The sequence below is a fragment of the Schistocerca americana genome, chromosome 4, assembly GCF_021461395.2.
Source record: "Schistocerca americana isolate TAMUIC-IGC-003095 chromosome 4, iqSchAmer2.1, whole genome shotgun sequence".
NCBI classification, from domain to species: domain Eukaryota; kingdom Metazoa; phylum Arthropoda; class Insecta; order Orthoptera; family Acrididae; genus Schistocerca; species Schistocerca americana.
The window spans coordinates 102,011,341-102,083,429 of NC_060122.1; the positions used below are offsets into that span (position 1 = coordinate 102,011,341).

A 72,089-nucleotide genomic window follows, 5' to 3' on the forward strand; every position below is an offset into this window, starting at 1 on the left:
TTTAGGCATAAGTAGCCATTAGAATTAAGTAGAGTACGAATAGAATAAAAATTGCCCATTGTTAAACTGTACTGTAGCTTACTTGTAATAACTGTAGTTATCTGCTAATAATAATGACATTTTAACATCCTAGGACCCATTAATAATGTAAGGTGGTGGGTTGCATATGTATATTATAAAGATGATGAATAAAGATTTTTTGTTAATTAGAGTCAGTACCACCTTCAAGTGTGTTCGCCGTGGGGTCTGGAGTCCAACTGACCTAGTACACAGTACAGAAGGAAAAGGAAGTACCTGAAGGAAACACTTCACCGCATTCGCTTCAGAGCTGCTACAATTGGCACTACTGAAAGTATCCTACGACGTCCACATCGCTGGCAATGGGTTATACACAATGCTGGTGACTATGGTGAAGGTCAGTAAAACTTTGAAACACGTATCTATTTTGTACAAGCTGTAAATAAGTACTGGCCAATATTATGCTGCACTCATCCTGGCGTTATATATATATATATATATATATATATATATATATATATATATATATATATATATATATATAACACCAGGATGAGTGCAGCATATATATAGTATTACAAGAAGTTGTGTACTAGTGAAACAGTCTCTTACCTTGCCTCAGCTGTGAGCAATATGACAGTTGCGGTATGACAGTTCTCTCAAAGCAACCCACAAAGACACTCAGGAGAACACAGTGGCTGTACGTACACAGAGTGCTGGCACAACTCAGCCGGTATTAGATAACAAGCAAGCAGCGCCACACAACAACTACCACAAGTCTCTCATTCATGTATTTCCACCAATGGCAAGAAGAAAGGCAAACACCAAGCAAGGGCGTCTGTTTCCACCAATGACAAGGAATGAAGCAAACACCAATAAATGACATATAACGCCCCTTCGCCTCATACTTAATACCTAGTTATATTACGAAAACAGCTTTTTCACCAGCATACACGAACTACAGTTTTTCTCATGCAGCAGTCATCGAAACACCCTCGGAAGACCTTGTGCTACAGTGGCCAAAACGTCGAAGAACTTATATATTGACAATGGGGTCACATACCGCGGTATTTCATTGACTGGTAAGACTACTTGACCAGCAATCAGCCCAATTTGCCAGTATGAATATTTTTGGTTACTCTACTAAATCAGTATTTTGTTCAATTTATGTAAAATTATGTGCAGGAAATACACGAGTACATGAATGGGTAATCACAACAATAGAGAATCCCACAAAGGCAAGCAGACATCAAAGCAAATAACTTCTAATACACTCCTGGAAATTGAAATAAGAACACCGTGAATTCATTGTGCCAGGAAGGGGAAACTTTATTGACACATTCCTGGGGTCAGATACATCACATGATCACACTGACAGAACCACAGGCACATAGACACAGGCAACAGAGCATGCACAATGTCGGCACTAGTACAGTGTATATCCACCTTTCGCAGCAATGCAGGCTGCTATTCTCCCATGGAGACGATCGTAGAGATGCTGGATGTAGTCCTGTGGAACGGCTTGCCATGCCATTTCCACCTGGCGCCTCAGTTGGACCAGCGTTCGTGCTGGACGTGCAGACCGCGTGAGACGACGCTTCATCCAGTCCCAAACATGCTCAATGGGGGACAGATCCGGAGATCTTGCTGGCCAGGGTAGTTGACTTACACCTTCTAGAGCACGTTGGGTGGCACGGGATACATGCGGACGTGCATTGTCCTGTTGGAACAGCAAGTTCCCTTGCCGGTCTAGGAATGGTAGAACGATGGGTTCGATGACAGTTTGGATGTACCGTGCACTATTCAGTGTCCCCTCGACGATCACCAGTGGTGTACGCCCAGTGTAGGAGATCGCTCCCCATACCATGATGCCGGGTGTTGGCCCTGTGTGCCTCGGTCGTATGCAGTCCTGATTGTGGCGCTCACCTGCACGGCGCCAAACACGCATATGACCATCATTGGCACCAAGGCAGAAGCGATTCTCATCGCTGAAGACGACACGTCTCCATTCGTCCCTCCATTCACGCCTGTCGCGACACCACTGGAGGCGGGCTGCACGATGTTGGGGCGTGAGCGGAAGACGGCCTAACGGTGTGCGGGACCGTAGCCCAGCTTCATGGAGACGGTTGCGAATGGTCCTCGCCGATACCCCAGAAGCAACAGTGTCCCTAATTTGCTGGGAAGTGGCGGTGGGGTCCCCTACGGCACTGCGTAGGATCCTACGGTCTTGGCGTGCATCCGTGCGTCGCTGCGGTCCGGTCCCAGGTCGACGGGCACGTGCACTTTCCGCCGACCACTGGCGACAACATCGATGTACTGTGGAGACCTCACGCCCCACGTGTTGAGCAATTCGGCGGTACGTCCACCCGGCCTCCCGCATGCCCACTATACGCCCTCGCTCAAAGTCCGTCAACTGCACATACGGTTCACGTCCACGCTGTCACGGCATGCTACCAGTGTTAAAGACTGCGATGGAGCTCCGTATGCCACGGCAAACTGGCTGACACTGACGGCGGCGGTGCACAAATGCTGCGCAGCTAGCGCCATTCGACGGCCAACACCGCGGTTCCTGGTGTGTCCGCTGTGCCGTGCGTGTGATCATTGCCTGCACAGCCCTCTCGCAGTGTCCGGAGCAAGTATGGTGGGTCTGACACACCGGTGTCAATGTGTTCTTTTTTCCATTTCCAGGAGTGTAATTCTGCCAACAGTAACAGCACCAGAGATTTCCGTAAAGGAGAGACAGAAATGGGGTAAACTGGTCTTCCAGGGAATGGAAGCTGCTGTCAAACCACCAGAGTAGTGGCAACTACTGGTAAAGTTCAGCAAACTGCAGTCTTTTAGAGATCTGTGCCCATCAAAGTGAATAAAATCATCAACAATGGCGGCCAGACTTCCGGCATAAGAAGCTGCCCTTGTTCTGCCAACCGCCTTATCAAACAGGGCGGAGGAGCAGACACAGATTCAGGGCATTCTCTTGTCCTTTGGGGAGGAACCAGCCCTGAGAAGGAGGAGAAATCAGCAGTGATCAGAGGTAAGAGGATGCGGAAGTAATGGAATCCACTGCATTAAAGACACATAATTATACTGACAGCACATGTGGCCTATGACTGAAGACGTGTGCTGTTGATCCCTGCATTTGCAAAAGATTCCATATTAGCTCCCATTCGGATCTCTGGGAGGGGACTGCGGTGGGGGATGTGAGCGTGAGAGAAACTCTGAACAACTCATGAAAGAGTAACATTCTACGATACAGGGCATGGAACGTCAGAATTTTGAACGTAGAAGGGAAGCTAGAAAATCTTAAAAGCTAAATACTAAGGCTCAGTCCAGATATTGTAGGGGTCAGAGAAGTGAAGTGGAAACAAGAGAAGGATTTCTGGTCAAAAGAGTGTAAGGTAATATTAACAGGAAACCAACACAGACAAGAAAGGATACAAGAAGACGACGCAAGCAGAAAAAGTATATGCGGATAGTGAAGAGGTAATTCAGTGCGCAATTAAAGGGTTATAGGAGGTATACTTGGAAAAGTCCAGGAAATACAGCAGAATTAGAGTTATATTTCGGGCACAGACTCCTAAATCAGATATTGAATTGTAAGACGTAGCCAGGAGCAGACATAGACTCAGATCACAAGCTGGTAAAGATGAGGAGTAGGCTGAAGTTTAAGAGACTATTTAGGAAGAATCAATGCGCAAAGAAGTGGGACAGAGAAGTACTAATGAATGAAGAGATATGCTTCAAGTTCTCTGAGGCCGTAGATACTGCGACAACAAATGGTTCAGTAACAGTTCAGTTGATTAGAAATGGAAATCTCTAAAAAGAACAGTCATATAAGTTTAAGAGAAAAACGAAGGTAGAAGGAAGGTAACTGTGGAGAAACCAAAGCTAATAGAAGAAATATTTTAGCCGATCAACGAAAGAAAGTGCAAAAATGTTTAGGGAAATTCAGGAATACAGAAATACAAGACACTTACGAATGAAATAAATAGGAAGTGCAGGGAAAATAGGCGAATGAGCTGCATGAAAAATGTGAAGGAATCGGAGAAGAAATGATTGTCAGAAGGACTGATTAAGCGTATAGAAAGATCAAAACAACCTTCGGTGAAATGAAAAGCAAGGGCCGGTAACGTTAAGAGTGCAAGTGGAATTCCACTGAGAAATGCAGTGGAGAGAGCGAGTAAGTGGAAAGCGTAGACTGAGGGTCGCTATGAGTGGGAGAACGTAACTTGATGATGTGGAAGAAGTAAAAAATAGGAGTTGATAAGGAAGAGATAGGAGATCCAATATCAAAATCAGAATTTGTAATAGCTTTGAAAGGCTTCAGTCAAATAAGGCAAAAGGAATATATAACATTCCATCAGATTTTCTAAAATCACTTGAAGAAAGGGCAACAAAAGGAATTTTCAAGTTGCTGTGAAAATGTATGAAACTGGCGATATGCCATCAGACTTTCAGAAGAATATCATCCACACAATTCCAAAGATTGCAAGAGCTGACAAGTGAGACAATTATCGCTCGATCAGCTTAACTGCTCCTGCATCCAAGTTGCTGAAAAGAATAATATACAGAAGAATGAAAAAAATTGAGAATCTTAGGATCTTGCAGCTGACGATCAGTTTGTCTTCAGGAAAAGTAAAGGCACCAGAGAGGTAGTTCTCACAATGCAGTTGGCTATGGACGCTAGACTGAAGAAGATCAAGATACATACATAGGATTAGTCGACTTGGAAAAAAAAGGTCGACAGCGTAGAATGGCGCAAAATGTTCGAACTACTGAGAGAAATAGATGTAAGCTTTTGGGACAGACGGGTAATATACAATATGCACAATAACCGAGAGGGAACAATGAGAATGGAAGACCAAGAACGAATTATACGGTTAAAAAAGAGTGTGAGACAAGAATGTAGTCTTTCACCCTTTTTGTTCAATGTATACATCGAAGAAGCAAAGGAAAGATTCAAGAATGGGATTAAAATCCAAGGTGAAAGGCTAGCAATGTATGATTTGCAGATGGCATTTCTATCCTTTGAAAGTGAAGAAGTATAACCCGATCTGTTGAATGGAATGAAGAGTCTGTTGAGTACAGAATATGAACTGAGAGTAAACAGATGAAAGAGGAAAGTAATGAGAAGTTGCAGAAATGAAAACAGCGAGCAATTTAACATCAGAATTTCTGAAGACGAAGTAGATGAAGATAACTAGGCAGCAAGGAAGATATAAAATGCGAAGTGGTACTGGGAAAAAGGGCATTCCTGGACAAGAGAAGTACCAAACACAGATCTTCATTTGAGGAAGAAACATCTGAAAGTGTACGTTCTGAGCATAGCATCGTATGGCAATAAGACAAGGACTGTGGAAAAACCGGAACAGAAGAGAATAGAAGCATTTGAGATGTGGTGCAGCAGAAGAATGTTGAATATTATGTGGAGTGATAAGGTAAGGAATGAGAAGGTTCTCCACAAAATCGGCGAGGAAAGGAATATATGGAAAACACTGACAAGAAGAAGGGACAAGATGATTGGACATCTGTTAAGGCACCAGGGAATAACTGCCATCGCGCTGGAGGGAGCTGTAGAGGGTAAACTGTAAAGCAAGACAGAGATTGGAATACAACCAGCAAATAACTGAGGATGTGCGTTGCAAGTGCTACTCTGAGATGAAGAGGTTGGCACAGGAGAGGAATTCGTGATGGGCCGCGTCAAACCAGTCAGAAGCCTCAGCAGAAAACATGCGCAAAAACTACATGTAGGTTGCGAATCCCTTGCCTTGAGGCTGCAGTGAACTGTTAGCGAGGAAATGTTACTACTTAAATAACACGGTTAATTATTCTGTTAACTGCTCAATATTTAACATTACTTTATAGAATCGATGTAGTACCTATGTACATCGAGATATACATCTACATAGATACTGCGGAATGCACCTTATGGAGCTTGGCGGAGGGTACCTCGCACCACTAATTAGTCATATCTTTTCCTGTTCCACTCGCAAACAAAACTAGGGAAAAACGACTGTCTGTACTGCTTCGTATGAGACGTTATTTCTCGTATCTTATATACGTGGTCATTACTCGAAATGTATTTTGAAGACAACAGAACCGTTCAGCATTCAGCTTCAAATGCCAGTTCTCTTTGTTTTCCCAGCAGTAGTCGCCTTCCTTCCAGGGATATCCATTTGAATTCCCGAAACATCTCTGTAACACTTGCGTGCTGTTCGAGCCTACCAGTAACAAATCTAGCAGCTCACCTCTGAATTGCGTCGATGTCTTCTTTTAATTCGATCAGGTACAGATCCCAAATACACAAGCAGTACTCAAGAATAGGTTGCGCTAGCGTACTATAAGTGGCCTCCTTTAAAGATGAACCACACTTTCGTGAATTTCTCCCAATAATCTAATGTCGACCATTCACCTTTCCTATCACAATTCTCACATACTCGATCCATTTCATATCGCTTTGCAACGCTATGCCCAGATCTTTAAACGACATAACTGTGTCAAGCAGGACGCTACTAATGCTGTATCAGAACATTACAGGTTTGTTTTTGCTACTCATTGGAATTAACATACTTTTTTCTACGTTTAGATCTACCTGCCATTCATCACACCAAGTAGAAATTTTGTCTATGCCATCTTGTATCCTCCTACAGTCACTTAACTTCGACAGACACCACAGCATCATCAGCAAAATCCGCAGATTGCTGCCCACTCTATCTGTCATATCATTTATGAATATGGAGAATAGTAGTGACCCTATCACACTTCGCTGGGGCACTCTTGACGACACCCTTGTCTCTGATGAACCCACGCCATCGAGTACAACATACTGGCTTCTACAACTTATGAGGTCTTCGAGCCACTCACATATCTGTGAACCTATTCCATATGCTCGCTGCTTCTTTAACAGTTGCAATGCTGCACCATGTCAAACACTTCCCGGAAATCTAGAAGTATGGATCCTGCTTGTTGCCCTTTTAATGGGACACCCTCCTCTAGCATTGCCTTTATTATAGAAATACGCGATACCAAAAGGTATTTTAAATCTTGCATAGGTGAAGATTCTCGAGTGTTTCACGGAAAGAATTTTGTTTGATTTTGTATACGATCTATGATGTTGCAGGCTAAAATGTGTAAAAAGAAATTAAGTTCTCACAATCGGTAGAACTAAAATCATTCTTTTTGTAGAAATATCTGAAATTACGAAATATCTGGCACTCTTAAAATTCATACTATTAATTGCACAATCTAACGCTAATTATTAAATTTATTTCTGGACTCATTTATAAAATAATGATATAATGTTATAGAGATACTTCTTTTGTCAAGAAAGTATGTAAACTCTACAGCTTTCTAAACTCTTTGGAATACTGTGCGTTTCGCAAAATGTTGGTAGTAGTAGTGGGTATACCTCTGATGGACACATGTATTTTTTTATGACCGACACTAACAATGTAATTTGGAATCTTAAGTGGAAATTGTTAAGTCGGTGAGATTTAGAAGAATGGGATAAAATAAAAGGAAATCACAGCAACAGAGAATACTTCACCAGTTGTTTAGTCATCAGGAACCCACAACGTTAGATCAAAATGTCAGCCCCAAGAATGTACCGCTAGACGCAAGAACTGGAGCCAACAACAAGAGAAAATTAAAAAAGTTTTTCTTTTGTTTATCTTACGCCTCAAGAAGCTTTCAAAACTTGTGCAGAGACAGAGAAGTGATGTGTGGGAGGGTAATATTACACACCTCACCCATCGTTCGCAGTATATAACGTGAGCAAAGGGCAGGCCGAGTTCCGTACGAGCGATGGTCTCTAAAACTGTGCTTATTCGAGGACATAATCTTGTCGCTCTCAAGAAAATGAATTATATTCGAACTGAGAATATGTTCAAGGATTATATGGTAAACTGCTGTTACAGGCATTCGTCTATAATTTTGTGGCTCCATTCTTTTGCGCTCCTTATACACAGATGTCACTAGCACTGTTTCCAGTCCTCTGGGTCTTTGCGCTGGGCGAGAGATTTGCGACTAATGCAAGCTAAGTAGGGGGCCAATGCCATAGAATGTTGTTTGAAAAACAGAACTGTCATTCCAGTCAGACCAGGTGGCATTTTTTTTTAAATTATCTCAATTGTTTCTCTACGCCATGGATGCTTATTATTGCGTCGTCCAAAAGGGAATCTGTTCGGTGGTGATGGGCTGGAGGCTCCAGCCAACGCGTCTGAACCTCGTGAGTGCTCGTTCTGGAGTGAGGGGGCACAAACGACTTCCTCCTCTGGCGCGCAGTTTAAGTGGGACTCGAAAATAACCGAAGTGCTTTGTCTGCCTTTTCGTGTAACTTTATGTGGTGTCACCGCCAGACACCACACTTGCTAGGTGGTAGCCTTTAAATCGGCCGCGGTCTGGTAGTATACGTCGGACCCGCGTGTCGCCACTATCCGTGATTGCAGACCGAGCGCCGCCACACGGCAGGTCTAGAGAGACTTCCTAGCACTCGCCCCAGTTGTACAGCCGACTTTGCTAGCGATGGTTCACTGACAAATTACGCTCTCATTTCCCGAGACGATGTTAGCATAGCCTTCAGCTACGTCATTTGCTACGACCTAGCAAGGCGCCATTATCATTTGCTATTTATCTTGTGATGCATGTACCGTCAGACCGATGTTCACCAATTATGGATTAAAGTTAAGTATTCCAGAAGCTACGTACTATTTTTGCTGCTATAAAGACCTTGTCCTGTTCCAGACCTCACGCCCTCCTGCGTGAGCTTAAACGCGTGCCTTTCGGCTACCTGTCATAGTGGATTGGCTGTCTTGCCAGTCCACAACATTTTAGTTCTTAGTTTTGCCTATTATTATGACTTTTGACATAAGTGTGCGATAGGCTGCTATTTGGAGATGCTTGGACTTGAATATCAAGGAAATTTAACGCACAGTTTTTATAATACTAATAATAGAAGACTAGCGTTTTGGCGCGCTGTCTCTGAACACAACAGCCAATCACAGTGATGAATTACGATTCGGGTGGTGTTTCCCACGAAAGAGGTACTGGTCATACCATCTGCTACAGGTATGTAGCACTACTTCTTAATACTGCAATCTCAACTCCTCTGAGAATAAAGTCTTGCCGGCGATTGTAGCCGAGCGATTCTAGGCGCTTCAGTCGAGAACCGCGCTGCTGCCTGGAGCATGGATGTGTGTGCTGTCCTTAGGTTAGTTAGGTGTAAGTAGTTCTAAGTCTAGGGGACTGATGACCTCAGATGTTAAGTCCCATAGTGCTCAGAGCCATTTGAACCATTTTGAATAAAGTATTGGACGTGAATATGATGGCTGCTAAAGGCAGAAATGTTGCACTAACACAGTAGAAATATCAGTTTCTGGCTCTGTTCTTCACTCTACCTTACACAAACGTGGAAGTATATTGTCATCTGGCTGTAAATGATTTCTATCGCGACTTTGGTGGGTGAATTGTAGTTCACAGAACAACAATTCTCAGCAAGAACAACATCCAGTCAATACAAACTACCGCCAGCATGGAGCAAGGGGACGCTTGAACTGGGTTACAATGGTATTGTGTTCAGACAGTTAATTAGTTTCATGTACACTGGATCATTTGTGCAATGAATTGCAAGAATATGTAAACACGGCTTTCTTTTCTACTTTTCAATTTAATTTTTTTATTATTTTTTAATACAGTTGCGAATTAGTAATTCCTATGCACCAAGTCTTACACACAACAAAAACAGAAATCTTCTACAATACAGAAGGAACAAGTCACGTAAACTAAATTTTTTTATTTCCATAAGCTGTCTTACATGTTCTTGTTAACACAGTGTCGCCGATACGTTGATATAGGGTCGTGCCAGCCTGCGTTCGCTTAGCTAGGAGCTGACCCTGGTGAAGTAGGGCAGAGTGTTGAGCGGCGCAGGGTAGGCGTAGAGCCAGGTGGGGCCCCGTATGGTGGGGTGCTCGGGGTCCACCTCGTCCCGCCAGTAGCCCTTGGGCAGGTAGATGTCGCGCCTCGTGGCCGTGCGATACATCACCGGCGCCACCAGCAGGTCGTCGCCCAGCAGGTACTCTGCACGCAAAGGAAACAAAGCGTCAGCACATGGCATACCCCAGTCATCTGAGAGGTTCATACTGTGTTAGGTCTCTTCTTGTGCTACCCTATGCTCGCTCCCCTCAGGGGTCTAATCTCTGCTGCTTGTACTTCGCTGTCACCTTTCTTCTTCTGTATCCAACTATCACTTCAGTACAACATTAATGGCATCGCCAAGGTCATAAAATGTAATTTTTGGGCGTTATGTATTGAAATGTTTTGTTCATTTTTTCAAATGTTGTACTGAAATTCTGCAGCTTTTCATCAATATAATTGTCAGAAATGTAGCTTGTGTCACACCATACATATTTAAAATATAGCACCTATTTCATTAATTTTGTTGTTAATTACTATTTTCAAATGTTTTGAATATTTACAATGGAAGCTCGTAACTTAATTCTTATGTACTAAAATTTTGTAAGTGTATTCTGTTCACACTCTGCCTAACAAAGGAAAGAAGTAGCACCCAGAAAGTCATAATGAAATTTTAAGTTTGTATTTTATTCATACACTGCCTGACAAAGAAACTGAGACATCCAGAAGGTGAATAGAGAATGAAATGAAACATTATGCATTAAGAAGATACATAATGTTATTTTAGTGATTACAAAAGTCACTCAAATTTACAAGGACCTCGCATTATGAGCCCACTAATCAGTATGACGGTGCACCCTATATGGATTGAATGCATGCCCTGATTTTGCTCTCCTGAACCAATTTTGCTCATGTCTGTTGGGCCTTCATATCCTGAACACTGACATTGGGACAAACTTGACTTTGGAGCTCATTCCAGGTATGTTCTATCGAGACCAAATCTAGATGTCTTTCTGACCACAGCAGTAGTTCAGCAACATGCACGCAACCTGTAGGGTCACATGTCATGGCTGGACGTGCTTTGTCCTGTTGATAAATGTTACCTTGAGAGGTAATACGTAAAGATGCAGGATGTCTGTAACAAACGGCTGTGCCATCAGAGTTCACACTGACACTACCACAGCAACGTGAAGTCATACATGATGATTCCCCACATCGTGACTCAAGGAGGAACACTGCTGCGCCTTTCCAAAAAATACTGGGAGAATGGGACATCTCCCCACTTCGCCCTCAATCTCGACGAAGGAAGGTGATGTGAGACAGAGCTGAACCGTGGTTCAACACTGAGCACATTGTGTCACGATTCACCAGCGGTCCCCGCTTCTCGGTCGTATCACCACTCCAAAGGCAGTTGTCTGTGATTTGGTTTTGACAGCAGCTTATGCATGGTATGGTAATTTCCTACCCTGGCTGCTGCTCGTCTAGGAGCATTGGTGCAGGATGATACAGAATTACTTGTTTTTGAACGGGAGGCGCAGATGTGAAGGCGTTATGATGTGCTTTGTACACAGGGCGGCGATCTTGCCTTCTGGTGACCAGGTGTGATGAAGCAGAACGCTCACAATTAGTTATGCCTGCCCTCACGTTCCCATACAGTGCAATACTCGATCAAACCCACAACCGAATGCTCCAAAAATCTGGTATTGCATGATTTGACAAGCCGACAAAAATAGACCCAAATTGAGGCCTCTTTCAGATTCAGTCATGTGATGTGATTGGTGTCTCACCCAAGTACACACACTTCCATGTTTTTCACATTGATCACTCGTCATCTGACACTCTTCACAAGAATCATGCAACGTACCATGCGTTTTAAGGACACTAAAAAATCGCAGAGAATCATTTACGAACTCACTAAAGGTTTGTATGTTTATGAAGTTGCTTTGACATTCGAGCATGTCTTCTGGGTTCGTCACTTTTTTTATCAGGCAGTGTACTCGGTTCAGCCATATTGCTAACTGCAGGTCGTCTTCACTTTCATGTGTTGTTGTTTTATCATGTGTGAAAGGTCATGTTCTTAGATTAGTGTATTTGTCTAATTTAATTCCTCGAAAATTAGCTGATTTACAATTTTTGAGGACGTTGTTAATGTAAACGTAAAAAGAAGGCTGCCACCAAGTAGCTGTTCATACACGCTTTCATGCTTTTAATGCAAAGTCTGTCTTGAAGAAACTGAACGTAAAGAGTAATCTCTAAGTGTATCACGAAATGCGACGTCTGCATGAGAAACATGTCACCTCACGACAATGTGAGTGATGGATGGTCTGTGGAGTTGTAATGCAATCTTTGTGGAGGCTTGAAATTGTGCTGAGAAGTCTCCTCAAACAAAGCCGTCAGTACTTGGGTAGTCTTTATATAGACATTCCTTTGGAGACAATAAAAATGAGAAATGATCCGAGACTTCAACAACAGCAGTGCAGCCACAGATACAGACATTGGTGTCTCTGAGGACGTTTAACATATCTTGTGTGTTCACTGTAGACCACTGTGATGATAATGTCGCGGGGTATCTGTTGAAGTGTGGCATTGCCTGAGTAACACGTTAGTACATGGAGGAAGCATACGTCTAAGGCTAGTTGTCAGAGAAATCGTAACTGAGAGATTCGAAAATAGAATGATAAAATACGAAACCGTGTCCAGAATAAATCTAAAGATAGAAGCCGTGAGAGAAAGATGTTGGCCATACCGTCGCTGATCTTGAGAGCGGTGGAGTCTGTCGGGTCGAGCCACCAGATGGGCCGGTTGACCGGAGTGCCGTCCTCCACTGCCTGCTTCATCAGCTCGACGATCTTCGTGCCGTACTGAGCGCGCAAAGCAGTCAGGTTGCGTGCGAGCTCCACCGTCTGTAAAAGTAATCACAAGTCACAGCCGTGAGCCGCCCTGCTGAGACTGAACTCATACAAGTTATCAGTTCAGCATACCTTACCGTCTTACTACATGTAGACTGGATTAATCTACCTATTCTTTGTACGTCACGCATTGTATCAACGCTGCGAAGCGATATTTACTTTAGAAGTGGATTTTACAGACACACGAGCACGGGACGCACCTCGTTGTCGTAGTCCCAGGGCACGGTGCCAAAGTGGACGGCGGGCATGAAGGCGCTGGCCTCCAGCCAGCGGATGTACAGCTCGCGAGTGGCGATGACGCCCGTCTTGGTGCTGCCGCCCACCTTCTCCGGCATCACGAAGGGGTATCCCTGCAGGCTCATCTCCAGCACCTTGGGCAGCAGCGTCTTCAGGCCGTTCTGCGTGCTCCACGCCGTGTCCACCGCGTCCATGTGGAAGAAGTTGGGCAGGCGCTGGCTCTCGACGCCGGACCGCAGCCTCGCCATGGGTCCGAACTGGGCCACTGCCTTGGCGTACGCGTCGGTGTAGACCACGGGCGTCCTCTCGAGCGGTGTGAGCTGTGGCGGCTGCGGCAGGTAGCTGGTCTCGCCGAAGTCGAACCTGAAGGAGTCCACCCCAGTCTCGTTGCGGAGCGCCTGCAAAGAGATCACAAATAAAATTCCGTACCTGTGAGGCAAAGTAAGTGAAGCCTCCTGACTTGGAAACACTATCTGATTATGAGTTGGTACGCAGCCGTGAAGTAACAAGGCTATTCTGTCGATATGAGGCACAGCCTGTGTGAAAAAAAAAAGTTGAGTTCTCCCTGGAAATAAACACAGAATCCACAATCTGTATTAGTCTCCCATTTAGATATCTGGAGGGAGACCGCCAGGGGGGAAGATCATGACGAAGTGCTGAGATTAAAATTGATGTAAGACATGGATGTAGTTTTGTACTCCTATTGTTGAATCTATATATTGAACATGCTCGGACGGAAATAAAAGTAAGTTTCAAGAACGTGATTCATATTCTTATTGTTTCAAAACGCGGAAACCTGGTCCCTGCAGCCACAACCCCCTCTCTTTAGCACTCCTCTTCATCTGCATGTGTGAAGAACATCCCATCTCACTGACCAAATTGTTTAAATACGAACTCTGATGTTGGCGGTCGTCCCCTCATTTTCTTCCTTAATGATTTTCCTGGAAAATGTTTTCCAGGAAAGTGTCATGTCCAAGTATCGATGAGTTTTGCTTTGCGTTGGTCTAGAACTTTCGGGAGTCGTTTCTTCGCTCCTGTTTCTTGTAGGACCATATCATTCGTTATTCGATTAGAATTCTGAGTGAAAGGACATCAGTAATGAGAGTTGAAGATGAGTTCGTTATTCTGAGTGAAAGTCAAAGGGAACTGTAGGAACTGTTTGCTGGAATAAACAATTTAACAAGTACGAAATGTGGATTGATAGTCAACCGAAGAAAGATGAAAGTAATGAGAAGTAACAGAAGAGATTAGAGAAAAACTGAACATCAAAATTTCCGACCACAAAGGAGGCGGAGTAAAAGATTTCAACTACTTTCGAAATGGATTGAGTAAGGAGGTCATCACACAAAGCAGACTGCTGCAGGAAAAGAGGGTACTCCTCAGCTAAAGGATTATACTGGTATCAAATATAGCCACAATTTCGGGAAAAGTATCCTGAGAGTGTAACTTCAGTGCACAGCATTGTATGGTATTGAATCATAGAGTATGTGAAAAACTGGAGAAGGACAGAATCGGAGCGTCTGTGATGTGGTGTTCTAAAAGGATGTCGCAAATTAGGTGAATTGCTAAGATAGAGAATTAGGAGGTTGTCTGCAGAATCAACGAAGAAAAGAACATATGGAAGAGGATGACGAGATGAAGGAAAAGTGACAGGATGGTAGGACAGGTGTGTACAAACGAATTATGTACAATTTATTGTATCTATTATTACTTTCCTGATGTATTAACTCGTTCCATGACGATAGAGAATTGCTCCTCAATTTAATCCTGTGGAAGCAGACATGTTAAGTAAACAAAAGAAATAAAATGAGCAACTTTCATGTCACTAAAGGGAACAATAGAGGAAAACACTGTAGGCGAAGACGGAGGCTGCAGTGAACACAATAAATAACAGATGATGTGAGGTGGAAGTGTTGCTCCATCAACTGGCACAGCAGAGGAGTTCGCAGATCGCTGCATCAAACGTGTTAGAAGACTGACGATTACAAAAAAAAATTATCATTTATTTCCATAAGGCATATGTATCTTTTATCAGAGCACATAAAAGCAATAATTGAGTACTCATTTATAGCATTTCTTCTGGGTATACCACAGTAAACGACTCACCGATGCCTTCCTAACAACGTAATCCGATAGTGTATATTTGGAGTGACGAAAAGCAGAAGTATAAGCTAACCCGAAAATTAAAGTACACTATCAAACAACAGCAGTGAGTTTGAAAATGTTACATTGAATGTGACGATCCCTGATGATTTCTTCTATGCCAGTTGCTGCATACAGTCATATGTATAAGGATTCATTTTAAATGTAATGAACCGATGGCAAATACCCCTAAGTAAGTAAATAAAAAACTTCCTAACCCATTCTCGATTCATAAATGATCTAATCTTTGTCCTATTATATCACACTCTTGTGTGCTTAAGGTTATGGATTGGTGAGCTACAGATGAAATTACTGCATCCCTGCTATGTGTGCTAAATGTCAAATATTCCAGTTGCTCATCATATGAACTATATCTGTGGGCTGCCTAGACCCATGAAACGGAATGCATGTCTAAAACCCTTTGAACAACCAAAAGTGAATATATTCCTTTTTCAGAATTAAAGTAACCATAATAATGTCTCCAAGCGATTGGTCCTACATTATATACATAGAGTCGTACTGTGTAACTAATTTCTAAGCCATTGATACTAGAATATGTAGCGAATGTACTCACCGCAACTCGATCAGTCCACCAAGCTACCGCGTCAGGATTGGTGAAGTCAATAATGCCGGCCCATCCACCCCACCAGCGAGTAGAGATGCTGCCATTGTTATTGCGCACAAAGTAGCCTTTGGACTGTGCCTCAGAGAAGAAGGGTTCACAGTCACTGTTTATAAATGGGTGTATCCACAATGCGACGGGGAATCCCAGTGCGTGGAGGTCGTCCACGAGCGCCTTCATGTCGGGGAACTTGGTGGTGTCCGGGGTGAAGCTTCCACGGCAGCTCTCCCAGAAGTTGACTATTTCGAGAAGGCTGTAGCCGAACCCATGCTCGATTATGCCTGCGGCGCGCTCTCTCACGTTCTGTTCGGGTGGCCCCACTTCCCAGTAGGGCTGAACACCCAAGCGTTCGTCTGGAATCGCCGTAGGCTTGCCCAGGTACTTCTGGATACCGACCAAGTGCGCCTCCTTCGCATCACCGTACGTACACAGCTCGTATTCCAGCACGTTGTCGCTTCGGTCCTCTGGGTAGGGAGACGCGTTCTCGGCACTGAAGCACAGTTTATTACTCGTCTGATTGCTGTTCTGGTCGACGAAGAGAGGAACGTTCGTGTGAACGTGAACAAGTCTTCCGTCGGAGAAGACCCAGTAGCGCGTAGCGATGGTGGCGTGGTCCGTATGTTCGGCGACGTATGCGTAGTGCTTGTACACGTTGTCCTCGATGGGCCAGGTGCGGTAGGTCGATTCGACACCACCGTAGATGTGGCTCCTCAGGTGCCGCTGACACATTGTGATTATCTCACTCGGATTGTCTTTGGTGTGCCGGATCCAAAGACATTCGCCCGACCTGTCTTGGTGCCGGACAAGAACTCTGGAGGCGCCAAAGTCGAAGGACTCCTCGTTTCCACGAGTCTCGTGGCGTGGAACTGCAGACCGCTGGTTGCTGGAGGCTTCGATGTATCCCACTTCTACCTCGTCTCCACCTGCAACGTGCAAGCACATAGTTGCTGTGAGTGAGTGTATGACAGTCAGTAGTGCATGAAATAACAATCGTAAAATAGTAAAATACGTTGGCACACAATTTTATAATAATCTAATAGAGCACACAGAACGTACATAGTCTTCAATATCCAAACATGGAAACCATCTGGCATTCTGCATCACATAAACTTATAAATCTACTATCATCTTACTTGTAACAGGTACGTGAATCGACTACAATGAACTAGGCTGGATTTCCTTTATACCATTTTTACACTAGTGTTTGACCAGTCATTTCCGCTCTCTAACAAGGAGCGTGTAACTGTTATTTCGACAACGCAGGATATTTATCCCTACGCTTTCTTATCGACAATGGTACTCATGAACGAACACTATAATATGACGTAACGTAAGTAAGAGCACAGAGACTGTTTCTTTGTAATTGCATGTCGTGAGTAATGCACATGGACAACGTGGTAATTCAGACTGGGATGACGAACGAAATAATTTCGCGAGAGGAAATATATGCACATGGACAACGTGGTAATTCAGAATGGGATGACGAACGAAGTAATTTCGCACATGGACAACGTGGTAATTCAGAATGGGATGACGAACGAAGTAATTTCGCGAGAGGAAATATATGCTTGTCCACGGAGTTAACAGTTCTCAGGGTCGTCGACCCACATTTAGGAGGCATTAAATACCTAATATAAATACAGATACTTTCGACAAAGAAAAAATATCCTCTATATAAAAGAAATTTAAGATTCAGTCGATTCCAAGGTTCAACGTTAATATTAATAAAAGATCGTAACTTATAAGGCAATATGAATTTGAATAGTCTATAGATGAATTCTGAATTTAAATTGTACTTCGTATCTTATTTAATGTTAGCGTAAATTAGGTATATTCTTTGATTTAGCAGCAGTAGCCCTATTGTTGGAGAACAACTCCAGTAAATTCTGTTTACTTTCTTGTGTACTGGTGTGACCTGTGCTACTTTTCAGTCCTTAGGTAGGAATCTTTCGCTGAACGACTGGCTATATATTCCTGCTGTCTCATTAGCATACTCCAAAAGGAATGTAATTGGTTTAGAATCTGGACAGGAAAACTTCCCTAATTGAGTTACATTGCTTCACTACTTCGAGAGGATCTAGTTCGGAAATATTGATGTTGCCGCCTTTTGTTAATTCTGGTTATTGAACTTTCTTTGGTGAATGAATTTCCGAACTCTTAGTAAGTCTCGTTTGGTGGCGTTGACAACGATAATATTATATTTGAAATCGTGCCCTGAGAGTGTTGATTGTTTTTTGTCACTGGCACAGTTTACACACGAGCAGAACCTCTTTGGAGTTTCTTCCAGGTTTCGAGAGCTAGTTTTGCTGTGGAAACTGTCAAACGATCTCACTCTGAACTCCGTGTAAAGTTTCGGTCATCTGTAAACTGTCGCTAGGCTTCGGTATTTTGCGTTCTTTTAAATCTTGCATGAGATTATCCCTGTTTTTGCGAACGTGTCCCGAGAAGTATTGTGTAAAACTCTCAGTTGCCGTCAAGACTACTTCTATGAACGTGAGCTACATTTGGTTCTTACTTGCATAACATGGAAGGAATAAAGACTATGTCTTAGAAGGTCGTCTAGCGAATTATCATCTGGTTTTTTAAATACATATATTTTGAAGAACGGCATCGTGAAACCACCAGCAGGCACTGCAATGTGTATTCATTTACCATGTACCGGTCACGGTCAAGCAACCTTTCCAAATCATGGATATGAATTTCAATGATGGTTCCCTGGTGTCTAGTACATAACTGTTATCCATTACAGCAGATGTCAGTGATGTATATGTAGACAGTGTCGTATACAAATTGAATGCACAGTTAAGTGCATAAGATTTGAGCCACTTCAGTTTGCACCTTTGTACTTTTTGCTCAAAGAGCAGTAGTTTGGCATCAACTGAACTTCCTGCATTTCTATTCGATAACGGCAGAAGTTTGAATGTCCAACATAATAACATAAAGTCATTGTATTTCATACATTTTTCTTTCTTGTAGATTGGTGTCTGATTTTAAGAATCTATAAGTGTGGTAATCTGCACATGAACTCACAAATCGTTATCTAAGATACGCTCACAGTTGCGAAGCACCAGCTTCCCTTCATGCCTGATGCCTTCCCCAACGGCGACGTCATCTTTCAGCAGTATAACTGTCAGTGTCTAGGAATCAGAACCGTGCTACAGTGGTTTAAGGAGCTTCATAGTGAACTCACGTTGATGTCTCGGCTACCAAATTCTCCTGATGAAAATCCTATGGCACCCGTCTGGGTCGCTGTCGGTCGCCGTTACTGCGTACGCAAATCAGCGGCCTATTATTTACGCGAATTACGTGACCTGTGTGTAGACATCTGGTGCCACGTAACTGCTCAAACCTACCAACAAACTGTCGGATCCCTGAAATGCAAGTTCAGTGATGTATCTCGTCCGAAAGACGGACAAACAAACTGTTGAGCAGGTGCTCATAATGTTTTGGCTCATGAGGGTATTTCTTATAAAAAATTTGCTTAAGCAATTAGTTTGTAACTAATTTTATTGGCAAGCTTTATTTTCTGAATTTGAGTCATTTCACACGTCAAATCAGATGCCCCACTCCAACAGGCAGTTATTTAATTGAGAATTCATTAAGAGGTGATTCTTATCCACAGTAATTCGAGGAACAAGTGTAACTCTATGAGAGAAGTAGCACGGATACACAAATATACCTTGAAAGTTTCCCCCCTCTCCTGCAACATCTAATCAAAAGTATCCAGGCAACCCTGCGTAATGCAGAACTGACCACTAGATGTCTTGAGAGGTCGACTCACTGGTATGAGATGTGATGGGGAGTATTGTGTCGTCAGCAGACAAGCAGTATCAGAAGAATGCATCATCAGTCAGGAGAGCTTGGATTATTCAATCACTGAGAAGCCATTTTATGTCAAGCGAGAAACAGATCCATCTCGGACATTTGAACCCTTCTAGAGCTACTGAAATCGAGTGTTGATGATGTGATTATGAAGCGGAAACGTGAAACAACAACCAAAGCTAAAGTAATACCAGGCAGACCTCATGTACTCTCAGATAGGTGTCATCGAAGATAGCAGTGGGCGACTGTAAGAAAATCGCGTCAGAGGGATGAATTACTGGTCAGTTCGAAAGTGCTGCCAGCAGTCCAGCTAGCCCAACGACCACGCACAGAGAGCCGGAAAGAACCAGTAAACCACGATTACTGGAATAGTCGAACTCCAGTGTATAAAACAGATCCAAACCTCTGATTACCACACAAATGAGTTAATGTGATAAGTTTTTGAGAGTAAGCACGTAAGTGAGAATAAGCATGGAAAAGTTTTGAAATTATGCTTGAAACTTGTGGAAAGTCCTTAACAGTTGTCATTTGTGAAACACTGGATGAATATAGTCTGGATAATAGGCCCCGCTTTTTAAGCAAAAATCAAATTTATTTATGTACCTCAATGTTTTCGACGTCATGTCTCCTGAACTATGTGTCGTATGATGATGTATTTTTTGCCAGTATATTCAGTGATGTATGCGAATACAGTCTGCAAATCGTGCTGGGAATAGATTAGGTGACAAAGATAAAATAAATTAAAACAACATGCCTGTTGAAGTTTTAGTTTGTCCCATTTTAATCGGAAGCTAGGTTTTCGCACAGCTAACTGTCTATGACATTTTATCTCCTGAACTATAAGCTCTACAATGAAGTAATTTTGCAGGTACAATCAATGGTATATATACGTACTCTATACAAACTGTGGTTTGAATACGATTGGTAGTAAAGAAGTAATAAATTAAAACGACATGTCTCATACTGAAGTTTTACTATGTGGCCAGTGAAAATGTAGTAAGAGATAAACTATTTTTCATTCATCACTTTATGTCTGTGTGTATGGGGACGGGGAGAGAAGAGGGTCTAGCGAAAAAAAGTTTTGGTAAAGGTTTAAAATTATGTGCAAAGTGTGTTGCAAGTCGATAAGTGCTTTCATTTTAAAATACTGGATGAATGAAATTTGTATACTTGCATGGCATCCGTCACAGTGCCTCAAGAAAAACACGTGCTTCCTAAATGTAGTACCTGTCTTATTGTATTAACCTTTTAACATAAGAGTATATGTCTTAATGAATTAATTATGATACCAATCTAATTTTTAAATTCAGTCAGTAAGTATGCAAAATATTTACAGCTAAATTTTTATTGCCCCTGGAAACTGTTAGTGATTTGGGGTGATCGACCATGCTGTACCGTGCAGCAACTTGATGGAATGGTTTGGGTTTTACATATGTGAAGAGAACATTACATGCTATCATCTGTAGTGTCAGTAGTAAAGTACGAAGGGGGTATTGTTAAGCTATGGGGTGTTTTTCATGGTGAAGGTGTAGTATGCTTATTGCAAAGGATATGAACAATTTTTACAGGATTGTGTACAGTGTACAGTAGAGGATCATTTTGGAGATGGTGATTGCTTTTATCAGCATGAGAATGCTCCCTATAGTAAAGCAGCATTTGTGATGGAATGGTTTGTAGATAATACCATTTCTGAAATGGGCTGGCCTGCCCCAGAGTCCTGCCCTCAATTTAATGGAACACCTCTGACATGGCTTAGAATGTCGACTCTGCACCAGAGAGCGGGGTCTAACATTAGTACTTTCTCTGGTTACAGGAAGAATGGGCTATCATCCTCGACAGACATTCAGACACCTAACTGAAAGTATCCTCATCAGAGTTTAAACCATCAAAAAGGTCAAGGGTGAATACACTCTATATTAATGTAGGCTAACATGTGTCAGTATGCTTTTGGTCAGTTAGTGTAGTGGTGGGTTTCAGACACGGACAGGGTGAAATGAAGGTGTTGTGTAGAAACTGTGGCAGCAGCGCAGAGCCAGCAGGCTGCCCGCTCTGGACAGCCCCCGCACGCAGTGCCCTCTGCCCACACTCACCCCTGTCGGACAGCAGCAGGATGCGGCCGCTGGTCTGGTCGTAGCGGGTGCTGAGTCCAGCTGCGGCAGACGCCACCAGGGCACCCAGCAGCAGCAGCGTCGCGGGCGTCCACATGGCTGCGACAGACAGGCGAGCGAGAAAATCAGTCGACTTGTAGACGCGCGACACTTTAAGTGACGCGCACAAAACAACTTAGCGGGTGCTGCAGGCCTTCAGAACATGGCATCCGGCGATGAAGCACACACCATAACACAGGATTACTTCTATCATAAATGGTGGCAATTCGTATCGTCAGGAGTGTGGATTAACCTCTTTAGTTCTTTTCCAAAATAAATTCTTGTGTAATTTTAGGGTAATTCATTTATGTAGACCTATTAAATACCTTATAAATTAGCAGTGCTATTTAATCATAGTAGTAGAAACAGTATACTGTCTTTAATTTTTGCAATACTTTGGAACACTTCACCGAGACACGCATCAAGAAGAAAGTAAACTTTAATGAGAACACATTATGTGCTAAAACCTGCAAAACTATCAGGATTCCTCGAAATAACCAGTAATCGAGAAAGGTATTTCTCATCAAATTCTTCAGTAATCAGTTGACTACTGTATGTGATTTGTTACTCGAATATGGCTAACAGCATTTGCTAATTACTACAGGATTTTTTATATTTCATAATTTCATAAGTAAGATGTTAACCCTCCAATTTCAGAAAAAAAAAAACGTTCAGATGCTGTTAGCTGATGACGAACAATGATTTCAGTGGCCTGTCTAATGTTTACAGGTTTTAGGAGCTGTGATATTAGACATAGTTCATGATCTATATTGTTTTATAATTGCCTACTTCAAAGTAACTAACTGTACATAATCTCTTGGGGTTCTGCATTTAAGACTTGATGCACGAATGGAGTAATCTAGCATTCAGCATATAAACTGGATTGATTGCTTCTCTTAAAAATTTTATAACGAACGATTATGCAATAATAGAGATAAGTAAACTTACTTATTTATATTGTCTTGATTTATTTTGGCCTTCATAACTACCAGTAAGAAACAGCATCGAGGACATCTCTTTTCCAGGAAGATAGCTTTTACCTACAACATGCCAGCAATTTCTTCTGATTCTAACGGTCCCATACATTTTTTTAATGTGGCATCTCGTCATTGAAACGATCATTTCGTGACTAATCGACACTTTTTATATATATATATATATATATATATATATATATATATATATATATATATATATATATATATATACTCGTGGAAATTGAAATAAGAACACCGTGAATTCATTGTCCCAGGAAGGGGAAACTTTATTGACACATTCCTGGGGTCAGATACATCACATGATCACACTGACAGAACCACAGGCACATAGACACAGGCAACAGAGCATGCACAATGTCGGCACTAGTACAGTGTATATCCACCTTTCGCAGCAATCCAGGCTGCTATTCTCCCATGGAGACGATCGTAGAGATGCTGGATGTAGTCCTGTGGAACGGCTTGCCATGCCATTTCCACCTGACGCCTCAGTTGGACCAGCGTTCGTGCTGGACGTGCAGACCGCGTGAGACGACGCTTCATCCAGTCCCAAACATGCTCAATGGAGGACAGATCCGGAGATCTTGCTGGCCAGGGTAGTTGACTTACACCATCTAGAGCACGTTGGGTGGCACGGGATACATGCGGACGTGCATTGTCCTGTTGGAACAGCAAGTTCCCTTGCCGGTCTAGGAATGGTAGAACGATGGGTTCGATGACGGTTTGGATGTGCCGTGCACTATTCAGTGTCCCCTCGACGATCACCAGTGGTGTACGGCCAGTGTAGGAGATCGCTCCCCACACCATGATGCCGGGTGTTGGCCCTGTGTGCCTCGGTCGTATGCAGTCCTGATTGTGGCGCTCACCTGCACGGCGCCAAACACGCATACGACCATCATTGGCACCAAGGCAGAAGCGACTCTCATCGCTGAAGACGACACGTCTCCATTCGTCCCTCCATTCACGCCTGTCGCGACACCACTGGAGGCGGGCTGCACGATGTTGGGGCGTGAGCGGAAGACGGCCTAACGGTGTGCGGGACCGTAGCCCAGCTTCATGGAGACGGTTGCGAATGGTCCTCGCCGATACCCCAGGAGCAGTGCCTAAATTGCTGGGAAGTGGCGGTGCGGTCCCCTACGGCACTGCGTAGGATCCTACGGTCTTGGCGTGCATCCGTACGTCGCTGCGGTCCGTTCCCAGGTCGACGGGCACGTGCACCTTACGCCGACCACTGGCGACAACATCGATGTACTGTGGAGACCTCACGCCCCACGTGTTGAGCAATTCGGCGGTACGTCCACCCGGCCTCCCGCATGCCCACTATACGCCCTCGCTCAAAGTCCGTCAACTGCACATACGGTTCACGTCCACGCTGTCGCGGCATGCTACCAGTGTTAAAGACTGCGATGGAGCTCCGTATGCCACGGCAAACTGGCTGACACTGACGGCGGCGGTGCACAAATGCTGCGCAGCTAGCGCCATTCGACGGCCAACACCGCTGTTCCTGGTGTGTCCGCTGTGCCGTGCAAGTTATTTCAGATTTTCACTGTTTCTCACTGCATCTCAATGACCGACATCCAACGTCTCACAAGGTTTACTTTTCCGGTGATGACACAATCGTATTCGAATTGTTAAAAGCCCGCATCTCGTGGTCGTGCGGTAGCGTTCTCGCTTCCCACGCCCGGGTTCCCGGGTTCGATTCCCGGCGGGGTCAGGGATTTTCTCTGCCTCGTGATGGCTGGGTGTTGTGTGCTGTCCTTAGGTTAGTTAGGTTTAAGTAGTTCTAAGTTCTAGGGGACTGATGACCATAGATGTTAAGTCCCATAGTGCTCAGAGCCATTTTGAATTGTTTAGGTAACGGCAACTTAATGCTGTTACTTGCAAAGAACACGATGTCGGCGCTTACGCTCTTTTTTACTTTTGGGAAGACGCTTCCAGTGTGCAGGTCAGCGTTGCTTGAGAATGAGCATCGACCCTGTAACAGCTGGGATCGTATTTGTGCAGGTTTCTACACAGTTACTGAACGGAGCTAATTCAACAGAATGGGAAGACACGTTTCCTACTTTGATCTCCGTCTGGAATGACGTTTCCCTGCTAACCACAGGCAAAGGTCTTCACTTACTTTCACTAAAAATGTCATAATAAGCGAGCCTAAAACATGTTCCAAAACTATGTAACAGACCGTATTCGTTAGGGACGGTTCAATCCTCCATTGGCCTACGGTACACTGATGCTAAACGAGGAACAATCTGTGTACAATCGAACTGTGTCTCATCCTCCGTTTAGACGCCTCACAGTGTCTGTACAGGTGTCTTCGATCCATTTGCTGATTTAACAAAAGACCAAAACTTACGGTTTTCTGCCAACTCGGTTGATGCCGTTTCACTTTAGAGTACATCGAACGCTTTACGTACGGCTCTCCCTACGCCTTTTTCTGTCACTGTTTAAATTTGCAGTGAAGCTCTCTTTGCTTTCGTAGTAGAAGTCAAACCTCCGCGGGTCTTTTCAATCCGCCATAATTTTGCTCAGCACATACCTGTCTAAAGCATATTGTGCAATACTCTTCAACTTTCTCCTTTGATACGCAACATTGTCAATGCTGAAGGTGACATTTTCGTGTTGACCGCTCAGATTAACTCATATCTGCTACTTGTCGCTCATGCTAAGGAGAAATATCGTCATACCATTCACTGTCTTCCTATTTGTAGCCATATTTAATGATACTGTAAGGACCTTTTGATCACTGATTGCCTGCTGTGTGGTTACTCAGCCGAAAAGTTGGGTCCCGTTGGTGGCTAGGAGACCTCATACATTGCCTTCATGAGTCGGTTCTCTCATTAACCGGTCAACGTAATTCTCGGATAAAGCATATAGAAAAGTTTCACATGATTCCCTGTCCCTATTACCCACTCGAGTCAGTCATTCTATACGTGCTAAGCTGAAATCACAACCTAATAGTAAAACACAACATAAAATTTCCCCGAAATATTCTCCGAGTGATCCCTCATGTGTTTCGCTTCTACTGGTGGTGGGGCAGGGGATCTATAAAAAGCATTCGATGACCATGTTTGTTTCACCTTTAACACTTAACTTCCACCCAAATTAAATGGCATGCTGTGTGTGTAGTACTCTCCGCTCGTTGTCAACACTTATAAGCCTAGTTTTGGGATTTGCATTCACTGCTTCTATACTACCATTGTCGATACTCGATACAACCCACGAGAGAGGAACAGAAGTTACATCTAGCAGTAGCCACCGTCTTCCATTTCTGCAATTAATTTTTTCTTGTGATCCACTGCTTTATTAGTATCCACCGCGTTTAATATTATGATTTTTTTCGTTTCCTACATCGTTATATTTAAAAAACCAAAGAACAGTCGTCATTTTCACAGTTACTGGCCACAGTAGATGCTCACTATGCCATAACAAAAAATACTAATTAACGTACGTGTCACACATAACAGGTAATGGCTCACCTCTAAGCACTCTCTCGGTCGCCGTGCAATGCAGAGCAGTTGACGTGACTTTGCGGTGCCTTAGCGGCGTATATATAGGTAAAACTAATCTATTAACTTCTTTTAATAATTACTGAGATATACGATTAGGACGTCAACGATGCAGTTATTATCTGTTAATAGTATGATGAGCTCATTATTCATGTCAAAGTAATCGAAGCTGATCATAATTGTTACACTCGAGATATCATCTGGATCAGGTGATATAAAGCACGAACTGCTTTATCTGTTGCTAGAGAAAAGTCCACAATACGGGTTAAAAATAATTTTAGCTCCCAGGCGAATTTTCGCTATGAGTTTTATTCCAGCAGAACAAAATTCAATTTAACGGTACATAAGAATCATTTCTATTTTTACAGTGCCGTTGAAACAGTATTTGCTGCTTAAAACTGTTCGCTACTTATACTGTGAAGTTTTCAACAGTATTCATATCGACACAATACTCAGATGTCTGAGTTTTTGATGTTTTGAAGTGTCCATCATTGTCGGTATCTGAATTTTGTTCGGTAAAGTTATTTAGATGGGTCTAAACATGTTAGAGAACATTTTTTAACAATAACTACGCAAACAGTCGGCATAAGCTCTTAATACATGTAGAAATAGTGCATACATAAGTCGTCAAGCGGAAAAGATAGTCTCGAAAGAAAACGTAAAGCGTAGGGTATAGAAGACAGCTGAAGAATAGCTTTCCAGTTGGGCCTATTTTGTGGTCTCTGTGCCACAGTCGATAGCGAATGCATTACGAATCAGATAAGTTTTCGTTGCTTAATGCACTCAAAAATAGGACATACGAAGATGATGAACTGCAAGACATCGTTTCCTATCATACGTCTTAACATTGTCACATTTTAGAAACAATTTTCCAAATTCAACAGTCGAAGCATTACAGAGGAAAATTTGTTACGAAAATTGTTTTTGCCGGTTTGTCCGACGTGAATGCGCTCCCGCCGATAGTTACTGTTGAGTTTTCAAAGCAAAACGCCACTCTAACGAGGACCACTCGAGAGTAGGACATTTGTAAATTTTTATACTTGCGGTACGTTAAGCTGCGAACTCAAATGCACCTCTCCCGAAGACGTACGATGCAACTCTCAAAAATAATCGAGGAAATGAAGTTGGAAATCTTCCAATCATTTTTAATGTGCTAAACGAAGGTCGTGGTCTTTCACTAAGCTCTGTGGCTATGTCGTGCTGTGCTCGTCTGACAAGTTGGGAGGGGGCTGCGTTCGTAACTTGGCAGAGGGAAATTTTTGAACATAGGTGCATGTTCAGTAAGCATATATGGAAAGCGTAAAACACGATGAGATAGAAAAAGTTTAATTTACCATTTTTAGTTACACAATATTTATTACAAATATTTTAGAAAATGGGTAATTAAGAATTTTTGTTTGAAATGAAAGCTGGATTTTGGAGTGCGATATGTAATTAGAAATAAAAGACTTGCATTTTTCATGGAAATGACGCATGTGTTAATTGCCATCCATTGATCAGCCAAAACATTATAAGCACTACTCACCGATACACTGGATGCCGCCTGGTGGCTTTGCGGGCACCTAACAGGTAATCAAGGTATGTAAGCGGAGCACACAGGGACGGGGGATCACCTTAACGACTCCTGGGGTTCAGAAGTCTGTCTGCTCTCTAACTAGGATAGATGGTGATATGTGGCTCTCTGCCGAAAGAGCACAATGCTGGTGCAAGCAAAAGTGTTTCGGAGCACACCGTTCACTGTACATTATTGAACATGAAGCTCTGCAGCAGACCTCTTCTACGTGTTCACACATTTACCCAACGACATTGTCACTTACGATTGCACTGGGCACGGGACCATCGGAATTCGACTGTCGATCTATGGAAATGTGTCGGCTCTTCGGGTGAACCACATGTTTGCTTCACTAGGTCGACGGTAGTCCCCCCCAGGCGACTTCATCGAGGTGAACGGCAACACGAAACGTGCAGCGCGCCACGGACGCGGGCTGTTTGGATCAGTAGGAGACATTCTCCTGCACTTGGTTGGCACCTGTGGTAGCAATCATCGAAGACACCTGTCAGCTGTGAACCACCTGCATCCTTTCATGTCTGATGTCTTCATGGACAGCGATGTCGTCTCTCAGCAGCATAAGTGTTCGTGTCTCGGAACCAGAAACGTGCACCAGTGGTTTGAGGAGCATTATAGTGAACTTACGTTGATGTCCCGGTGACCAATTTCGCCTGATGTATATCCACCTACCAACAACGTGCCCGATTTCTGGTACCTAAAATCAGTGATGTATTTCATTCCAAAGACGGACTAACAAGCTGTTAAGAAGGTGGTCATAATGTTATGGCTGTTGAGTGTCTATTTCATGAATTTTAGGTTTAAATGCTGTAGGTATCTGAACTCGACAAAAAAAAAAAGCTAATGACCGAAACGAGACTCGATCTGACGATTACGCGTCTGGTGCGGTTTATGTATTCTACACTTCAGGGCAATGCTCATAGTACGTGCAGCTTTGTTTAAAAACTTAATTTCACCTGGAATCCAACAGAGGCCCCCACAAAGCATGCGAACGTTCTACGAGAGAGATAAAGTGTTAATCGGAAAACATACATCTTAAGGATAGTTCTAGACCTTGAAGGTCGACTTTTTCGAGAATTTTGAGAGTAGATTCAAACTGCTTTGGGAGACATATGTTTAAATTCTGGACTTCACGTATCATAGATATAGAAAGATTAGAAAAGTTCGACTGCCGCGTTGCGTTCTTGGAGCAGCAAGGATTTCAGCACAAGCAGCCCCCAGTTTGTGAGGAGTGCGTTACGGCCAAAGCCCGAAGTGCAACCAGTTCGCGGATTGACCGGCCATTCCGACCCTCGCTGAGAATTGTGGCCAAGATCCAATTACTCAAAAGTAACGGCGTATACGCTACTTTGGCTGCCCATTTTGCGCATTGATTGGAATGGGCAATGCTCGACGTGATGATGTAACAATGTGCTGTAGGCAACATTTCTGTTGGTTTCAGTGGTAAGCGTGCCATGTACATGGCTTCTGTTTCTTTTCGGAGAAGGTCTCACCTCTGTGGCTGCGACTTGTTATTTTTTCACAAATCGGTTTCATTGTGGTTACTGTGGTAATTCCTGCTATTTGTACTTCCTCTGCGGCTTGTACTTATTTAGCAAATCGGTGTCATTGTGAGTACTGCGGTGATTCCTGGTATACTAGACCATGAAGTAGAACCCCTTTCGTCGCACATGAAGTCGTTGTGGCTTGGTCGAATGAGCTGGAATGTTGGATGAAGCGGATAGTGTGAAATGCTACCCTTAAAACTGACAAAATACATTAATTGTATGATTTCCTAGTTTCCTTGATTCCTACCGCCCTGTTTGGATTAAATGTTCGGTTGGATTAGCGAAAGTCGGACGACCAGGATGACTGTGTTTTTATTTGTGATATTTACACTGATCAGTCTGAACATTGAGACCACCTACCTAATAGCCTGTATCTCCACCTTTGGCAAGGATAACAGTGTTGATGCATTATGGCATGAAGCAATGAGGCCTTGGTAGGTCACTGGAGAAAGCTGGCACCGCATCTACAAGCAAGTCACCTTTTTTCCCGTAAATTACGGGGAGGGAGGCCATGAGCTCTGACGCCATGTTCAATCACATCCCAGATGTGTCTGATCTGGTTGAGATCTGGCTACTTGGGGGATCAGCGCATCAATTGGAACTCGTCACTGTGTTCCTCAAACAACTCCATCACACGCCTGGCCTTGAGACATGCCGCATTATCTTCTTGAAAAATACCACAGCTGTGGGAAAACACGATCATCATGAAGGGGTGTACTTGGTCTGTAACCAGTATACAATACTCCTTGACCGTCATGGTGCCTTGCATGAGCTCCACTGGACCCGTGGATGCCGACATGAATGTTCCCCATCGCATCATGGAGCCGTCGGTAGTTTGTCCCCGTCCAGCTTAACAGATGGCAAAGAAGACGACGGATTCGTACCCTCCCATCGGCATGATGAAGAAGGCATCGGGGTTCATCAAACTATGAAAAGTTCTGCCACTACACCAACGTCCAGCGACAATGCCCATTTCATTCGTAATTGTCGACGTTGTGGTGTTAACACTGTCACATGTATGGGTCGCCGGCTGCAAAGCCCCATCTTTAGGAGTGTTTGTTGCACTGTATGTTCGGACACATTAAGGTCTGATGTTAGTTCCGCCACAGTTCATCATCCGTCCTATTTAACCAATCTGCCGAGCCTACGACGTCCGACATCGGTAATAAGGTGTGACTGCCTAGCCTCATGACGTCTGGACGCGATTTCACTTTTGTTTCGCCACGTGTTGATGACAATCATCACAGCTGCACTCTTCGAACACTCGAAAAGTCGTGCATTTTCCAAAATGCTCGCGCCGAGCCTCCGGTTCATCACGATCTGAACTCGCTCAAACTCAGACAGATCGTGCGCATTCCTCATTCTACACACGGACAGCTCACTCGCAGATACCACAAGCACCGTGCGTGCGTCTAACAACCATTCCTCGCCTAGTGCCGCTGCTGTCGGCTGGTCAGCTTCATATCGATAGTACGTCGGTGGTCACAATTTTCTGGCTGATCAGTGTATATGCTTCCTGACGTTTTCCTTTCATGGTTTGGTCTGTAAGTCTAACCCATATAACGGTACATTGGTTGCAGTTATTGGTATTATTCTTCCTTAGGCCGTCCCGTGGCTGCTTTACATGGGTAATCACAAGGACGAAGTTGGCGTACATGCAAATATGGAACCACCATCTGATGTGAAAAGAACGTTGTCGGACACTGTGAATACTCTGCCACAAGAAAAAGCAAATAATAGCCAAATCCAGATACTGCTGTGTTACAGAAGACTTTAAAGAAGCCAAGGCAAAGCACGGAAAAGTGTGTTAACTATTGACAGCTATGAAAATACGACATTATTGAAGTTGACGTGATAGAGAAACTTATTGTACCAGTATGCGAAGACAATAGTTCCATTTTCTACTATGTGCATACGGAAGAATTATTCGACACTCACTCGAAAATTGGACACAGAAGTCACACACAGACGGAAAAAAACTACAAAGTAAATACAAAAATGTCACCACAGAAGTCATTATATTAACCAAAGGAGTAACTGCATTGTACCTCCACTTATGAAAACCTTGTTGGACTTTTGTCTAATTCTAAGAAAGGTTTATTTCCAAGCGTCTGACGTTTAAAGAATTTAACCAAAGGTGCCAGGTAGATCTGATAGACCTGCAAAGTAACCCTGACGCTGAGTACAAATTTTTACTTAATTACCAGGATCATTTAACGAAGTTTATGTTATTGCGACCCCTGAAAAGTTGCGTACCAGGTACTTGATATGTCCACCACTATAGCTGCTCCAACTGTGCTTCAGTCATATAAGGAAGAGAACTTTTGAACCAAGCTATAAACGAACTATAGAACATGTGGCCTGCACTGAACTGGACAAGTGGAGAACCTAGACATAGCCAAAAACCAAGGATCCATCGAACGCATCACTCAAGATGTTCAGAATATGATAATGACATTGATGCAGACAAAGGACCCAACAATTGGGCAGACAGTTACCGATGTATTCAATTCATGAGAAGCCATTGCCTTCAGCAGTCGCCACATGGTAGCATGTTTGGCTGCAATTAGTGAGAGAGGAAGACTTTCACAACATTGGACAAGAATTGCAGTCTACAGGAAAGGTGTGGAGACGGTAACAATCAAACTCATAAGTAGCACAAGGACTGGTAAAAAGATTTGTAGATTTAAAGTGCCCAAAAATTGAGACAAGTGTATCTTAGTGGCATTATAAGAGTTGGGTGCAATATATTCCCAGATGGGATGAATCATTGTCGTGGGTGCCGACAGGTGGAACGAAATGTTAATTTAGATACATAAGAAACGCCCAACGGACAATAGATGACATCTGAGTTTTTGTCGTAGTCCTAGTTGGATGGTGGAGTGCAGAGTGATGACATGTACCTGGGTCCCATGAGTGTTACATAACAGAACTGGCAATGCTTTTGTCAACTCTGAAGTGGATGTTAAGTTGGAAAGTTCGTATTGCTGGATTAAATTCCTAACGTTTTTGTACTACCGTGCTAACTCTGTGGCTACACTGCAGATCTGCTTAGTGATAGCCAGGAGGTTCTCCTAACTATGGCTTACCCTGGGCATGTTGACAAACAAGACTGTCATGATTTGCAAGAGCAAAAGTCGTAGCCTAATGGTTTTATTCCAGTGATCAGCATCTGAATGGTCGGGAGTACCAAATATTGTGTTCAGCCCTGTTTCAGCGGCATTGAACCAGAGCCGTTCAGCATGGCAGGGTCACAGAGGATCAGCAATGCAATTCAGTTGCCCTTGAGCATTAGTACTTACATGAGTACCATAGGGTATGGAGAGTTCCTCTCTGTCCGCATTTTTCCACAAGCTATCAGGTGTTTTGTAATTTGTCGTAATGCTACTTCTTCTTCCTTCAGTAACGAAAGATTAACCTCAACTATTGCCACAGTTCAATAAGGAGTATACAGCGGATAGTTAGGTCAATTCAAACACTATACCAGAAATTGGCAGGTGGTTTTGGAATGATGGAGTGTCAACAAGTGATAAGCAAAGTACACTGAATATAACACCTCATTTCAATTTACTGGCAACAATCTGCAAAGACACAGAGGTTCTGGTGGTTGAATCGATGAGTGAGGCTATCACCAGTTGGGGGTACATCAATGTCGTCACCACCACGAACCGACTACCTCGAAATGCACCAACACAGTGGCTAAACTGCAAAAAGAGACTCCCGTGCTGGGTTAGATTTGAAACTGAAAAATAATATGTTCCACACAAGGCAGTATAAGTATATAAGGATGTTAAAGTTTAGAGTCCACACAGGATACGGTGGCTGGTGAACAGCGAGCAAATTGCGTCCAAAGCGCTAGGCGAGTTCATTCGTTTCCCACCTTTCGACCTATAGGTGATGTCAGAATCGAGACGCACCCCTAGCAATTTTTCTCAAATGTTTTTACAGAAACTGTTCGGTAAAAAGTTGAATTTTTGCTTTACTTATAGCTTTATATGTTAGGTTCAAGATGACGTGCCCATCATTTCGTTAATGGTCTTAGTTTTGTGGTATTTACACGGAAGTAAGGCACTGCGCAAAATTCGAAAACATCTGAAAAATAGAAGTCTCTATGATTTCACTTTTGGTGGATATTACTTAATATCATGCTGCATATGAAACTTAGTTAACATACTGAATTTTTCTTTAGATTTGGATGGAGGTCTCTATCTGTCACCTATCGCAAGGAAATTGAAATGATGTAGCACACCCTTTTGGCATCGCGCCGTACCAGTGATTAAGTCAGTCGAAATGAGATTTTAATTAAGCCAGTCGAAATGAGATTTTATAAAATGATAACATGCAAGGAGTATTTTTCCGTATAGTTGTTATGCAATACATAATTAACTACTGTGCTACTCTACCAACTACTGACTTTTTCGATGAAAGAACGTAATTTTTAAGGCCTTTGTTGAAGCAATTTACAGCATCCAGAACATGAACTGACCATGCAAAAGCAAACGTACTTTCCACTTCTTCCACATTAAGAATAAGAGACTGTACCGGTATTGCAAAATTTTGTACATGGCTGCACGTTCAGAGACTGTAAATAGTTACAATTGAAAGAAAAACAGCCCTCGGTTACTATTTTTAAGAAATTAACCTGGTTTCAACACTGCTAGGAGTGTCTTCATCAGAATTTTAGTAAAAGAAAGGTCTATATTCTATAACATGGTCACAGAATTAGACTAAAAGCGTATGATAGGGTATAAGTACAGAATCACCATAAAAGACTGGCAGTACTTATATGTCATATTATAAAATAATAAATATGCCAAAAGGGCATTAGTCACAAAGATATTTAAGATAAAGAAAACTGTGATGGCGAGCCACTAGGGACTGCTCGTTACTTGAGTGATGCAGGTTGCAAAACGGACTGTCCGTATTGCAACCTGCACCACGCAAGTAACGAGCAGCCCTTAGTGGTTCGCCATCACAGTTTTCTTTATATCTAATAGTCTAATTCTGTGACCATGTTATAGAATATAGACCATTCTTTGATTAAAATTCTGAAGAAGACACTCCTAGCAGTGTTGAAACCAGGTTAATTTGTTAAAAATAGTAACCGAGGGCTATTTTTCTTTCAATTCTATCAGTATTCGCCTTTGTTGGGACTTGAATGTGTAAATAGATCCTGGTCCATGGGGTGTATAAAGCTGGTTGTAGCTGGTGAGAACAAAGCCAATTTCATTTTGGATTGCCTGGCTTCGAGTGGCAGGTTGCCTTGTCTAGGAAAAGCGGAACTTGGTGATTTCCTTTTTTTATTTTGGCACTGAAAGAGCACTGTCATTCTTCCATAAGACCACTCACAATCCACGCCTTTCTATTGCTTCCCCATGTCACTGGAAGCTTACTCACCTCTATGTTTTTGAAACAGTGGGGTTTTGTTGCTTGTACAAACACCGTAGTGGCCGGCATGAAAATAGGGCTTCAAGGTCATCTCACCATCTTCCAGCATTGCCAGTTACTTTGTAGTGATAATTCCAAATGTAAACTATAAAAAGTGATTTATAGTGATAATTTCAAATGTCCCTATCATGGCACACTGCCTTATCAACGGTACCTTCAGTACCGGGTGGGAGGGTTTTCGTGCTCCAGCGAAGTTGAGGGCTATGCTGGCGTTAGCATAGCTACTGGCAGGGTCACCCAAGCCACACAGGCCTCAACGGTGGAGATGAAATGTGTCCCACATAGGGAAGGGGGGTCTCTACAGGGGTGGTGAAGCCAATCATCCTATGGGAGTAAACCCTGTTATAAAATTCTGGACCTCCAAGATGGGGATTGGGTTAATGGGCCAGCACACCATTATCCATAAGAAACTTCTACAAGCTCGAGAATCTAAAGCGAAACCTCAGAAATAGGATAGAAACTCTTTATGACAATTATAGGCAAGGAAAAGGACATTGAGAGTTGGGATATGGAACGTTCAAAGCCTGACAAATAAACACACCGAAATGGAGAATGAAATTAGTCGACTGAAGGTGGACATAATTATTCTGTCAGAAACGAAAAAGAAGGGACGAGAGAATGGGAAATTTGGAAATTTCATCCATTTTTGGTCTGGAGTTGACAAACATAAACGAGCAAAAGCAGGCGTTTCCATTCTAATTAACAAAGCACTGAGCGCTTACATCAAATACTATGCATTTACATGTGAAAGAATTGTCACTATTACCATCAAGTTACATGGCATTCAAACAGTTACAATAGGGGTCTATGCACCAAACGACGATGCAGCACAGCAAACCAAAGACCATTTCTACCAGAAACCAGACCATCTACTCACCCAAGTCAAAAAGCACCAAGAAGTAAAAATACCAGGAGATTTTAATGCGAGTGTTCACTCAGAAGTAAATGATGCAGTAATAGGAAGATATGGAGAAAATGTCATTAAAAGTTCTGGAGAAAATCTTGTAGAACTCTGTAACCAATATGACTTGAAAATTCTGAGCACACACTATTCACATAAAGATATCCACAGATATACATGGAAGAGACCATCAATTCAGCTGGCATCAGTAATTGATTACAACATTACGAAGCAATGGCCAAAAATGGTAGTTCAAGGCTGTAGAGTCATGTGGGGAGCCAACTGTGGGTCTGACCACTAGCAGAGTTGACACACCCATTTAGGAGAAAACCATCAACAACTAGACAAGGAGCTGATCACAACAATCATGAGCAATTAGAGGAGGTAAGGTATACACTCTTTCTCATGAAGCCGTTCAACACCGAGGATCTATTTCAAAGTAGACTAGAAAATGAACTAAAAGTAATTCCAGAAGATGACAATGTTGAAGTAGAATATGAAAATATTAAAAAAGCACCTACAAAAATTTCTCTACAGGTACTAGGGATTGAGAGTAAGAGTCTAGGTAAACGGGATCCTCCATGGATATCTGATGACCTGAAAATGTTGATTAGGGAAAAGAAAAATCTCTAGAAAAAATGGTTATCAACTCAATCACTACAGGACAGGCAAAACTACCCTACAACAAACTACGAATTAAGAAACAGAATTAAATTAGAAAATAACAAGATATGGGAACAGAAATGCATTGAAATCGATAGTCTAATTGGTGGATCAGAAGCAACAGAAGTGTGTAGGACAATTACTAGTATGAAGAAAACACAAGTAAACGAAGCAGTAGACAACCTAATTCCCTTGAAGGAATGGAAAAAAGCATTATGCAGACATTTTAACTGAAGATAGGCCATATTACACGCAAGGGAATGAAGAGATGATGGAAGTAACTGATCGAAATATAAAAATTATAATAGAGGAAGTGAATTGTGCATAAATTAGATGAAGAATGGCCAATCACTGGTCCAGGAAACATTCCTGTTGAATTATTGAAGGCTGGAGGAAGATATCTGAAGAAACGAATAACCTGCCTGATGAACAACTGTTGTAAAAGGATTGAAATTCTCTCAGAATGGAAAAAGTCATATATGGTTTCTATCTTCAAGAGAGGGAACAGAAGAGCCACAAACTGTTATAGAGGCATTAGTGTCAACTGTGCAATGAGCCACTTATTGGGCAAGATGATGTTTATAAAAATTAGACAAAATGTTGTCCGCCATATTGGGGAAGACTAGAGCGAGTTTAGGCAGAACAGATCATTTACAGATAACCCATATGTTTTACAACAGCTAATGGAGAAATTTATAGCAGTGGGGAAGGAGCTACACATTGCCTTCGTGGATTTAGCAAAAGCTTACAGTGCAGTCCCTAGATCTAAGCTGTAGAAAGCTATGAAGGATATAGGCGTGGATGATCACCTTTTAGAAATTATTATTGAAATGTACAGAGATAATGTGGTACAGATTTAACGAGTTTCAAAGTTGTCAGAACCTATTAATTTCACTAAAGGTTTGTGACAAGGTTGCAGTATGTCACCCATCAATTTATGTGCAGAAGTGGCTCTTCGGAATTGGAAGACAGCTGCAGAGGAACTGGATTCACTGTCAACGATGTACAGATATTTGCCTTAAGTTTTGCTGATGATCAAGCTATTATAGCACATGATGATTATGACCTTGAGTTCATGATGCGACGTTTATATCAGGAATACAATAGATGGGGACTACAAGTGAGTATAACAAAGGCAGAGTATATGGTGGTGATTAGTAATGCTAAATTTCAAGTACACACCAATGACAAAACAGTTATGCGACAGGTAGAAAAATTTAAATATCTTGGGGCACATATTGATAAAAATGGAAGAAGTAAAATATAGATACAGCAAAGCAGGAAAGTGTTTGTTATATGAATTCTTTTTGGCGGGTGAATAATATCTCCAACAGCAATAAAAAAAGTGTAGGTAAGATAATGGTTGAATCAGTGTTATGCTATGGATATTAATTGCGTATCTCATAGAAAGAAAAACTAATGAGGAAGTAAGAGCTAGAATGAAGGCAATGATTCAGTGATTGACAGAATTGATGGAAAATCATTAAAATGGTACAGACATATGATGGAATGCCAGATCATTGGTGGCAAAAGAAAGTTTGTGAATGGAAACCACCCGGCAGACATATGCATGGAAGACCGCGACGTTCTTGGACAGTCCACATAAATGGAGTAATGGAACATCGCAGCATCGACAAGGAAGATGCACTGGATAAAGAGGCCTGGTGGAGGATAACTGGAATACAACAAGATGTTGTTATTATTTAATCATTGCATTTATTAATGCTGTAATAATAAATAAATAAAATAATTTGAAACGTTCGTAAAAATTCAAAAATCAAATATTAGGTAGCTCTGTTTTAGTCTAGAATATGATGGAGTACTTTCCAAGAGAAAATTCTCACTGGCTGCCAGGAAAAAATTAAAACTAACGTTTCAAAAAATTTTGAAGGAAAATAATTTTTTACTCCAACCTGTGGTTGTAGCAGAATTACTAATGTAATTGGCCGGAAAAAAATATATGAACATCCTCAAAGTTTACAGATGCATATGCTGTGTCTTTTATTTCGGAAAAATAAAAGTGTTCTGAGATAAAAAATAAAATATTATAAGAGGTGTGAAACTGTGCCGACTGCGTGGCGAAAAATGGAGTCGCTGATGAATTTTCGTTCTGTAGGACAGCGAAGAAACCTGCCGCGAGAAAGTTGTTAAGAAAACTACAAAATTATTTTTGGTAACATTTCAGACTTCATTACTGTGTGGTATCACGTACAGAGAAAAATTACTTCCGCGATATTCCGTGCGCAGCAGCGCGCGAGTCGTTGTAGGCCGTCGCCAAGAGTTTTGTTAGGGCGGCTTGCTTTAATGTGACCGAGAATATTCCCTACTTCCCGAAAATATTTTACTGGGTGCTAATATATCCTTCATCATTGCATCCATCACTCAAAACTCAATATGTGCCACGCAAAAGTAATTGTACTTATTTTGAAGCCAATATTTTCACTGAAGTCGAGGAAAATATTTGTTGAAAGGTTTTGTGAAACCCAAGTTTTATCTAAATTTGCTGTAAGCCCATTATTGTCTGCACGCAATACGTGATTGATACACAAAAACCTCGTTCTTACTACTGCAATGTCCCTGTCTTGTGTTACAAATTTCGTCCATCATATCAGTTCCTGAATTAAAAGCAAAGTGGGCGGAGAAGACAGTGCAATGAAGTGACCGGCCAGAATAATCAATTTTGTCACGGATATTACCCTGTCTTTCTCTAGCCATCGGATACTATCCTGTGTCATAGTAAAGTAATGCAATTATACGTTCTAGCTTTTTGTAAAAGTCTTCAAATATCATAGATTTCTATGCTCTTCTCGGTGAATCAGAATAGGTGTTGGGATTGTTCTGATGTTACTGCACTCTTTGTATACACAGTCGATACAGAAGCACCACAACGTTTTGTCATTTTATGAACTGCATTACCTTACTATGGAACAGCCAGTAGATCCTTATATGAAGAAAAGGTGTTAAATTTCAAATGTGCAAAACCAAATGCAGTAAGATTATATCCGAAAGTAAAGACATTCGGTACAGGGTTTTAGGAAAAACTGTTGTTAATTAATGCAGCATTGGCAATCTTATTTTAATTGACAGTTACCGTCGAGTAAACTAATCGCCATCACTTGTGATAAATTTATCACACCTCTACTGTAAGGGAAAGACATTCGCAGTATGTCCTCTACAGCTGAAAAGAATAGAGAAAGATTTAGATCAAGTAAGCTTTTTACACAGACGGCACTTACCTAAACTGAAGGATCTTCTGGCTCCGTGTCTTCAGATTAATTGTTGCTTGTTTCAGCCAGGTGTATCATCACAGATTCCATTATGGCGTCTCTCAAACCCTGGTTCAAGGAATCAGCTTCTTGCAATGCTTCTGCAGTCTTACGCACCTCCCCCACCCTGCTGAGAAATATTGTCAAGAGCTTCGTGTGTTAGCTTCTCGACGTCAGCAAGTTGAAAGTAGTACTTCTTTTCGCTACTTCTCGCTTTACTTGGGTCAATATCAATTCAGTGGGATTATACTGCCAGTGATATGGTAGTAGACCTACCGCTTGGTGTCGCATTTCGTTTGCCAGTTGATCCAATTCGTAAATCTTTTGGCACCTACGATTTCTTCCTTAGACAGGGATTCTGCCTTCGTTTCATCGACTGAAAATGAAACATTCTTTCTCTTTAATCACTCCATGATATCTGCCTTGCGCCAATTTGAACGCGGCAGGTTTTCTATCTCAATCGAGTGGTAGCTGGCGTTATCCATCAAGATAAGTGACCCTTCTTCCAGCGCAGCCAACAATCGAATAAACCAGTTCTTAAAAACTTCTCCATTCGTTTCTGAATGGTAATCGGATTGGCAAGAACTTTTCCCAGGACGAAAAACAAGGTTGGCCTCTGGTAGGAAGCCTGTGGTTAATGAACCAGCGTGGATGATGATTAATCGGCGCCCTCTACCAGTAGGAACATTCAAACGTCCGTTTCCTTTGGAGCCGTGCCATATATACTTATTGGTGTGGTTCTGTGAAACCAAAGTTTCATCCAAGTTCACGACAGGCCTGGTGTCTTCAGCACGCAAGAATACAAAAGAATACAAAAACTTCCCCCTTGCTGTTGCAATGTCGCTGCGTTTCATTAAGAATATCAGTCCATCTTTACACTTCCTGAATCGGAAACCAAGGGAGCAGAGAAGACGAAGAATGGAGGTCTCTAAGCCCGAGTAATTAATTTTTTCACGGAGGTCAGCATGTATTTTCTTAGCCGTTGGATACTCTCCTCTGTCGTAACATCCAAGTAGAGTTCTATGTACGATTGTTAAAATCCTCGAAGTCGGTAGATTTCCGTTCATGTTCGTATCCCTTTCTTGGAGAATCGAAACACTCATTCATGTCTGGAGATTCTGCCAATGACACAGATTTGCTAATACAGCCTTCAGTTGACTTGGATACACCACACGCCTTAGCAGTAAGTTTATGAATATGCGCAAAATTTAAGTTATTCCTCGTTTCTTCATTGTCTGCCAGATGAGTAAAAAAGTTGGTACATTCTATATGATAATTTTCGATTGTTTACGAATGTCTTTCTGCCCTTTACGCACGCCAATTGGAGAAGTACTACAAGCAGGCCGTTGCTCCTGCATTGTTGTTCACCGCCGAACACACGTCAAAGCGCCTTTGTAAAGACAGTAAGACACTCAGATGTGAACACTCAATATAGCACGGCAACACTGAGCTTTCAGCTGCCCTGACCTACTGCACCGCTAACTGTACCTACATGGCAACAAAGCCGAGAGGAAGGTGAATCACAGCCCACAGCCCCTGCTGGCGGCTGGCAGCGGTCGTGACCTTGAGGACTCTACTCTCGTGCTGGCCACAATAGTGGCCTGTCCATTTTACCTCACATGTTTCCACACAGCTGTGCAGTTTCCTTGGGCATGTTTCCGTCAGGTACACTTTTCACCTCGAAGTGCTATACATTTTGAAGGCAGTGTGCAATAAAATAGTTCCGTTTTTCAGGTCGTAAGGCACAATTAGGTTGTATAGTATTGTCTTCCATTCTGATGCTACATTTTCCCCACCACTTCATTCCACACTATGTTGTGTCTGTATATGAAAGTGTCTAGCTATCTTGTTGATGCCATGAACACCATATTTCCAAGCTCTTTAGCGACTTTCAAAGCCTCACTCCGCAATACGGGTCCAGACAAAGCCAAGTTCTTTGCCCTGCACACTTAGTGGCATGCGGCTATGGCGCATGCTGTGAGCATCATTTCGACCAAAGCGACACATGGCAACACGACGCATGCTGCATTGCAGCATGCCACACCAGGCAGCTTGTTGCCGGCCACATACAGTATGCCACCTGTCGACAAGAAACGACGTGTTGCCCCTTGTCGCCAGCTGTGCAACAGTCAATGGATCATGCGGCTTGTTGCGCGTCACATGGAGTGGACGACTGCGAAATCAACTTCATTTATTGAAGATTATCATAACGCACATGAGTTGTGGGACATTAAAGGTATTGATTATAATGACAATACATTAAGAAACGGTAAGTTGGACCAGCTCGCCAAAACATATCATTATGGTATTGTGTAAGCGAAGAACTAAATCAAGAATTTACAGATATCATTCCATAGCAAACGTACAAAACTGTGAACAACAAAGAAAGTGGTTCATCACATAAAGAATGAGGAAAATGGTTTGCATATGATCTATTGAGTTTCTTGCAAGACGCTGACGAACCGAGAAAAACCCTTTCAACCACTAACTAAGGAGAGGATTATGTAGTAAGTTTATGTTAGTGCACTTAAGGCGATTTAATCGTAGTGGGTGTGTTTTTAGCTCTTCCTGTGCCGTCAGATTTAATGTTGAACTAGCTGGGGAGTTAAGATGAGATTGTGTGATTGTTGGAATAAAAGTATAAACTTTAAAGTATAGAGGTAAGAAAAATTATTGAAAACATATTCTATTTACAGTATTTGTTTATTAACAAGATTTTTCATTTCTTTATTCAGGGTATGTATGTACAAATTTTTGAATTTCCTAAACGAGCGCAAGCTGTGACAGTGCGAGAAGCAGGAGTCTTTGAAGCTGATAGCGAAAAATTTTAAAGTTTGTTCTTGCACTTTGTTAACTCTATAACTGTAGGCTAATTTGATTGGAAATTGCAGTCTTTTAAATTTGAATGGCAGTTCAGTAGAGATTAATGGTATGCTGGGGATAAATAGTGTGTGTTCTTTGTACTTTCCAGTCATAACTTTGGTTCGATTATGTTATTCGACAGCTGTTTGACTATCATCCCAATTCCATTACATAGTTTTGGTGAGATGACCATCTGAGTAGTATGACCGGAGATCCAGTTTTAGGTCGGAGGCAGTATAATCGCATTCCAGGCAATTGTAAAGAGTTTAGAAATTCTGTAGGGAAGTTCACACTGCCTTCAACATTTACCATCTTGTCCATCGATTTGTACGTTCTCTCTTTACAGGGAACTTTTTTTTATTATTAAAGTTGATCTCATCGGCGATATTATTTTCAATTGCCAAAATTGCTTTTTCAAATAGCCAATTCACATTGGTATAGTTGTAAACAACGTTTGGATAAATTTGGTCGATGAGTTCGTTTTCTGCAGTGGCTGTTGCAGAAATCGCTGTGGAGTTTAATGAGGCCAGTCGTCTCTTTAGGAGGATAATTATATGCCTTCGCCTATTTATGAAATTGTTCAGCAAAATATGCTGTTGTTTCGTCTTGGTAGCTCAACCTTCATACTTTTTGTTAGTTGCAGTATTTGTATGTGTGGCCAGAAGTGTGAGTTATTTCCCTGTTGGTATTGACTTGGGGCTAACTAGAAGTCTTTATCGAAAATCTCATGAGAATATGAGTAGTTCCCTCGCAAGTCTTGTAATGTTCTGTCCATGGGCTTGAGTGATTTTGTATGTGCCGTTTCGCATTCCTCCCAGAAGATAATTTTAGCTTGCTTCATAAATTCACCCCTTCCAGATGCTATTGATATTTTACATACGGGGAATTACTCTATGGGTACATTAAGCGGTAGCTGTAGGGGGAATGGCAGTTCGTCCTCCTTTCATAAGTGTGGCTGCAATGCCAGATAATGCAACGCAAGTGCGGTGGGTTGTTTAGCATGTATTGCCGCTAGAAATACATTTATTTGAAACGTTTTCCTGGTGCCGCCTGGTGCGTCCAAGTAAATAATTCCGCCAGTGTTGTTGTCGATCCAGTCCAAGATGGTTTTGTAAATTTTCTATTGATTGTCATTAATTTGTTTGTTCTGAGCAATGTACTGAAGTATTCGCTGATGTTGTAGCTTTTCGTAGTTTCGAAGTTTAGCATACTTACACCGTCTTTTTGTGGTGCTTGCATCCCAAGTTGTATTAAGGTCTAGTTTTTTGTTAATAAAAGATTTATCTTCTAGGCGAATGAGTGTTTTACTGAAGATGTCATCGTTGAATTCGATGGTCAGTTCACGATGAGCCTGTCGGGTTTGGTGCAGTATGTCATCACTCATACTCTCTTTGAAGGAGTCCAATAGCTGTTTTGGATTCGATGGGTTACATGTTGTTAGGATTATGGCGAATAAGTCTCTCATTTGTTCAGCCGAGGCAGTGACTGAGGCTTCTTATAGTGTTGATTCCCAGAGGTTGTTTTCCATTACTCCTAAGCATTGGCATGCTTCTCTTTAAGTCTGGCATAAGTAACCATCAACAGTCTTGAGATCTGTGAAACATCCAGAGATAGAAACATTCCGCGTTGTTCAGAGGTACGGAGCACACCCAGGCTAGTGCACCAGTTTTCATGGTTCCTGGATGATCTTCTAATGTATTTCCTTGTTTTCGTCGTTGGAAGATTTTTCTGGTTGTGTTCCAGGTAAAATAGGTAGGGACGTCGGCATATAGTAATATTTACGCGAATGGATCCATCTGGCACAGTTGCTAAAAGCTGTTAGTTTTGTTTTCTGAGATGGTTCGCTAGCAGTTCTTCTGGTGGTATCTTTTTCGAACAAAACTCTCTGTCCATTCTCCAAATGTACTGCTAGATGCTGGACCGTTGGTTCGCGTTCCTGTATGGGAAAACCGAAAATCCGCCACGCTGCTTCGTTACTGTTGATGTTTCTTGCCATTTGGTACATGAGAATCTCGTCGTTTATGTTTTGTTGTTCGCTGTCTTTGGCTATTTGAAGTAATGCAACTGTTCACATACTTACAGTCATGTGCTGCTCTGCATTCGGACTCAGAACATCGCCCACTGCTGATAGTTCCCTCAGTACGTAAGACTGGCCATTTCACTAATTGTGTTTGCCTCTGTAAGTTACGAAGTAACAGGCGACGGGAATATTTATTGCGGTAGGTCACCATAAGAGACGTTGCACTGTCTGCGGAGCTATGAACATAGTTTATTGTGCTATTATCCAAAGAGTTACAGCAAAAAGATACAATTTTTTAAACAGAACAATAGGTGTTTCTATCAAGCACTGGAATCAGTAACACCAGCTATGCATACATCAATTTAAATTACATTACTATCACTTTTACTTTGGGAGCCACAGCCCTTCAAAGTTTCAGGGGCAGATACCACACGCTGTACATAATATAAGGCTGTGTGGTGGGAGATGGATGTTCTGGCGGTGGGAAGTTGATTTAAATGAGCTGTTCAAATGTGTGTCAATGTTCCTGAATGCACAATGCAGTGCTGTTCTAAAGGATCTGCGGACGAGATGTAACATCGCCGGTGTCACAGAGCAACATGCGTCCTCGATAGTCCGTTTTAGATCATCTGGGGATGTGGGCTCAGTGACATAAACACCATCTCTTAGATATCCCCACAAAAATATGTAACGGTGTTAAATCTGGTGACCTTACGGGCCATGAATGAGGACCATGGGGCCCCAACCACCTTCCTGCAAACCTGTTGTTTAGCTCTTCCACAACAGCACACACAGAATGGGCTGGGTGCTGCAGCCACATATAGATTCTCATGTGTAGACACACATGTTGAAGGAGACCACCCAAACTGTCGACTATAAACACGCGATATAACTCACCTGTCAGTGTACCTGGGAAGTAGTGTGGACCGATGATTTCATCCCCAAAGATTCCACACCATACATTAATTAATGGACCACCTACATTGACAGTCGACAGGTCGTACCCACTGAGGATTGTCTGCGGCCCAGTAGTGAGCGTTATGGAGATTCACTGCACCATAATTTGTGAACGTGGACTCATCAGGAAACATAACACCTTGTAAAGACTCCAGCGTGAAATTACACGTGTCCCGTTCACAGAATGTAACTCTCGCACGGAAATCGTTCCCATGCAGCTCCTGGGTCAGTGACGGTCGGTACGGGTGAAACCTGTGGCCGTGTACTATATGACACACAGATGTGAGACTGACACCAGCGACTGCAGCAACGCCTCTAAGCTGACGTGAGGATCGTGGTGTACTGCAGCTAAAACAAACACCTCCGTCTCCTCGCTTCTTGCAGTTCTTCGTCTGTTACAGCGGTGCATTACCAAGCTGCCTGCTTCCCGAAGTCGTCGTTCGGCACGTAAGAACGTAATGGCTGCCGGAACTCTTCGCCTAGGATATCTCACGGCGTACGTCATGGCTACTTCAGTGGCATCGTGTCGGCACTCGCCGAGTATCAGCAACATGTCAACGTACTTGTTGTTTGTTTATGCCATCTTCATCCGATCTCAGTAACTGTGCTATATTGAACCCCGTTTCTTTGTGTGGCTCGAACTGTCGGGTATACGGCCTTGTGCGGCGACAGTCGGCAGTCTAACAGCGCATCGAGGAAGCTTCTCCCTCTGTGACACCGGCGACGTTACAAATCGGCCGCACCACATTTAGAAGGCGCATTGCGGTATGCGCAGCGTATGTGGTATCTGCGCCTTAAGCTTTGAAGGGTTGTAGCTCCCAAAGTAACAGCGATATGAATGTAATTGAAATTGATGTATACACAGTTGGTTTTACTGATTCCAGCACATGATAGAAACAACTATTGTTCCATTTAAGAAATTGTATCTTTTTGCTGTAACTATTTCGATAATAACACAATAAACTATGTTCACAGATCCGTAGACAGTGTAACGTTTATTATGGTTACCTAGCGCAATAAATCAATAAATATTTCCGTCGCCTGTTACTTAGTATATATTAACTGAATAATATACTGTTGCCTTGTTTACCAAGCCATACTCCAAACAATAAACTGTTCATAAGGTTGCATATAGAATTCAGTAACGTATTTAGTGCCTTATTTTTTCTGGCTTTCAGTTAAACCCTGATAATAACCCACTTTTGTTTGCAAAATTCACGGGTGCTAATTTTAGTCACAATTACTTTATTTTGCAAAAAGATAGTAACCAGTTTAAAACACTGAATATTGTACCGAGTCAGAGTGTAGCAGGGTGGAATTCAAGTTGCCAAATCTCTTTCAAACTTATCGGTACATATTCCACCCACTTGTACTGTACAATTACTACTGAGCTTAATTGTACTGGGGAATGCAAAATGTACTACTATGTTTCTCAGCATTGACGGACCTACCGACAGTTAATTTTGAAATATCTAAGATAGTGGGAAGCCATATTTCAATTGTACAGGTTGCCAATAATACCGAGTGAAGAGAAGTCTGCTTAGGCAGCCGTCATCTCATGTCACTGTTGTAACAGACACGATCAAAAAATAGAAAGTGTCTCCTAATGGCATGTGTGAATTACACCAAAAATGTATGTAGCGATCATACATTTCTGCTGCCCATGCTTCTCCATGTACAAAAGAGAAATCATATACGAAAGAAAAATTATTGGTGCCACCCCAGTGTTAATTTATTATCATTCTTCCATGTTATTGATCATCCAACATCAGTAGTCCCACTGGGTTTTATACCTCTTGCGACACTGTCATCTATTTCCTGACTCATATTTCCCTAGAAGAATATGTATATATACATGTAAATATATACATACAATTACTTCCTTATACGGGGCGTTCAAAAAGTCTCTCCGCAGTGCTGTATGATTGTTAGCCGCGCGTACCTTATGATTAGACGAATTGAATTGTGTATTCAACAACAGGGGGGGCACTTACAAAATTTAATGTGAAAATTTGTGAGTAAAAATGAATATTCGATAAATTAATAACTTGTACTTCACTGAGTTTCATTTCGGTATATTCACTGCGGCATACGACACGTGCGGCTAACTATCATACGAAAATGCGGAGAGTTTTTTTGAACACCCCATAGTTGTACAACTTTGCTTCCGCCGTTTTTCCCCAACATTTGAGGCTTTAGTGAAACAAATTGGTTACACATGTATGATTCAAAGTATTTTCCATCACTGGCCACTACTTTCTCCCATCTTTCGGGCAGTGCACGAATCCCGCGTCGAAAAAATTATTCATCTTTCGAAGCGATCCACGAATTGATCCAATTTATGACTTCTTCATGAGGTCGGAAGTATTGGTCATCCAGGCCATGCGCCATTCATCTAAGCAGGTGATAGTCAGAGGAAGCAATGTCTGGAGAATACGGCGGGTGAGGTAGGACTTCCCACTTAAACGTTTCCAAGTACGTTTTGACCTCTTTTGCAACGTGGGGTCGAGCGTTTTCGTGCTGCAAAATCACTTTATCATCCCTCTGGCTGTATTGCGGCAGTTTGTCTTTTAATGCTCTGCTCAAAGGCATTAATTGCATTCGATAACGAGCACCTGTGATTGTTTCACTTCGTTTTAACACCTCATAGTACACGACGCCGAGCTGGTCCCAACAAATGCAGAGCATGTTCTTGGAGCCATGAATATTCGGTTTGTTCGTCGATGTGGAAGCATGGCCAGGATATCGCCATGATTTTTTGCATTTAGGATTATCGTAATGAACCCATTTTTCGTCCCCGGTCACAATGCGATACAGAAATCCCTTCCATTTTTGCCCCTGAATCAACTGTTCACAAACACACACACACACACAAAAAAAAGAAATGGTACAAATGGCTCTGAGCACTATGGGACTTAACATCTGTGGTCATCAGTACCCTAGAACTTAGAACTACTTAAACCTAACTAACGTAAGGACATCACATACATCCATGCCCGAGGCAGGATTCGAACATGCGACCATAGCGATCTCACGGTTTCAGACTGTAGCGCCTAGAACCGCTCGGCCACCCTGGCCGGCTCACAAACACACAAACGCTGTTCAACGTCTCTTGGTTTCAGCTCACACGGGACCCAAGTTCCTTCTTTCTGAATCATTGCCCATAGCCCTGAGACGTTTTGAAATGGCTGACTGTGTCACTCCCACTAATCGTGCCAATTCTTCTTGAGTTTGACGCGAGTCTTCACTCAGCAATGGCTCCAATTCTGCATATTCGAAAACATTCCCTCTTCCACCAGTATGCCGGTCTACGACGTTAAAATCACCGTTCTTGAAGCGTTGAAACCACTCACGACACGTTCTTTCACTAATGGCGTCCTTACCATGCGTACTTGAGAGCATTCGATGAGACTCAGCCGCTGTTTTCTTCATACTCAAACAAAACAGTAACACCTCCCGCAAATGACGAGAATTAGGCTCGTAAACTGACATTTTCAGACAAGAACAACACAAATCGACTAATGTTTGCATGACCGATACTTAACGCTGTCGCGACCTATCGGCAAACGGCGGAAGCAAAGTTGTATACCTTTTATATAAAAGTAAGTCATTATTAAATCGAAAAAATGGCTCTGAGCACTATGGGACTCAACTGCTGAGGTCATTAGTCCCCTAGAACTTAGAACTAGTTAAACCTAACTAACCTAAGGACATCACAAACATCCATGCCCGAGGCAGGATTCGAACCTGCGACCGTAGCGGTCTTGCGGTTCCAGACTGCAGCGCCTTTAACCGCACGGCCACCTCGGCCGGCATTATTAAATCGTTCCATTACAGCTACGTAATATTAGTTTTCTATAAACAAAACATAACTGCATTCCATTTTCTTTGTGTACTTCTTAATCATTTGCAAAAAGACATGGTCAACAGTCAGTAAATTATTTTATCCTTGCTTAAATGAGGATTTATTTTTTGGCAATGATGTCCATAATGATTCTTAGCTGTGTTGTTGCTGTTCGACGTATGCTTATGTGAATAGTCGTTTTATTGTGAGTCTCCATGTGGAGAAAAATTTTTTTGCTGGCCAAGACTCACAGCATAACTTTCATTTGTGTTATTGTTGACAGTGGAGGTGTATATCTAAGCATTTATTTGTTTCTCCTTTATCAGTCTCAGTGTGCAGATAAGCAATTTTGTAGAAGTGTTCATTAGGAGTAAATGTCACCTGTTACGTAACGAGAAAGAGAGAAAATTCGTGATCTGCTTTATTTCATATGTATGCGAAATTGCCTTCAGAAATGACCTGGTAATGAAATGTGGATGACCAGCCAACGTTCAATTTTGTAGATTTTTGTCTGGCAGGCTCGAGTGTGTGGTTGTTCAGTGTGCTGTAGTCAGTTGGGAAGAGAATATGTATAGTGTGACAATATTTATTTTGTGTAATAACCAACATCCTTTTCTCTTCTGTGTTGTCTGTTGCGTAGTACCAACCTTGTTAAGCTTCCCCAGAGAGGTCTAACAAAAGGCATGTTTTCTAGTCAAACCTCAGGTTTCTCTCTGAAACATTGGCAATATGAAAAACAATCATTCCTTCTAATACAATTACTGGCCTTTGCAGCAAACGCCATTATTTTGGTCTTTCTGAGTGGCTGACAAGGTTTGATTGCCTGTAAATCAGAGCGTTTCCTGCTCTTATGTCTCCAGGAACCAGTAGCTATTCATGCCATCCCCCTCTTAAAGAAACAGCGGGCTGACACCTCAGAATCCTCAGTCCTGGTCCAGACACAGTGGTGTAAGCAGGGTGTTCTTCGGGTCATGTTTTGGTACACGTTTGTGTTTGTGTTAGTGAGGTTATATATTCGTTTTGGTTAGAGAAATGCTCCATTCATTTCATTAAGCGTTGGGCATGTTTTCCATTTCGAATCATGGAGATGATTTTCATTAATTTCCGGTAGTGGTGCTTAAATTTATCATTTTCTTCATGTTAATGTGGGCCACATGCAAGCAGCTCTGGTGTTCATTCACTTTAGAATCTGTTTCATTGTAGTACTGTTGTAAATTCGCAGGCGTAACGGTGTTGATGTGTGATTCCTTGGTATAACCAGGATTATGGTTTCGAGTAACTAGACTCCTATAAAACCAAGGTAAAGTTTGCATCCATTCGGAGAAAATCATAGCCTCCAGCGATTATCTCGCAATCTTGAATTTAGACGCATGTTTCGAAATTTGAATTATTAATCAGTGGGATACATATTCCAAGAAGAATGAACCCCAATTAATGCAACAAGTTTCAAATATCACTGAAATTATGGAATTTATGAAATTTGGCGAGAGAGCTTTGAATTCCACTTTATCCCCTCTGTAGCACGTCCTCTTGTCCCAGTGTAATTCAGTAGTCGTGGAGGGAGCTTTATTCCTGCCTATTACAATGTTGCGTGTGTCTGTTTTAATATCTGCATGGTTGTTTCCCCTGTCTTCATGCCTACTGAATGTTTTTTTCATTTCTTTTTAGATCATTTGGGTTGGTGCTCCGTTAAACTTCATTTAAGCTGACTTCTAAAGATGATGGACTATTAAATTATATTGTTAATCTAATGTCAGGTCAGGTATTCCAAGTAGGTTATTAATCACTGCAAGAAATTTACAGTCTTAATCAAAGTTTCCTGTTAAAGGCTTCCCCCTGCCAAGCACTCTCGTATTCTTTAAATGTTCTGCTGAAAGCTATAGATTTCAGGTCAATTCATAATCAGATTTTATGCATAGCGAATGGGAACTGCATTTCGTCACTATGTGTCAAACGATACTTTCAGGATCTAGCCGTTGCAGAGTTTAATATCATCGTCTCGCTAAAATTTGAAAAACACACAAACAGTCGCACTCGCATGCATCGTGGCTACGAGCGAAAGCGGAATTACATGAATTGCTTGCTTCCTCGTTTCCTTATCCCAGAGCAAATATGAGAAGTTCATAGTACATAGCAGTTTGCGTCACCATTTTTGCACAGTCGTAGGCAGTCGATTGGGGTTAAATGCCTCTCGTAAAACAAGGCCATATGTTAATAAAAATGTTCTTAATAGCAGTAGTATCTTTATACTTGACGACGCCTATTAAAGATAAGCAGTAACTGCGTAAAGATAAAATCAGATTTTGAAATATTTGATAAACGGGACATTTAAAAGTATTTCTCACACAATAATCTATCAGTGAAAGGGATTTACTGAACTGGACATATCGCTTAAAATTACAGTTTTATCGAACTGTCAAAGTCAGTTCTTTGTCGTAGTGATGATGAGCTCTTGAACCTCGTCCTAACAACGTAATTATGGCTCTCTGCATTTGCCGCTTGTTACCTACAAGCAATTAATTGGAAACGCTGATATCTGATACTATCACCCGAGTTAATTTATATATCACCTTCATTTATCAGATATTCCAAGCTACTGATGTTCTGAGGTCTTTCTTTTCCCCGCATTAACACAAGGATGTTAACGACTTTGGTATGAGCCCTCTGTTTGCTAAAAATGTTTCAGCAGATAACATTAAATAAACGTATAGAAAGTAACAGTCAGAATATTTCCAGAAAGATAAGTAAATACCGCCTACCTGAAGGAGCGACGAAATCTTTCAGTTGTCTCTTTTGGAACCTGGCAATTCTTTCAATGCTACTTGTGTTGTGGACATCATCACATGTACTGAGTCAAAATGGCAGCATCTGAAGCAGACATGAAATCGTTTCTCATGCTTTTTTCGCATCCTATCATACAAAGTTTACTCGTGTATCGCCACAGTTCTATAGTTGTGAACCCGGAAATACAAGGTAGATGCAGTTGGTGAAAGCAGTCCTGCAAGAGATTGTGACTTTCTGCGTCTGTGATTTAACTTTGACTATTTTCTTATGACCAAGAAAGATATCTGAAGACGTCTACAAAATGTTATTGGTTTATGGGCATGTTCACAAAGAAAACAACAAAATATTGCACACTGCCTTGTATGAGGAACAACTGAGCCGTATGTAGACATCTTGAATTATACCTTCTTGGCTGCTCTTGTAAATAATTTGCTTATTTAACGACCGGTTTCCTAGCCTACAAGATTGGAGGCTACGATACCGGACATTAAATAAATAAATTATTTACGACAGCAAAATATTACTTCGGATCAGGCTGTTCCATCCGTGGGGAGTTCAGCCAGCTATCTGGTATGCACAGTCTGTATAGACTAGTCACGAAGGCCTGTTGCTCCGTTCTGTGCATGGCTGAACCACTCGGCTACGCTTGCTAGAGGACGCGAGGCCACGGCAGTACAGTACATAGTTGCAGTTTGCGAAAAATTGTACCAATGTGCTACAACGTTGCGGCCTGTATCCTTGTGGCTTACAAGGTTAGTAATCGCAACCAAACTGAATATATTGATTTCACGTATGTATAAACTGAACTGTTACGATATACAGGGTGGTTATAGTTCAACTTTCCCTATTTAACACTTGATGACGTGGAAACTAATTACCATATGAGTACCAAACTTGGTAGCATTAACGTCCAGAGTGCGGAGTGAATAATTTTCTTGCGTCGCAGCGCCACCGTCTAGTTCCAACTATGGCCACCAGGTGCCACGGTCCGTCATCGTGATTCATTGTCTCATACATCTGACCAGTCGCAGTGCACTTGTCGAAGTGTCAACATGAGCTTAGATAAAAAGAGGAGGGCATTATTGGTAAAGCTCTGTTATCGAAACAACAGTAATGCTGCAGCTGCACTTCGAAAGATTCGCTGGCTGAAAAGGATTACGGAAAGGTCCTCTTTCTTCACCTGCTGTGCATGATGAAGAAGTTCGAATCAACTGGAAAATTGGGCATTGCTCTGGGGAGAGGCCGACGACCAGTCACACCACAGGTGATTGATAAAATCGCTGTAACTATGACATTCCCGATCGTCAGGCAATCCGTCTGCTGTGGCACGACATTTGAACATCCAGTGGTCTACTGTTCGTAGGTGTTTCGAACCATTCTCAAATGGTGTCCATAGAAGATTCATGTCGTACAGCAGCTTGCACCACAGGACACACAACGACGTGCTGACTTCGCTCTCCACTTTCTGACGAGGATTGAAGTTGACGAGGGCTGCCCCTGGACCATCCTCGAAGCTCATTTTTCTCTGACGTGGACACACAGAGTTGCCGAGTGTGGGGATCTTCACCTCCAGTCACTTGTCATTAAGTTCCTCTGTATGGTGAATGTGTCACTGTCACAGCTACGGTCATTACTGGAACATCTTCTTTGAACAGGTTGTCGCTCAAGTACCAAAGACGTGCGGTGAGACGGGGCAACGTTAATGTGACATGCTTTGCCAGCATGTCATACCCGACTTGCAGATGAAAGACGCATTGAACCCAATAGTTTTCATGCAAGATGGGGTCCAAACACACATCGCTCGTGAAGTTCACCTGCTTCTCTGAAACACATTTGGAAACGATCGAATTATCAGCTGATCGTTTCAAGTGCTTGGCCAGCATTATCACCTGATCCCACTCCCTGTGATTTCTGGTTGTGGGGCTACCTGAAGGAGAACATTCGCACATGTGCTGATCTGAAGCGCAGCATATAGACCAGCACACCTAGAGACATGCTTCGTTCTGCTTTGCAAAATGCAATCGTGCACTTTCAGATTCTTCTGGACACCATATTGAGGCGCCATATTGAGCCACTTTTTTTTAGTAGTACATAATGTCAGTCTGTGCCTTAATTGACATGTCTACAAAGCTGTTATGATATCAGCTTTTCAGAAGGTAATCATACTCTACACGTAAATCAATTTGTGCTTTACCTTTTCCAGTGGACCACTGAGGCCAAAGATTGTAGCGTATCAATCTGCTTCTACTCATATAGTTTTTTTTATGTAGAGTGCCTACAAATGTAGTCAGTGGCCTTTTGGAAATCAACAAACATTTTTTGAATTCAGTTATCGGTGGCATATGATTGACTTCAGATTAAATACTTCCTTGGAGCATGAGCTGCCTTTCCTAAAACCTATTTGATGTTTAATCGATTCCTTTCTATTGTTGTTTCTACTCTGCTTAGTAAAATCTTTGATAGTATGGTATGTCCAACTGGTTGCAAAGAAATTCCTCTGTAGTTTTTAACATGTAGTATATTGTTTTCTTATGTAGTGGAAGTATCAAACCCACTTTTCCCTCTCCTGGAAGTTTTTATGTTTTCCAAGTTTTCTAAAAAAATTAAATTTAACATTTTTTTTAATTTTTGGTGCAGACCATATCAAAAGTTCTGCTGTAACAGTCTCCTCCACCAGTTTTATAAAGTTTTAATAACTCCTTCAATTTCTTTGATATTCGGGAGTAAATATTCTTCTAGATTTTCATGAATATTTGAGAATTTGACCATATGGATTTGATCCTGAAAATTAAGAAGCTGATCAAAATATTTTTCAAGTACAGGGTTATTACAAATGATTGAAGCGATTTCACAGCTCTACAATAACTTTATTATTTGAGATATTTTCACAATGCTTTGCACACACATACAGAAACTCAAAAAGTTTTTTTAGGCATTCACAAATGTTCGATATGTGCCCCTTTAGTGATTCGGCAGACATCCCACACTCGGCGCAGCATGTCCCCATCAATCGTTGATGCGAGCTCGCAGTTCTGGCACGTTTCTTGGTAGAGGAGGTTTAAACACTGAATCTTTCACATAACCCCACAGAAAGAAATCGCATGGGGTTAAGTCGGGAGAGCGTGGAGGCCACGACATCAATTGTTGATCATGATCTCCACCACGACCGATCCATCGGTTTTCCAATCTCCTGTTTAAGAAATGCCGAACATCATGATGGAAGTGCGGTGGAGCACCATCCTGTTGAAAGATGAAGTCGGCACTGTCGGTCTCCAGTTGTGGCATGAGCCAATTTTCCAGCATGTCCAGATACACGTGTCCTGTAACGTTTTTTTCGCAGAAGAAAAAGGGGCCGTAAACTTTAAACCGTGAGATTGCACAAAACACGGTAACTTTTGGTGAATTGCGAATTTGCTGCACGAATGCGTGAGGATTCTCTCCCGCCCAGATTCGCACATTGTGTCTGTTCACTTCACCATTAAGAAAAAATGTTGCTTCATCACTGAAAACAAGTTTCGCACTGAACGCATCCTCTTCCATGAGCTGTTGCAACCGCGCCGAAAATTCAAAGCGTTTGACTTTGTCATCGGGTGTCAGGGCTTGTAGCAATTGTAAACGGTAAGGCTTCTGCTTTAGCCTTTTCCGTAAGATTTTCCAAACCGTCGGCTGTGGTACGTTTAGCTCCCTGCTTGCTTTATTCGTCGACTTCCGCGGGCTACGCGTGAAACTTGCCCGCACGCGTTCAACCGTTTCTTCGCTCACTGCAGGCCGACCCGTTGATTTCTCCTTACAGAGGCATCCAGAAGCTTTAAACTGCGCATACCATCGCCGAATGGAGTTAGCAGTTGGTGGATCTTTGTTGAACTTCGTCCTGAAGTGTCGTTGCACTGTTATGACTGACTGATGTGAGTGCATTTCAAGCACGACATACGCTTTCTCGGCTCCTGTCGCCTTTTTGTATCACTGCACTCTCGAGCGCTCTGGCGGCAGAAACCTAAAGTGCGGCTTCAGCCGAACAAAACTTTATGAGTTTTTCTACGTATCTGTAGTGTGTCGTGACCATATGTCAATGAATGGAGCTACAGTGAATTTATGAAATCGCTTCAATCATTTGTAATAGCCCTGTATTTCGAAATTTTCAGTAGTAAATAAATCAAATCTGTGAGCCTCGTCCCATGTCCCCCTCTGTTGTGAGATCTACATTTAAAGCACATCTACCTAATTCCTTAAATTTCACTTTCACGCCCCATGGTTTACCGCAAAGGGGCAAATAATCTACAGAGCATCTTTAGAAAACATATTATTCAGAATTTGCTCGTATACTCCCTTTTGTTTTATCACCATCTAGCCTATAGCCTTTTGGCTTAAAAGGGTAATAATCGTAACTAAACCGAATATGTTAGTTTCACGTATATAAGTTTAACTCCTTAAATATATTTAGATTTTATAATTAATATCTTAATATTGCTAGGAGTAATATTAAATGAAAAGAAAAAATTGTGCCACGTAGAATCAAATCCAGGTCCATGAATTGCCACACTGGGTATTTGACCAGTCAGTCACTGTACCATTACGACATAGCTCCTCCAAAATAATTCATACTCGATGCTACACGCAGTTTCAAAGAAAATGACCTGGCGCTGTGAGCAACATAGCGCCCATAGTGCTGTAAGTTATCATGTCGCTTCAGAGCAGTTGAAGAGAGACAGCTGCATCCCTTCTCTGAGTCGATCATGGTGCGGATGTGCAGCTGAACGTTATTTCAGCACTCGACACTGGTTTCTAGTTGTCACGGAGAAAACATTAAAAACATGTTTTCGTCCATTGTATTTGCCTACCATCACACATTCCAAGAAAAATAGCATAAATTTAGTGCGATCAGCAGCCCGCATTCCAGACAGAATGGCATAATTTTAGTGCTGTGCTGTAGTAGATTAGCACATAATTAGCAGTCTCCACAGGAAGAAGGTCGCATACGTGAAGATCAGTTGCCTCGCTGCCCACACGCCTCCTGTTTGTCCACATCTGCCAACTGCTGCCCTTGGGCGCCCAGCCACGTGATCCCACTAACAAGTAAGTCACTACACATTCGAATTTACTCTGAACATGGTTGGGCAGCAACTTACACTTTCATTCTTCTATTCTAGCCCAGCAAAGGCTGCAGTTCGGTAGTTATGGAGTACTGGACATTGTATAACTCAGTTGATTTCTTATGTAATAGAAATGACACATGATTACAATCATGCAGGAATTTGTCAGCTGTCCTTGCATCTTTGTTGTACACTGATCAACCAAAATACAATGAGTACCCACACAATAGCATGTCTGTCCAGTTTTGGAATGCGCTAGAGCAGAGATTTTGAGTGCTATGGGTGATTCCTTGGTAGCTTAACAGACGTATGTGACACCACACTGGTCGTGCAAGTCCCATAAATTACGGCGTGGCAGTTTGTGGGCGAGAAGACGCCCTGTAACCCCTGGATGTATTCCATCAGGTTCAGAGCAAGCGAAGTAGGTGGCCACTACCTCAATGTGCCTTCACTGTCACGCTCTCCCAGTCACTCCAGCACGGTTCCAGACTCTTGATGTAGACTTTTACCCCACTGGAAGGTGCCATCGCCGCCACAGAAGAAATCAAGCCTGAAGGCGGCTAGTAGTAGTAGTAGTAATAGTAGTAGTAGTTGTTGTTGTTTTATTCATCCTTAGATTACTTTTACATGGATATTAGAGAAGTCATGGTACTAAAATTTAACAGTATCCAGAAAACGTAACTGAACTACAAAGGCTCTAGTTAACAAGCATGGAACATGTAGTTAGCCATGGCCTTAAAGTAGGAACATCACAGCATTTGCCCGAAGTTATTTAGGGAAGGCATGGAAAATCTACTCATTCAGTTTACACCTAGTAGGCATTAGTGTATGGCTAACGATCCACCGTTATTTCATTCTGATTCCCAGTCATTGCACACTCTCCACACGAACACTACACACATATTGTTTAATTATGTAAAACTACATATACTATCAACTGATGTCAGGATCTAAGTGCTGACATTTGTTTTTCATTTTGCCTACCGCTACTTCCGAATTTTTAGCCTGAAAAACTAAGTCAGTTGTTGTTGTGGTCTTCAGTCCTGAAACTGGTTTCATGCAGCTCTCCATGCTACTCTATCCTGTGCAAGCTTCTTCATCTCACAGTACCTACTGCAACATACATCCTTCTGAATCTGCTTGGTGTATTCATTTCGTGGTCTCACTCTACGATTTTTACCCTCCACGCTGCCCTCCAGTACTAAATTGGTGATCCCTTGATGCCTCAGAACATGCCCTACCAACCGATCCCTTCGTCTAGTCAAGTTGTGCCACACACTTCTCTTTTCCCCAATCCCATTCAGCACCTCCTCATTAGTTGTATGATCTACCCATCTAATCTCCAGCATTCTTCTGTAGCACCACACTTCGAAAGCTTGTATTCTCTTCTTGTCTAAACTATTTATCGTCCATGTTTCACTTCCATACATAGCTACACTCCATACAAATACTTTTAGAAACGACTTCCTGACACTTAAATCTGTATTCGGTGTTAAAAAATTTCTCTTCTTCAGAAACGCTTTCCTTCCAATTGCCAGTCTACATTTTATATCCTCTCTACTTCGACCATCATCAGTTATTTTGCTCCCCAAATAGCAAAACTCCTTTACCACTTTAAGTGTCTCATTTCCTAATCTAATACCATCAGCATCACCCGACTTGATTCGCCTACATTCCATTATCCTCGTTTTGCTTTTGTTGATGTTCATCTTATATCCTCCTTTCAATGCACTATCCATTCCATTCAACTGCTCCTCCATTCCTTTGCTGTCTCTGACAGAATTACAACGTCATCGGCGAACCTCAAAGTTTTTATTTCTTCTCCATGGATTTTAATACCTACTCCGAATTTTTTTTTGTTTCCTTCACTGCTTGCTCAATATACAGATTGAATAACATTGGAGAGACGCTACAAACCTGTCTGACTCCCTTCCCAACCACTGCTTCTCTTTCATGCCCCTCAACTCTTATAACTGCCATTTGGCTTCTATACAAATTGTAAATAGCCTTTCGCTCCCTATATTTTACCCCTGCCACCTTCAGAATTTGAAAGAGAGTATTCCAGTCAACATTGCCAAAAGCTTTCTCTAAGTCTACAAATGCTAGAAACGTAGGTTTGCCTTTCCTTAATCTAGCTTCTAAGATAAGTCGTAGGGTCAGTGTTGCCTCACGTGTTCCAATATTTCTAAAGAATCCAAACTGATCTTCCCCTAGGTCGACTTCTACTAGTTTTTCCGTTCGTGTGTAAAGAATTGTTAGTATTTTGCAGCCGTGACTTATTAAACTGATAGTTCGGTAATTTTCATTTCTGTCAACACCTGCTTTCTTTGGGATTGGAATTATTATATTCTTCTTGAACTCTGTGGGTATTTGGCCTGTCTCATACATCTTGCTCACCAGATGGTAGACTTTTGTCAGGACTGGCTCTCCCAAGGCCGTCAGTAGTTCTAACGCAATGTTGTCTACTCCTGGGGCCTTGTTTCGACTCAGGTCTTTTAGTGCTCTGTCAAACTCTACACGTAGTATCATATCTCCCATTTCATCTTCATCTACATCCTCTTCCATTTCCATAATATTGTCCTCAAGTACATCGCCCTTCTATAGACCCTCTATATACTCCTTCCACCTTTCTGCTTTCCCTTCTTTGCTTAGAACTGGGTTTCCACCTGAGCTCTTAATATTCCTACAAGTGGTTCTCTTTTCTCCAAAGCTCTCTTTAATTTTCCTGTAGGCAGTATCTATCTTACCCCTAGTGAGATAAGCATCTAGATTCTTACATTTATCCTCTAGCCATCCCTGCTTAGCCATTTTACACATCCTGTCGATGTTGTATTCCTTTTTGCCTGCTTCATTTACTGCATTTTTATATTTTCTCCTTTCATCAATTAAATTCAATATTTCTTCTGTTAGCCAAGGATTTCTACTAGCCCTCGTCTTTTTACCTACTTGATCCTCTGCTGCCTTCACTACTTCATCCCTCAAAGCTACTCATTCTTATTCTACTGTATTTCTTTCCCCCATTCCTGCCATTTGTTCCCTTACGCTCTCCCTGAAACTCTGTACAACCTCTGGTTTAGTCGGTTTATCCAGATCCCATCTCCTTAACTTCCCACCTTTTTGCAGTTTCTTCAGTTTTAATCTACAGTTTATAACCAATAGATTGTGGTCAGAGTCCACATCTGCCTTACAATTTAAAACCTGGTTCCTAAATCTCTGTCTTACCATTATATAATCTATCTGATATCTGTCAGTATCGCTTTATAATGCGCGAAGTGCTGTGTTTCAAAATAGGAGAAGATTTTAGCATTATACATTGCATAGCCATGGGAGTATCGTTTTCTATAATAGAATAAAAGAATATACAACAAACAAAGAACGAAAATAAAAACATTTGAAAGTACATTGTAAAATGATGGATATTTTATTATCGATATTACTCTTTTTGTGGTACATTTTTTATCAAATCCCTACTCTATGTTATATAAATATTTATAGAATGCTTAACCAGTACTTCTCAACAGACGTTTCAGAAAAGTTTGTTTCAATAATCTCTTTCAGCGATTTATTGAACGGTTTTATTCCTTGGTAGAAATTGCTGTTTTGAATTTTATGTTCTTTCTTGGTAATTGTATGTTCGGCCTAGATCTTCCTCCATTGCCATGGACAGAGCTGTTTCTGCAGTAATTAATTCTCAGTGTTATTTTTTATTTGCACCACTGGTTGGTAGGTGTACATATGTACTGAAGTTAAAGCTCCAGCATTTTCTTCAGATCCTTATAATTAGCTCCACTACTGTTTTCCGATATTATTATTGTGGCTATTTTCTGTAGTTTTACTATTGTTTTCGTATTTTGTGCGTTTATTTCCCATAAAAGAATCCAACTGCTGAAACTGAATGTACATATGAATAGTATGAAGCAAAAAGAACGTGCCTGTTGGACATTGATGACAAGATTCTAAGGTATAACATTCTGATGATACTTTGTTTACAGGTAACTTTGTGTGTGTATTACGCTTCAACTAAGAATTGAAATTGTAGACATGACATGTACACTGATTTTAACAGCTTCATTTTCCTACTTCAGACTGAAATTCGTGGTATTTGTTTCCACGTTCAGTGTTATTTAATTGAGTATTGACCAGCTGTAAACGTCCTTGATGGTTTCATCTGCTGTCTCTCACAGGAGTTGTCTTGTTTTCTTGAAGACTGTACTGTTGCTGTCATAATCAAAAATAATATTTTTTCATGACTAACGCTAGGTCACTGATGTACATCAGAAACAGTATTGATCCTAATAAGCTCCACTTATTTATTTAGGTTCTGATAACTATTTGAGGTACATTTCATCTCCGCTCTTTGTACCTTATCTGCCAGATAAGATGACAACCAGTTATTAGATATGCCTCTCATTCCTTATGATTCTAGCTTATTTAGTAGTCAGCAGTATCAAACGCCTTCAAAAGATCTAAAAATATGCCTAAGACGCTCATCTTTGTCAAGAGAATCAGGTACCATATTTGTGAATTCTGCTTTGGCTCATTCTGTACTTCTACCACTTCAGAAAACACTGTAAGTCACTTCAGACGTTACATTTATTCATGTAATTCATTAATATATCTTAAGTTGTTGATTTCAATGTTTTTGAGACTGATGACTGGAAATAAGTGGGCCAATAGTTTTCAGTGACTTCTGCATTACCTTACTTTAGCAGAGGCTCAAATTTTTCATACTTTAAATAATCTGGGAATTTTCCTGGTGTGAGTGTTTCATTTAATATGTTTGTTAATGGGCTTTGTATACTTTATTTTTACTTCAACACACACAATGGTACTTTATTTGAGAGACTGACTGTTATTGTTTTGTTTTGGGAAGTTTTACAATCTCCATGCCTTATGGTTGGCAGAAATATCATTCTACTTAGTAATTAATTATTTAAAGAAGTTATATTTGTTTTACAGAATTTTGTTTGAAATTTTGCCGAAAGATTTGAAAAATATCCGTTAACACAAGTTTCTAGGTGGTATGGATCATTTATTACTTTATTCCTTTCTGTATCAGAAATGGGAGGAAAAAAGGCCCTATGGGCATGTGTCCAGAAATGCGTCATTGACACGGTAGATGGCATTGACAAATGTCTTTCTCAGATCAGAGTGTTGTTATCCGTTTGTTTGTCTCTCAATGTTTCCTGTTTAGTGACATCCCAGAGTTTTTTGATTTTATCCTCTGCCTTGTATAACACTTATTTAATAAATGGCTTTTTTCTAGTAATAAGTTGAAAGTCGTGTCTGGTGCATCCGAGGTCTGACTCAAAGAGAGCCAGTGCAATGCTCATAATAAAACAAATCTGTCACCATACAAGACAAACGAGTGCAAGGCTCGTTCTTTTCTCTGAATTCCTAATGTGGGGTGGAAACGGAGGAAAAAAGGCCCTATGGCCATGTGTCCAGAGATGCATCATTGCCACGGTAGATGACATTGACAAATGAAAGTTTCTCTGACCGCGGGCCGTGTGTTCCTTGTTTTTTGAAGGCTTTGTGACTGACGCAGTGTACTGTAAGCAGCAGGATGGTCCAATATTTATGTCGCGAACAACCTGAGATTGTTTTTGCGTATGGCCAAGCAGGTGGAAACGGTCGAAAGGTATCACGGCTATACCGAAACAAGTACCCTCACGGACACCAATCACATCACACAACATGCTAAGCCCTTCTTGGGCCTTTGTGTAATCATCGGACCTTGCAGACAGGCGAATGCGCAGGTAGGCGGTGGACTTTGCTTACACTAGATTTGGAGGACCAGATTCTACAGAATATTGATACTAATCCTAGCACAAGCTCCAGGCAAGTGGCCCTCCAACATAGTGTATGCCAAAGTACGATTACGTGTATCCTGCATGAGAATAGCTACTATCCCTGTCACCTGCTACGAGTGCAAGGAGTATTGGCAGCGGATTTTCCTCTGCAGGAAGGATTTTGTCTTTGGCTTTTGCACCGGACCACCAAAATTATGGCATTTCTGCCATCACTCCTCTTTGCCGTCGAATCAACCAATCCTTGGGGAACGACTGAGGCGTCTCATCAGCATCAGTTCAGCATTAATGTGTGGGCTAGGATTCTTGGCGACCATGTTCGTGGACCTGTTGTTGTTCCACAATGGCGCCACAGAGGAACATACCTGGACTTCCCGGAGAATCCTTATTCGGGGCTGCTTGAGAAGGTGCCTTTGGCAATACGACAGGTTATGTGGTGTTTTGCAGGACAGAGCTCACCCCACTTGCACATTTCAGTTTTTCAACACATCAACAACATCTTCCCCGATGCTGCATAGGATGTGGAGGCGCTGTAGCATGGCCTGCTGGATCACTGGACTTAAACCCCCTGGCTTTTACTTCTGGAGCCATCTGAAAAGCGTTAAGTACACTGAGCCGGTTCCTGGTGTGTAGGGCTGGCTGATGTGGCCGAGCGGTTCTAGACGCTACAGCCCGGAACCGCGCGACCGCTACGGCCGCAGGTTCGAATCCTGCCTCGGGCATGGATGTGTGTGATGTCCTTAGGTTAGTTAGGTTTAAGTAGTTCTAAGTTCTAGGGGACTGATGACCATAGCAGTTAAGTCCCATAGTGCTCAGAGCCATTTGAACCATTTTTCAACCTGGTGTGTAGGCACTTCAACAACATGTTCACGACTCCTGTGACTCTACTCAGAGAGAAGCTGGAACGTGCGAAAGTGCAGAAATCAACGATGCGACAGGGATTCCATGCCATGGAGACCACTTTGGACATCTGTTTTGATATGAGTGGGATGCAGCTCCATACTATATTCTGGGAAAATTCGTTATCATTGCACGCACTCCACACATTTCTGGACGTATGTTGACAGACCCTTTTTTCCTCAATTTCCAGTTAGAAATCCATTCCTGGAACCTGTCGCTTTTTTTAATGTTTACCGTATAAAGTTGACTGTTGAGTTTGTCCGCAGAACACAGTAAAAGCACCGCCACAGTAACAACAACAAGTAGGGTGTACAACAGGTTATAATTGTTGTTGGTGGGTTGTCTAACCTTGAATGAACTGAAGGACGGACAAGACTGAGATTAACATTTATTTATTTGCTGTAATGATTGACAAAAATCACGGGAAAATAACACAGACATTAACGTCACAAAGTGACTTGTTATAAATCTTTTGTACCTATGGTAGAAATTAGGGGATGCAGTGGCTCTTTGTCATGAAGCTGAGATACATAAGGACTTAGGAGAACTTCCTATTTCCAGCTGTTGTCCAATTGTTTTTGTGACACGTTGATACTAATTTTGGAAATGTCTTATCAAACCCTGATTTACATAATGTTGAGGACCTAAGGAATTTCGCATTTACATTAGTTTCTTTATGTGTTTCACCATAACTTTGGTTTGCTAGTGCTCTTGAAACAACTTTTACTTTCATTTGTAATAGATGCCTTTCATAGATCTGTACGTCAGGCATTTTCTTTTCATCTCCAATTTTGTTATCTGGCACAAATTGTATGAGAGACCATGATCATTTACAGCTACGTCACACTTCTCTCTGTTCACATTTGGGGACACATTGTCGATTACTGATGAAGCCTTTGTAGCAACCATTGTGGCTCTGTTATCCAACAGGCGCATGCCGAAAGTCCTAAGGTTACTTATAAGTTTGCTATAAGTTTAAATGTACTATTAGTTTTATTCATCATATTTGTGTTTACATTTACGTCTCCACATAGGATAGTGTTGACTTTTGTAGTTGAGGTTATCTCTAGAAATTCTGGTAGTTTATTGAAAAATGTGACCATACTGCCACTAGATGATCGATACATAAACAAATTGATTGAATTCTTATTGTTATGAAGGCCTATTTATCCAATAGCTGATACCTGTCCTCACTTGCTGTGCTAAGCTCATGTTTTGATTTAAATCACGCCTTGAGTGTGGTAAGATATGCTTTACCGACGTGAGGACAGTGTTACACGTAATGTAATGGAGAGTTCTGGCACACTCCTTACATCGTTTCTAACGATAATACTACATGTCAGATATTTGTGTCGCTACGACAATGCTCAGTGACACAAACTACTATGCATTTCAAAGACTGGAGCTTGCCTTCCAAGGGGAGCATTTCATTTTCTGTTGATTGTATGTTTTGATTGAGTATTGTTACGTCTGTAAAATTCCCGAGTTATTTTTTCCATTGGTTTCTCTTTCTATATGGCTCGAAATATGTGTATCATTTGGAGTGTAGGAATCTGTCTTGTGAGCGATTACTACAGAATTTTTTAAACTGATGGAGATAGTCTTTAGGCAACGGAACGTGTTGTCTGGATCTACCATTAAAAAATTCTACTTGTCCGACCCGTGGCTACTGATTTTTGAGCAAGAACCACACCCTAAAGTTCCATGAATCAACTATACCAACCCTCCGTCGCCACTCCTGTTTAGGTGCAGGCCACGCCTAGTATAACCGCTCCTATCGATGGTTCCGACTAGGACCAGCTCCATTGAGATATGACTGAGAATGTCGGCGGAACAGCTCGACTCAGTGTACGATGGTGCCATGACTCAGGGAAGCTATCTTGTCCAGGTCATATGTCACATGACCCATCCCTCAGCAGACTGATTCTGCCTGCATCAGTAACAGTATACGGTGCTCTTTTTAAAAATACGTATATAAAGACGTCCTCTATCATTTGACTTGGACCCGCATTTGGTTTGAAAATGCTGGTGGCCAGGTACGCTGCCCTTGAACTTTCCTGTAACATAGAGCCTACTCCTCGCCCATGGTTACTGCCTAGTAAAAAATTTTCTTTTTTTAATATTTTGCATATCCTAGGCTTCCTGACCTCAGTTGAAGAGTGTTGCATATTTCCTGCTCTGAGTCATACCTGAGGGTCTTCTCCATTTAATCCTGGCAGTGGTAGATGTCTGGTTTTAATTTCAGTCTTTGAACTGCACAGTAGTTTGTGTCTGAGCACTGGTGTGGAGTGACAGAAATCGATTTTGTTGTATTATCGTTGTATAAAAAGAGATATTCTCACTGTTGATTGTGTTCTCTTTCTCACTCCATTTCTACGAACAGTCTGTTCCCAACAACTGTCCTCCCTTTGGCTATCTTGATCCTGATCACTTCCTTCCTTTCTTCCTGTAACCGTGTCTAAAAGGCACAGAATATCCCTTCCTACTCCTCATTCAAAATTTTCCTGCTGCGTACTCTACAGTTCCTGTCCTGTTTTCTCAATGTTCTCCCCATTCCATCCCCAAGTGAAAATATTTTGTAGCGTATTAGTAACAAATCCCCCTCTTCTCTAATCACTATTCTATAATAGCTCTCACATGTCTCAACTGAGGGAAGTGGTAAGAGCAGTGCTCAGCACAATGGAAACGCATTTGGGAGGACAGTGGCTCAAATACACGTCTGGCCAGCCAGATTTAGTTTCTCTGTGATTTACCTAACGCACTACAAGGAAATAATGAAATGGTTCCTTTGAACAGAACATGGCTGATTTCGATCCCCATCCATTGTGAATCCGAGTTTGTGCTCTGCAAGAACCGCAGTATTGACGGGACTTTAAAAAATCTTATATTTCCTTGTTTCCATACATTTCTCACTCATGTTAGATTTCGAAAGAGTAATCAAGCTTTATGTAAAATAATGTATTAATGTTGCCAAAGACATGAGTTTGGCTGTATTTAAACAAAAACTAAATTAACATGTTTTGTGCTGTTGTCACTGTGTTTGCACTCATTTAACGACATACTAACAAAATAATGAATTAGAAATTGCTTTGTATTGAGGTAATCTGCGTTACGTTTGGTCAGAAAATTTAGGTCTAGATCGCGCCTATCCAGTGAGTTACTCATATCAAATGTTTTCGGAATTACAATTTGTAAAGTATAATTGCACTTTTATGGCGAAAGTAGACACTACTGAGACTAGTAGATGCCTTGTTTTAAAAGCATTTGTACTCTTCTGACAGCGCTACTAGCATCAAATCCAAATCCAAAAGCAGTTTTGTCAGCGAAGTACAACATTTATCACTGACAGCGTGGGTACTGCAAAAGCAACGTAGAGCCTTACAAAGAGTGCAGCTATTTATTAGAACATTAAATATTCAAAAAAAGACAAACACAATAAATTTGGAAGTAAATTTCGAGAACGTACCAGAAATGATAAATACCAGGTAATTGCTGGTAGTCGAGTTTGAACTGACGACCCGCAGGGTCCCACCGAGAGATTGTAACAGCTACGCCACACTGCAAGGAACACAACTATCTACATTGCTCCCTCTCCTAGATAAATAGCGACTGCTTTTTAGAATGTTCTCATCGGACTACAGTACTTTGGATTGTTCAATGGTACGCCAGCGCGGACGGATCCTCACGCTCTAGTCGTGTTTTCATGCCCACGTCCTCTACTCTGTGAAGCTCTACGATCGAGTCTTCCGTTTCATTAACCAGGAAACCTCCACCATCGACCTGCCTCTCAGGACTGTAGAAGGGCTTCACACAGACAACACGGACAATGTCTCTGCACTCTCGTCTTCTTGACAAGGGGTCATAAAAGCCAGCTGTCTTGCTTCCTCGGGTCTGGTGAAGAGATGTTTCAGGTAGTCATACTGAGTATAGTCTCGTTAAAACGGGTTTGTGACGACGAAGCAGAATGAATGGTGTGAAGCCTTTAGTGTCTTGGACCGTTACGTTGTATACGAACGTCGCGATGTGGAGTGCTGTAGCGCTGTCTCTCTGTTCGACATCATCTTACATTGACAGCATACTTGCCAGTGACTTATTAAAGAGTTATGTAACACTATTCATTTGTTAGCAGCAGGCAGTTGACATCCTATTGGTATTGTGACAACATGAAGTTACCTTCTGTAATAGTCTCGAGTGCAAAACTTTTTCACGATCAAAGATCATTACACAGAGTGTTCTGTGCTTCAAAATTATATCTTCTACAAAGAACTTAGCAACCCCCAGACCTTTGACAGTCTTCGCAGCTTTCTTGACAGCCAGCAGGTGAGATAGTGACTGCAGACAATTGTCCATCAACTGCTGAGTCTCGAACTCTGGAATCTTCCCAAGAGGTCGATTCCAGTCCTGTGGAATGGCGCTGCTGCAGGTGGAATTGGTATCACATACTGATTGCTCCTGCAGACTGGTTACGTTGCATAGAAAATTCTGTCGGTCACATGGCGAATGATTCGCCAAATAAACTTGACTGAATTTTTCTGATAGCCCAAATTAATGAATGAGCCTCTTTCTCTGTTGTCGAATAGATCACCTAAGACTTGGAGAGTACTTTGGAAGCATAAGCTTTCCTGCACCTTTCTGAAATTGCGCTGGAAGTGCACCTATACCATGCGTAAGTGTGAAGTTTGATCTTGGAATCCTCATCATACATTTCTAGGTCATGAGAAGATGTTGGTGACCCTTTAAGATCAGGGAAGTACTTTCTTGCATCTTACTGCAGGTAAATTCAGAATCTCCCTGCAGTAGTTTTTGAAAGGAATGTGTCTTGGTACAGAAACCTCTGATAAATCTCTAGTAGTATGAACACATTCCGAGAAAAATTCTTACATTGTGAATGTGAGAAGGCGTCTGAAAAATCTGCGACTGGTCTTATTGCCTCTGGATTAGGACAGACGCCATCGCCATTCACTAGGTGCCCCAAAATTTTTATTTCTTGGGTGTCGAAGAGCCGCTTTTTTGGATTTGAGTGGAAGTTTACAATCTGAACAGAATTCAGCATTGTTGTTGGAGAGCTTAGTTGTTCTTCATATGGGTTCCAAGAAATGACAATATCAAACAAACAGCAAAGTCAAGCATAACAACGTCCATGTAAGGTGTCGATGCAGGTTATCACACACTCAAAGATGGCTGGAGCAGAACATGTTCGAATCAGCATAACTGTCAACTCAGGGACATCAAGAGTTCTGAAGGCAGTCTTTTCCAGGTCAGCCTTGTCAACCTCAAGTTGCCAGTAGGCTGTCTACATATCCAACCTTGGGAAATACTTTGCTCCTCACTAGTAATTTACGGGGTCATCAGTGCATTTCATTTTGTTCTTTCGTTCGGTAGTCAGTAGCCTACGAAGAAATGTCATATGCCATTCTTTTTTCTCACAGTAACCACAAGAGAGAAGGACTGTCTGAAGGTTCAATGTTGTCATCTTGCAATGTCTTTTCCAGTTCCTCCTGGGATATCCAGTGTTCAGCAAGCGACCTGATATACGAGCGCTGAATGGTCCTGGTGTTGATGCGATATTTATCATTAGCTGTTTGGTCTGTCGTTTCTACACTTTAGATCTGGGAGCATGCGAAAATTTGCACAAAACTGCTTACACTCGCCGATGTTGTTCATTGGTCAGGCCAGAGCCTATTGGCAGTTCGATATTAGCTTCCTCCCCTACACTGTCTGTCGTGGTAGTGGAGCAAGATGATTAATCGATGTCACTGAACTGCATTTCCTGATTCATCTATCCCTACTTTTATACATTTAAGGATGAGGTGGGCTGCTCTCAGCATTTGTTATTCAATGTGCTCCTTGATCACGTACAATGCTTATGATCGTCGTTGGCATGAAGATTTCTTTTGTCACCTGAGTAGTTTTTTGCAATCGACAAAAGTTTCAGGGCTTAACTGAGCATTTTGGTTGATGACTGAAACCAGTCTAGTTGAAGACTGAGGGATAACAATGTTTTCAATGACGGACAACCAGCTACAGCAATCTATGTTACATGTGCTTGCTGGAATAGAATCGTCAATCTGGAGCTCTGATCAGCCACAGTTTATGACTGCTTGTGCTTCCTGCAGGAAATCTCACCTGAGAACTACATTACGACTGTGTTCCGACAAAATGACAAGTTCAGAGTGATGGAGTCCGTCGTTGACCGTTATTCCTTCAATAGATGTTCCTGTTGGGTGGAAGTATTTCCCATTTTATACTTTAAGCTCAGTCACTTTAGTATGACAGAACATAATCTCCTTTAGGTGGTGACGATAAGCATTCGGCATTACAGAAACGACAGTCCCTAAGTTGACTGGCAGCTAGACAGGTTGGCTGTCGTAGAAACGTCAACGAGACTTCCTAATATATTGATGACTGTTGTCTATGGAGGGTATCCATCTGTGACAATCTTTTCTCATCTCCACAGATTGTAGCCTCGCTTAGATTTCCTCAGTTGGTCGCCGAGGCGAGCAGCAGGTATCTCTGATGTGTTGGAGAGCGACCTCGTCCAGGGTATAGCAACCGACTTCGTCCCTCAGGTCGGCTACAAAAGTACACAGTTGGGTGGCGTTAATAGAACTGTAGGAAAGGTTGACGTGTTGCAGCCTAGTAGTCGTCGCAAAGTCGTATTTTTCCTTTGCAGTGAAGTGGAACATGTACAGGCCGTCCACAACAAAATCGTACACGTGTGTTCTCCTCTGTCCTCCAAATATTTGTTCGTCTGAGGGGGTATTTGGTTGAGGAGTTTGTTGTACCTCGCATAGCTGGATGCTGCGTTGTCGTTGACAGCTCCGACTTAAAAAAATGGCTCTGAGCACTATGGGACTCAACTTCTAAAGTCATCAGTCCTCTAGAACTTAGAACTACTGAAACCTAACTAACCTAAGGACATCACACACATCCATGCCCGAGGCAGGATTCGAACCTGCGACCGCAGCGGTCACGCGGTTCCAGACTGTAGCGCCTAGAACCGCTCGGCCACACCGGCCGGCAGCTCCGACTTAAATCCGGTTTGGATCAGCTCATTCAACCTAGAGCGTTTGACTTGTGGCGGTGGTTGTTACTAAAAATCGATACACCTCTTCTTCAAGATTGTCTGTTGCCGCCTGCAGCATGAGGTAGACACTGATAACTGAAATCTCTTGAGTACGAGATCAAACATTTCAAGCTATTATAACCTTCTGTAACTCATCTCTTATAAACTGGGGTGTGAGAGAGTCGAGGTCTTGATGATCTTCCACAGCTGACACCGGGACCACATTCTGGAGTCGACCATCCCTCTTCCTGCTGCCTCTTTTTTTTCTGCTGCATTCATCGAAGCACTAGCACCATTTGATGAACTGCTTTACCAGAAGAACTTCTTACACATCTTCTACGACTCATTTTATCGAGTGTGATATTTACACAGCTTATCATATATAGATTCACAATATTCAGCGTTTCCTCATGATGCTGGACTCTGTTCTCGAGTTATTATTCCGCTATACGAACTTCCTGCTGCCACCTAGTGTTACCTTCAGTTCGGTGTGGAGTTTACACCGGTTACTGAGCTGCTCTTCATTATTCTCGAACTACTGGTGGGTTCTCCTGTGCAAGTAGAAATAAACACTTGTCAAACGCAGACTGCCATCCCACCTGTTCGACTCGGTCGAATCCTTTCACCTATTTCGTTGGATCCTGATGATCATCTCTGTAAAACGCTGGAATATGCCTGATGTGCAGCTGAGTTGCTGCCGTTTTAGAATCCATTGACCTCCTAAATATACGGGCCGTGGGAACGATGTACTGCGTGTAATCCAGTTCCCGCCCGTGTAGGTCTTTCTCGTTCCGTTACCGTCCAACATACTCGTCATCTTCAGCTTCAGATCAAATCAGACGTAGACAGCACTCCCAATGACATTATTAAAAAGCTGGTCAGCTTTGGTAAACGAATATCACAGACGAGATCAGAATTCGAGGAAACGGTTTGCATTTCTCAGACACTAGCGAGAGCAACTTTAGCCAATTCTGAGCACAACAGAGAGTTCACAGTAGCATCAACCGTTGCGACTGATGGTAATTGTAGCAATAAACGTATTGTGTACACTATTCAGATA

The 72,089-nt window shown here is 42.0% G+C and overlaps 1 protein-coding gene across 1 annotated transcript; it reads right to left on the bottom strand.

Moving 5' to 3' along the window:
• Nucleotides 1–9,892: 9,892 nt before the first annotated feature.
• LOC124613284 (myogenesis-regulating glycosidase-like) lies at nt 9,893–26,305 on the bottom strand. The gene is made up of 6 exons (XM_047141979.1): nt 26,275–26,305; nt 21,747–21,863; nt 15,787–16,757; nt 13,034–13,468; nt 12,671–12,827; nt 9,893–10,089 (listed from the first exon to the last, which is right to left on the bottom strand). The coding sequence occupies exons 2-6, from the start codon at nt 21,859–21,861 to the stop codon at nt 9,893–9,895; spliced, it is 1,875 nt and encodes a 624-aa protein (XP_046997935.1). The 5' UTR covers nt 21,862–21,863; nt 26,275–26,305.
• Nucleotides 26,306–72,089: the final 45,784 nt, after the last annotated feature.

Excerpts from the sequence above, each read along its gene's own strand:
- LOC124613284 (XM_047141979.1), bottom strand. The coding sequence starts at position 21,861 with ATGTGGACGCCCGCGACGCTGCTGCTGCTGGGTGCCCTGGTGGCGTCT. Across the intron at positions 12,828-13,033 it reads CCTGGGACTACGACAACGAG|ACGGTGGAGCTCGCACGCAA; the intron begins GTGCGTCCCGTG and ends TTACTTTTACAG. Across the intron at positions 10,090-12,670 it reads CGCTCTCAAGATCAGCGACG|AGTACCTGCTGGGCGACGAC; the intron begins GTATGGCCAACA and ends CTTTGCGTGCAG.